Source organism: Peromyscus maniculatus, chromosome 5 (assembly GCF_049852395.1).
Source record: "Peromyscus maniculatus bairdii isolate BWxNUB_F1_BW_parent chromosome 5, HU_Pman_BW_mat_3.1, whole genome shotgun sequence".
NCBI lineage: Eukaryota > Metazoa > Chordata > Mammalia > Rodentia > Cricetidae > Peromyscus > Peromyscus maniculatus.
Window position 1 is genome coordinate 26,926,607 of NC_134856.1, and position 69,863 is coordinate 26,996,469.

Below are 69,863 nucleotides of genomic sequence, written 5' to 3' on the forward strand. Positions count from 1 at the left end.
ATACAGGAGCAACACGGTGAGGGAGAATAGATATTTGTGCATTTCCTGAGTCTGTGAATCTGAGCAGACAGTCAGCTCTGCATGTTAAAGTTATATTTGCTTATAAATATACAAATTTTAACATTAGAAACACTGTGGCTAGGCATGGTGCCACAGACCTGTAAACCTAGCACTTGGGAGGTAGAGGTAATAGGATGGCTGCAAGTTCAAAGCTAGCCTGATCTACACAGCAAGTTCCAGGCCACGTAGCCAGGGCTGCATAGCAAGACTTTGGCTTAAAGGAAACAAACACATTATACTGTTAATGCAGGGAGAATTTATGAGGACAGATGACTTAAAATTCAGGCTGGAACAGTGTGTACTGAACGGTGGCACTGGTGTGTACGAATGTTTTAGCAAAAGGAGAGATGAATTGGTGGCAACTGTGGCTGATGGTGACCGCCTCTCAGTAGGGAGTGAGTCGTGGGCGCATCATCTCACTCTTTGCAGATCTTTGTCACTTAATGTTCTTCAAGGTTTCATTGCTTTCAGAATAATACACCAAGTACCAGTCTCCCTGTTTTAGATGACCTGACCATAGCAGAGCCTCTAGCATTTGCAGAGATCACAGAAAAGCTAGATGATGAGACACTCGTAACAATACAAGTCAACCTTTTTCAAAACATAGTGAGAACTAAACAGTTCACACTTATGGGATGAGATTGGGGAGTGGAGATCTCACTGTCACATACAAGGCCCTAGTTTGGATTCTTAACATCCTTCCCCCAGGAACACTGATAGATAGGATTTTGAACCCCTTTGCCAATCTAAAATATATTCTGAAAAGTTCCACAGTGAAAACTGTTGCAGCAGTTACTTAACCACAGACCCCATTTTGATGGAACCGTAGGAAATGCGATCTTAAGGTAAGGTCCATGGAGATCCTCTGCCTTGGCAATCAGTTGCAAAGGCATCTTGTCTTGACTACCTAGGAGGGCGCTAGAGCCAGCCAGGTCTGTCACAGGCCTCTCCTAGTGAGGAGGGCGCTGGAGCCCTTCGTTGAGCGTTGTCCCAGGCTCTGCAGACAGGAGAGGTCCACCACACAGAGCCATGTGCGGCGGCGAGGCCACATGTAAGTAAGTACATATGGGGTTAGCAGGCCTCTCAGAAGTGTCCTCAGTCAGCACGGAGGAGCTTCGGCATCTACCTCAGGGTCGTCCGGCCTCTTCCTCCTTTCCCATCTGCTCTCACTTGCTCTATCCTGCAGAAACAATGCTTTCTAAAACCAAGAATGTCCAGAGCTGGCTTCCGACCTCCACAGACCAGGCCCTGGGCGTTTGGCCCTCCCGAGAGTAACAATTTAGGGCGTATGTAAACGCAGCTGTGTTATAATTTTAAAGTAGTAACAAGACAAGTTTACAGTGCTAAGCCACGCACACTGAAGTGGATTCTTGTCACCACTGTCAGGAGTGTGCGTCGGTGGTGGGTAGGCACATGCTATCACTGCCAGTCCACATCTGTAACTTCCTTGCTATTCCGAAAGACGCTCTGGACACACTAACTCCAGTAGCTTCTGTTTCACTTTCTTTCTCTGTGAATTTACTATTTTAGCACCTCACATAAAGTGAATCAGGCAGTGTGTATTGTCCTTTTGCTCCTGGCTTAATTCACTTATCATAATTTCCCTGGTGTTCATTTAAAATGTAACATTTTTATTCACAATAGTTGTAATAAATCTAATCACAGTCAAAAGTTATAATAATTTCTTATAGGGGAAGCATGGTCCTGTGTGTAACCTTTCGACAGAGTTCTTATAACGATGTCAAAGATGAAGAGGTTGAGCCACAGACTGGCTCTGATGTGGGTCCTTTTCTAGATGTACAGTCCCAACATGACCTCAGTGCATATGGTAGGATTCTTTGTGTGTGTGTGTGTGTGTGTGTGTGTGTGTGTGTGTGTGTGTGTGTGTGTTATGGACTAGCTGGGTAGAGGGCTCAGCAGTTAAGAGCACTTGTCGCACTATCATGAGAACCCCTGTCTGGATCCCGTATACACTTACACCCCCAGCTTCAAGGGGCCGGAAGTTTGCTGGGGCCTGCTGGCTGCCAGCCTAACCAAGACCACAAGTCTCAGGTTGACGGACAGACCCTGGCTCGAAGGAATAAGACAAGAGTGACAGAGAGGGACACACGATGCCCCCTTCTGACCTCTAGGCACGCTCAGGTGTGCATATTTGCACACACATATAAATAAATAATTGAAATACATGGGATGTTCTGTGTCTCCCTCGGAGATGGTGATCAACAGAGTCCTACTCCACTCTTTTTCCACGAGGCTTTGAAAATGTGTGAGAGCATCATCTGGATTTCCTTTTACTGGTGTGCTCTTTTAAAATGTGAATACACCTGCATCTCATCTTGTCATTGATTTCTCTGGTGAATGAAAAAAAAAGTAAATTGAGTGTGGAAATCAAACTTGCTAAGTAGCTATACCATGCTCTTGTTTTCAGAAGAAATCCTGATAACTACAGTCAGAAAAATGACAAAGCTTGAACTCTGACATGACAGACCAAGGCAAGCGATGTGCCACTTGATAAAACTGCCTTTCTGAAAGAAAGGAAGAAGGGAGTGATGGAGGGAGGGGGGAAGGACAGAAGCAAAAAAGGAAGGAAGGAAGGAAGGAAAGAAGGAAGAGAGGGAGGGAGAGAGGGAGGGAGGGAGGCGGGGGGGGGGGGGGGGGGGAGGAAGCCCTTGCCAGCCGCCACTTTCCTCAGCAAGCACATTGGAGAGACACACGTTGCCAGCAGCGTTTGAGAGAACAGAGCTCTTTCACAAGCGATTCTCCAAGGATAAAATCCCAGATGAAGGGGAACTGATTCTGTTCGGCAGAAAACAGTTGCTTGTTTAGTGCCTTGCCTTCCTGTGTGCTCCCATCATGGCTCACAAAACCATTGCTATCTACATAGAAAAGCTCCTCCGTGAGTATGTAGCCGGTAAGTGCCGGAACACTTCTCTTTTATACATTTCTTCACCTTTTGTGGGGAGCATGTATGTGAAATTTTCAGTTTATCTAAGGATGAGACCTTTGACGAGAAACATCACAATGAGAGGAGAAATTGCTCCCCCGGGCCAGCGTTCTCTTTCATGGATTGGGGAAGTGAAGCAAGAAGAGAGAGGAGGCAGGGGGAGGAGTTTGGAAGGGACAACCGGCACTGACTGGTCTTTCTTTCACGATGGAGAACGCATGTCTCTTCCTCTGCCCCAGGGTCAGCAGGCACACAGTCCCACACACCGTGCTCGGTGCTATCAACACTGTCTAATGTACACACAGCGGTCCATCCGGATCAAGGAGCGCCCAGGATCTAATGAGTGTCTCTCCTGAGCATCGTGGGCCACATTGTGACTTCTGCACTTTTGGGGGTGCCCTGTTTGGAATCATCTTGCTTTCGTTTCTGTGTCCTCTTCCTTTAAATGACACAACTTAACAACTTCCTGTGTGGAAGCATTATTTTGTGATAGTTCAGGGAAAATTCAACTGGCTTATCAGAAAGGCCCGGGTGCTCTGGAAAGGACGAGAGGGTCTGGGGCTTCTTGACACTCTGACAAAATTTCACCAAAGTAATAGATAGCAGGCATTTTGATGGCTACTCTGATACAATTCAGTTTTCAAGTATTCATTCCAGTGAATCCAGTCAGGTAGTCCAAATTTGCATCAGACTTCTGTTCTCTGCCCACATTCCCATTGTTTTCTTATTTATATTGTAATTTCCATCAGGACTTGCAAACTTTCAAGTCACTGATTTAGTACTGTGAATTGGCTGTCATAACACACAATGCAAAATGTAAGGTTAGATGTAAATAGCATTTAAATACATAACATTTAGCAGTTAAAAAAAGCACCCCGTTAGCTCTCAGCTGAGTTGAACATCTTTTGGGAACACGGCATTAAGTAGGTGACTGCATTCTTACAAAACAGAATTTCAAATGCACAGAGCAGGCATGAACAGAACCACAACCTTCCCCCTGGCCCCTGCTGTAGCCTGGAGCAACAATGATGCACATTTATCCCCGGAGGGAAGAACTTGGGGATGTCAGAGCGCCTGCCTATCCTCTGAAGTTCTCCATCATCCACAGGCCTCAAGCCAATGTTTGTTAATACGAAGGCCACGGCGTGAAGGGCATTGTTGATACAGAGTGTGTACAAGCCAGATAGAGCTGCTGTCTTCTAGGGGCACATGATAGAACTTCAGAAACACCAATAAATCGCCAACTGTTAACACCAATTGTGCAAGACCTAAGAAAAAGAAGGTGCCAGGGAAGGTAATAAAGGATGTGTACGTAAACTCACAGGGCAAGGCACCCTCAGTGAGTGGTGAGGTCTGCCCCTGGAACTCTGGGGACAACTCTCTAAGTACTAACCTATTCTTCCCTAATGACAGGCAGGCAGTACCCCAATGCCTGGGCACAAGTTGTTCTTTGTTCTTTTTTTTTTTTTTTCTATTCTTTGTGTGAAAATTTTGTCTGTATTTTGTTCCCACTCTGTGTCAGGCAGAGTTCTAGGCCCCGTGAATCAGGCAGACAGGATTTTTGTTCCCATATTGCTTTTATTCTAGAGGTGAGATTTCTTTCCCAGAACACAAAAGAGGAAAATATAACTGGATCCTGGGCCATTGAAAATCACTTCTAAAGAACATCACAGGTGGGCTGGGGAGATGGCTCAGTAGGTAAAGTACCTGCCTGCAAGCCTGAAGAGCTGAGTCCGATCCCCAGCAGAGGGGAGAATCTGGGAGGAAAGCCAGGAAGATCCCAAGAGACTGCTGGCCATCCAGTCTAGCTGGAAACACAGCTTCCCAGTCTGTAAGAGACTCTGCCTCGAGGCAGCAACACAGAGAGCCATAGAGAAGACACCAGCCACGTGCACTTCTCTGACCTCTGTGCATGTGCATGTGTGTGTGTGTGTGTGTGTGTGTGTGTGTGTGTGTGTGTATCAAAGGCACCACACACACACACACACACCCAACACACACACACCAGTAGGGCAGGAGAGGAGATTCAGTAGTTAAGAGCACTTGCAGAAGCCAAGCGCACGCCTTTAATCCCAGCACTGGAAAGGCAGAGGCAGGTGGATCTCTGTGAGTTCGAGACCAGCCTGGTCTACAGAGCAAGTTCTAGGACAGCCAGGGCTACCCTGTCCCAAAACAAACAAACAAAAAAGAGCACTTGTCATCTTTCTAGATGACCCAAGTTTGAATCATAGGACCTACATCACGAGGCTCACGACCGACTTTAACTGCAGCTCCAGGGGATCTGGCTCCCTCTTCAGCCTCCTCAGGTTTCACACACATGTGGCATACATATACATAGACAACACACACATATATAAATAAATAATAACAGGAATTTTTAGAAAACAAATGTACGCTTACCCAATATCACTTGACGGTTTAATCACATGCTTGCAGGTTTATAGTCATGAGAACTGTCATTGGCCATGGAGATGTGCTGGTGAGTGTTACAGATGGACAGCTCAGGGCACTCATTCTCCTTGCTCTTCTCCTGAAGTTTGGCCTTAGTAGGGATTTGCCCATAGAATGCCTGACAAGGCTTAGCCGTGGGCTTCCTGATCACACTCACTGGTCTCTGTGATTGGCAGCAGTCTTTCCTGAGCTGTGAGCCTGTGAACGGGACCTGAGTCTGCACTGAGGTGGTGCATTTCTCCCCCAGGAGACTGCTAACCTCTTCCCAATAAGCTATTTGAGTTAAGGAAAAAGGAGATATTTTGGAGATAACTCACCAGGAATATCTCACTAGGGAGAAAATAATGATTTACGGTACCAGGTAGGAATTGGGTATTGCAGGGCTTACAATAAACCATTTTTGAGAAATTGACTCATCTTCTCAAAAGCTGTCAAGATAGACTAGAAAAGTCTGGGACAATGGACCGTGCAGCATTTGATCTCTTTATAAATGCACTTGCGTGGGCATCGGAAGGAGGGCAGACGAGCACAGCCAATGGGGTTCTTTTAATTAAACCAACAGGCATTTCTCATTTATTCCATAAGCTGAAACAGTGCCTGAGATCAATCAAAAAGCAGCCAGCACTCCAGTCCTGTCCCCTTTTCTTGTGAAACTGAAAAGAAACAAAACAAGACAAAGGCACAAAGAATATTTGTCACATGCCATTGAATGATAGTTACCTGACACTAAAGCTCTCTTCCAAGTTCAGCAGAAATGCACAAAGAATTGGATAAATATTGAATTCTCCTTTAAGGTAACAGCTCAGACTATTAATGTGATCTTTAAAAAATGTATTGCCTTCTTTGAAATTAAAGTCCATCACTACATACGACTTTTAAAATATATCATATTGCTCTTTGCCTCAGCTTGGGGAAGAACTCTTGTGTGGTTTTGTCTCTGAACTTGGAGTAAGTAGTTTTCCTCCTGAAAACAGTCTGAACATTTTCAAAGAAACATAGTTTTGAAAACACGGGCTGCCTACAATATGTTGTGGTCACATATCCTGCGATGCTACAAGTAACTTCGGTTGATTCATGACAGCCTGGGAAAGACTGGGTTAGACTGTGGCAATCACTTTGCCCCCCAGTGTCTGGAGGAGGCAGAGGTGGGTGACGGTGTCTTCTTCAGTCACTTTCCATCCTGTTTTTGAGAACCAGAGCTCGCTATTCTGGCTGTCCAGCAAGTCCCTGGGGTCCACTGTCTGTTTCCCAGGGCAAGTCTGCATGTGCAGCCACACCCAGCTTTTCCTTGGGTACTGAGGATCGGAACTCACATCCTTGTGCTTTCACAGCTCTGAGCCATCTCTGAGGGGTGACATCTGAGCTGGATCCCTGAGACCCACCCATGGACAAAGGAGAGAAGCAGCCTTCTGCTGTCTTCCAAACTCCTAACCCAGATGCAAAAATGTTTTAAAACATACTGATACCCACTTCTCCTTCTTACATTCTTGCTCCCCAGTTCAAGATTATATAAACCACTATCGCAAGGTAATCAGCAGAGTACTAGAAATTCAGAATGCATTTAGATTTAGATTACATTGCCAACAAATACAAGATGCTTAGTTAAGTATGATGTCAGACAAAAAAACAAGAACTCTTTTAGTATAAATATGTCCCAAATGTTGCATAGACAGCCTGTGTTTTTGTAGCATCTGAAACTTCTAATTAAGTTCTATATTTTTACTCAAAAATTTGCTTACTGTTTTATTGATGCTTCTTAGAAACATACGCTGTTATAACTGAATGAAGGTGTTAGGATATCCTGGGATCTGAAATCAGTCTTCACACAATTCCCACATTCACTGTTTGTCTTGGATTGGATCTTGCTTCTTAATCAAACGTCACAATTGTCTTCAGTAGGACCAGCAAAAAACCAGGCCATGCAGACTCCATCTTTGTACTAATTTTAATGACTGTTGAATTTCCTTGTTTGTATGTGGAGATCAGAGGACAGATTCTGAGAGTTGGTTCTCTCCTTCTACCATGTATGTCCCAGGACTGAAGTTCTGTCACTAGGCTGGGGGACCAGGGCCTCTACTTAGTGAGTCACTACCCCACCTACTGCTGCTTTCAAATGCTAATTTTCATCCGTATTGTTAACTACATTTCTTCATGTCTGCAAGTGCATATCATTCCATCAAAAGTGTATTCAAGGCTTTTCTTCTGCTTCTCACTGGACAGGTGAGGAGCAGTCCCAATGAGTGCTTGTAACTTTCCCATTTACACGTACATAGATTAGTATGGTTGTGTGTGTGGTTACATGCACCCCATAAGTATATTCTTGGTGTGTGGATTCATATGGATTTTGTCAAGCAGTGGTGCTGCTGTGGGAGAGGTTGTGGGGTCTTAGCCTTGCTTTGACGACTGTTGTTGGAACGAGAATGTCCCCCACAGACTGGTACATTTTAACACCTGGTGCCCACCTGGCGGTGCTGTTTCCAGATGTTGTGGAGTCCTTAGGGGGTGGAGCTTGCTGGAAGAAGATGGTCACTTACAGAGGGTTTGAGGGTTACCACCCCAGTTCCACTTTCTGTCCACTCTGGTTCCACACTCGAGCCACCACAGACATCTACCGCTATGTGTCCCCTCCATGAGGAACCGTGAGCGGAAGTTAACCATTTTCTAGAGTCGTTTCTTGTCAGTGTTTGGGCACAACAACAAGGAAAGGAATGCGATGGCCTTAGAAACGCCCCTCACACTTGCAGAGTTGTCCATCCGAACAAGTCCAACGTGAACTTTTTGTTCAAAAATTTAAGAGTGTTCTTGTCTACTTAACTAAAATAGGAGACTGGGAAATAGTTCCAGCTAATGTTGTGTGCTTCCTTTCTACTTCTAAATAAGTAAAATCAGGTGTCAACCTGGGACCACACACTGTTGAAAGACTTGAAATGCTCCCGGATTGGCCGCCCTGTTGTTTTGACCAAGGCTCTCCCAAGGGAGGCCGGTGACAACATCCCAGCCCAAAGGTGCTGCACTGTTGTGTCCCCACGTCGGGAACCAGTCTTCCAGGGCAGCTTCAAGTGACGCCGCTTTCCCACGACTTGTGGGACCACCATTCTCATGAGTTTTTTTATTGGTCTGTGAACCAGGTGTACTTTACTGTGATTTTGCTGTTTAAAGGAATATTATTGGTGTTTATTAATTTGCTTTGTGTTTGACCTCCTGAATGAACATTCTATTTAAGGTTTGTCAGCCTAGACATACAGTTGTGGTAGGGCACTTGCTTAGCATGTGCGAGGCCTGGGTTCAATCTCTGATCACACACACACACACACACACACACACACACACACACACACACACACACACATCTGTTCAGACTTAAAATCTGCTACCTGTTCTTCAGCCCAGTCTTACTTAGGGACTGGAATCTGTGTTATGAGACACACGCTTAGACTACCAGGAGACTATTCAAGCAACTGCAGTGGATAATAAACACAATCACCTCGCCGGAATCTTTCACAGGATAGTCTAGGAAGGGACACGCAAATCTTGTATGACTTAATTAAAAACAGTGTTATAGTTGATTAACCCCATCACCAAAGGGGGTCTGAAAATTTCCCATCCTCATTCTAATAGTTCCAAAACAAGATTTCTTGTTAAACAACAATACTCTCAAGAAACAGCCGGGCGTTGGTGGCGCATGCCTTTAATCCCAGCACTTGGGAGGCAGAGGCAGGAGGATCTCTGTGAGTTCGAGGCCAGCCTGGGCTAACAAGTGAGTTCCAGGAAAGGCGCAAAGCTACACAGAGAAACCCTGTCTTGAAAAACCAAAAAAAAACAAAAAAACAGTCAGTCAGATGACTCAGCAGGTACAGGTCTGGCCATGTAAGCCTAGCGACCTGAGTTTGGTCCCGAGAGAACATGTAAGGTGTATGGAAATGACTGACTCTACACTTGTCCTTTGACCTCTGTGTTTGCTGTGCTGACACATGTCACACCATCCACACTAAAATCTTTTATTGAAAGAAATAAGAAATTTGATCCTTCTGTTCAACATTTATGCATTGAATACATTCAACTATCTTATAAATCTTATAAACACACGACTGAAAAAACCATCTGACTATTTGGTTATCTGCAAGGAAAGGCATCTGAAGCAGGGGACTGATCTCAGTGTAGAATGCTTGCCTATAGGTTTACGGGGATAAAAGGAAAGATATTAGATACAGTTTACTACTTTATAAAATATTTATTTCTAGATGGTGACTTACTATGGTACACAGGATGGCCTCTGACTTCTGCATTCCGGTAATTCTCCTGTCTCAGCATTCCAGGTATCCCAGACCACAGGAACATAGCACCATGCCTAACTGTCACACATTCCTGCTTAAGTAAAACCTTGTGAGCAAGAAACACATCACCCTAACATTATCAAAATTGTTTTTCTTAAACTAGGTCAAAACCAAAATATTGTCATATCTCTAGGACAAGCTATAAGTTTGGTGTTGGCATTTAGTGTTATTTACTAGTGTCAATTTATTATTTTTAACTGAACTGTTCATTCTTGGAAACCCTCAACTGTCTTGAGTGACTAGATTTTATGCATTTATACATTTTTATGTATTTTAAACACATTTTGATATGTTCATATTTAATTAGGGTTTATGCATAAAACCTCTTACTGTTCTCTGGGTGTGTTCATGCAAAATAGATTTCTCCCTCTTCTTCAGTGGAGTCATTGGTGAACATCACATCTGGATTCAAATATTTTATTTTCTTATGGGATTAACTATGTAATATCCTCTCTGTGTAATATTTTTAATCCTTTATATTCCAGTTTTTATTCATTTGTTTTGCAGAGATTAAACCCAGGCTTTGGTGCATGCTAGACAAGCACTTTACCACTGAGCCACATCCCTGGTATATTCTAATTCTTCTCGCTGATAATTTGTGCCATGTCTTCTTGTTTATGATTCTACTCACCATAGATGTGTGAACTGATCAGTCCTTTCAAAGACCCAAGTTTTGGCTTGATCATTCTTCTTCACGATTTCTCTGCATAATTCTAGCTACCCTGGAACTAACTCTGTAGATCAGGCTGACCTCGAACTCACAGAGACATCTGCTTGCCTCTGCCTCCCAAGTGCTGGGATTAAAGGTGTGTTTTCTTATCTCTTACATTCTGCTTTGTGTGGTTTAATTTTGGTAGAACAGGTCCAGAAGCCATCATTGAGACTGGTAAACCATTATCCCCAGTCTGTCGGCCGTGCCTAGCCTGCCCCCTTGTTCAGCCACATGTAATAAACATGCTGTGCTTCCTCAGTGCTGTGCTGTCTCCTGAGAGTCCGGCCGGCCACTCCCAATGTTTCTGTGCGTCTGTACATTTGTCTTCTCTTCATTCCCCTGCCTCCACAATCAGTTCAGTCCCTGGAGCCGTGCAAGAACAGACAATCAGGGTTCCCACCTCTCTTACATCTCCTTTTCCGCAGGTACAGAATGCATCTGGGTAGTTTATTTTGGGTGCTTTTCACTAATTTTGGGAAATTCTCTCAACCCATTGTCTCATACTCATCTCTTTCCTTTTCAACTGGAACTCTGAGTAGATGTAAGGTAAGCCTTGTTATTCTAAGTTCCACGTTACATAAACTCATTTGTATTTACCTGTCCGTGTCTCCGCGTTCTGAATAATTTCCTCTTGTCTGTCTGCAAACGCTGTAATTCTCTTTTCAGGTGTTTCCTGTGTGTTGGTAAAGCTGAGGCTTGGATTTTCATTGTTTTGCATCTCAAGAAGTTTTGTTAGTTCTCACAGTTATGCTGGTGTGCTTTCTGTGGTTTCCTAGTTCCTGCACTTTACTTTACTTTTTATTGTTACGGTACACAAACTTGGTACTAGTAATTGGAATATTCTCGTATCTCAGGGTTTTTTGTTTTAAGATTTGGTTTTGCGGTTTGCTACTCTCCTGGTTCTCCACGACTTGCTCCCCTGTGGCATGCTCACTTTCATGAGTTGCTTTTGGGTTTCCTTGGCAAATTATTTCTGAGAACCACTAAGGGCCAAGCAGACATGGCTCTTCTTCTGCCTGGTGCAGACACTCCAGCAACTGAGAAACGCCTTCAATGCAGGCTTAGGGTGAGGTTCCGGGTATCTTAGACCACCTTAGTGCTGCACGCATGCTAGCTCCCGATATATCCATAAGGAAACAGTTTCTCCAAGTTGGTTTTGATCTCCCAGTGCTGTTTTATCTAGAACTGAGGCACCTCTGCCATGGATGCCAGGCAGGGCCACTTCCCGCTCAGTCTCACCCTGAGCAAATCACCCTCATGAACTCGGTTTAGTGGGAGAAGATTCACCTTTTGGATCTTGGCCTTAGATTAGCCCTGGGCTGTAATTTCTGTTGTGGACCCTCCACAAGGATAAAGCCAGGGCTTACCTGGTTCAGCAATGTTCCCCGAACAACAGTAATTTGCCTCTGGTGTCCCTTCTCCATTTAGGCTTTGTTGGTGCTCCTACTGTCTCAGTGGGTCCTTATTTCTTCAAAAACTGTTTGATGTGCTACCTGCCCATCATCTATAACTTGTGCTCCCCTCCCCACACCCCCCTGGGAATGGCTGGTCTGAATAACCTAGCCTGCCTGCCATATTGTTTGACCGGTAATCTCCTTTATAATAATAATAATTAATAATAATATAATATAATATAATATAATATAATATAATATAATATAATATAATATAATATAATATAATATAATATAATATAATATAATATACAATTTCTGTCCCCTTTCTCACTCTTCAAATATCTTGGTGTTAGTATTAGGGTGTGTATGCTTCCTCCAGGGTGCTTTTGTATTATCTTTTCTGCAAAGGTACAACTCGTAAGTCTACTTTCTAACCAACGGCTTTGATTTCATGTTGCCTATGTTTCCATTGCTGTTCTTCTTCTGAGACACCTGTTACATACAGGGCTGCCATGGTCTAGGGCCCTCCTGCCTGAAATCTCTCATGGAGGGCTAGGATGTGTCGCCACCTAGACTTAATTCAACAACTTCTGTATTTACTTTTCTCATGACTTGGCAGGGGAGAGACTATTTCTTTTCTGGTATTTTTTTTTTTTAAGGAGAAAGTTATTTTTCTAATTTTTGAGTTGAATATTTCATTCAATTTCTTTTTTATACACTGGAAATACTTAAATAATGATTTGGATTTTGGTTCCTCTGTGTACATTCCATTAGCTTATTCCATATCCTTTTACCACCCTACAGGATCTACAATTATACTTTTGATTTTTTTTTAGTGTTGCCTTAAGACATGGAGTAATTCATCCCCCCAGGTTTCCAAATGATTGGTTCACCATCACCGCCACCCCGTTTAATCATTTGTATTAATTTTGATCTTGTTTTATTAGAGAATAGAAATTTGGCCTGTTTGGAACATTTTAAAAATACTTGCTAAGTTTTTAATTTAGCATGTATTGTGTCGTTTGTGTGTTTTGCCATAGCATGCAGTATGCTTTCTTGTCAGGACTGCCAGCCTGCAAATAATGATGTGGAGAGTTCTTATTAATTAGGAAAGCTTGTCATTAGCTTAGACTTTTTCCTAACTAGTTCTTACAACTTAATTAACCCATGATTTAATCTACATTCTACAACGTGGCTCAGTTACCTCTCCTCAGCATGGCATGTCAACCTGCTCTGTGTTTGTTGGTGTCTTTCTTTTTCTCCGAGTCCTCTGTGTCCCGGCAAGTCCCACCTAACCTCTTCAGCCTAGCTATTGGCCATTCAGCTCTTCATTAAACCAGTCACAGTGACACATCTTCACACAGTGTAAAGGAATATTCTGCAACAATGCACACATGTGAGTGTCAGAGATGACATGCAGGAGTCAGTTCTTTCTTCGGTCCTGTGGGTGCCAGGGACTGAGCTTGGGTCTTTAGCTCAGAGGCCCTTTCCCCCGCTGAGCTGTCTCGCCAGCTCCAGTTCTCTGAGTTTTTAGTGCCCTGAAGTTTTATCAGCTCTACAGTTCTTTGTCAAAAAGAAATAATCACATCGTTCAAAGTGTAAGGGTAGATAGGCTGGCAGGAAGGTAGGTATTAAACTTTAAAACTCTAATCTGGCTGGGGGGGGGGGGGGGGCGTGGCGCTCAACTTTAGTCCCAGCACTCAGGAGGCAGAGGCAGGTGGATCTCTGTGAGCTAGAGGCCAGTCTGGTCTAAGAGCGAGTTCCAGATCAGCCAGAGCTGTTACGAAGAAAAGCCCTGTCTTAAAAAACAAAACAAAACAAAACAAAACAAAACCTCTAATCTGTTTGTTTTTTGCCTCATTTATTAGCCAGGTTGTTAATTCAAATAACAAAAGTGTAAAATAAGAACCCTTCTGAGGAGGGCCAGATAAAGGCACTTGCCACCAAGCCTGACAACCCAAGTTCGATTCCCAGGACCCTCCCACAAGTTGCCATCTGACATTCACATGAAAATGCTCACTCATGTGTGCATGTGCATGTACACACACATACACACAAAAAATGTAACTTAAAAATAATCCTTCCCAAGAATAATATATTTAAGTATATCTAAATTTAAAGACGCTTCCCCTAATACTACTTTAGCATACTTAATATTTTAGTAACTAATGTACTTGAAAGAGCAAAGATTAGTGTTGCAGTAAGATTTTTCACTCACTCAATTTTTATTGTTTATCCCTTTCAATGCTGAATAAAAATTATGTGGTTTTCTGTGCTGCGTCCCTGCAGGAAGAATCGATGGCTGTCTGTCTGTAATGCTTTTGACCTGTCACTTGTGTTATTTTTCCTAGCAACCACACATTTTAGGGGGAAGGGATAAGAATGTTATGTCCAGCCGGGCGGTGGTGGTGCACGCCTTTAATCCCAGCACTCGGGAGGCAGAGGCAGGCAGATCTCTGTGAGTTCGAGGCCAGCCTGGGCTACCAAGTGAGTTCCAGGAAAAGGCGCAAAGCTACACAGAGAAACCCTGTCTCGAAAAAACAAACAAACAAACAAACAAACAAAAAGAATGTTATGTCCAAATCGGACTTTGGAAAGTTTGTTATCTCCCCCCGCCCCCATTACAAAATTATAAACTGAGTTGAAATAAAAATAAAGGCATTTCTTATTTGAGCATAGAACAGATACACCAACTCGGAGACAGGTGCAAGCAAGTACTCCATCTGAGGGGAGGGGAGGGAGCGTGGGGTCTTAAAGGGGAGGGATAACGGGGCGGAGGAGCTTACTCTGAGCGTTTACAGTTTATCCCACTTTGGGATGGCTAGCCTGGTGCGGGAGCTTGCAGCCATGTTCAGCTGCGCACCCTGGTCTCTGGGGACTGTGTGGGGAGTGTGAGGAGGCAGTGACTCTCTCCACACCTCAGCAGAGCCTCAGGACTGGCCGCTGCTGCAGTTGTATTCTGAAGGCTTATTCTTCTCAAACAGTGGTCTCCATCTGCAAGTCACTGGGGACCTTGTAGGAGGCAAACTGAAGTCTATCAAGTGTGATTTCACTTTCTTCTCTCTTATCCCCACTCTACTTCCTTCTTTTCTCCTTTTAATCATTGTATTGATAAGATTTTTTTAATATAAGAGCAAAACACATTCTTATAGAAAACTGGAAACAACATCTGTAAGGTAAACACAAGGGAATGTGCATGCAACCCCAGGGCCAACAGTCGCTGTAAATCATTTTGCTTGTTGTCCTCTGATTTCTTTTTTTTAATTTGGTTTTTCAAGACAGGGTTTCTCTGTGTAGCTTTGCACCTTTCCTGGGACTCACTTGGTAGCCCAGGCTGGCCTCAAACTCACAGAGATCCGCCTGCCTCTGCCTCCTGCGTGCTGGGATTAAAGGCGTGCGCCACCACCGCCCGCCTCATTTTTTTTCTATAAATGCTTCAAGTGAGCACAGCCTTGTGGTGTGTGTGTGTGTGTGTGTGCGCGCGCGCGCGCGCGCGCGCGTGCGTGCGTGCGTGCGTGCGTCTGTGCTGCCCATGAGTCTACTTAGTGCCCACAGAGGTTAGAAGAGGACATCAGATCCTGTGGAACTGGAGTTACAGTTGTGAACCACAACATGGGTGTTGGGAATCAAACCCAGGTCTTTTGCAAGTACAATAAGTGCTCTTAACTACTGAGTGATCTCTCGCCCTGTGCCTGGGTCTTCTGTGGGTGCTGGGGCTCCAGACTCAGGTCCCAATGCCGGCACAGTAAGGACTTGACTTACAGAGCCATCCCCCAGCCTGAAGAACAATTTTATGTTCAGACTTCCCACTGTTATTCCACAGACATTTCCCACTATCAAAAAGGATTCACAGGACTGTGTTTAAATGCCTGGAGGATATTCTATCACTCACTTGCTTTCGCTTTAATGCTGGACTGTAATTTTCAATGATTTTATGTCACTAAAACTTCAGTGAATTTTCTTTGTTTTCTTAAGACCCAATGGATCTTGAACTTTGGGGTGAATATATGTAACATGTGACCCTGAGTTTCTGACTCAGTAAGTCTGGGGTAGAACCAAGGAAGATGCATGTCTGCAACCTGAGGTGATGTGGATTCTGCTGATCCAAATTGCAATAGCGGAATGTGTAAGGATTTGTCTCAGCGGTCTGTCCTAAAAGGCACTGTTCATTTCTTCCACAGGAGACTCTACTTTTGTACATCTACCAATGTTTCTCAAAATTCCCAATGAGGGTGTCGGTGAAATCACCCATGTGCAGTTACTGATACTAGGAACAGGCCTAAATCTGTCAATAGAGTGTAATTAAAGGTTTTTAAAATATAATTTAAAAAAGAGGATTCAAAAAGATTACAGGCTAAAGTATATTGTTTAATGTAAGGAATGAAAAGATTACAACCATAAAAGGGTTCCGTGTGACTGACTCAGAGAAGGTAAAAATAAAGAGGTAAGAGACGGACCTTTGTATTCAGAAGGTATGTGGGACAGAGGTCAGAGACTTTCCGCAGGAAGGAAAACAGCAAAGGAAGTGAAGTAAATGACAGCAGGTGACTTTAAAAACAAAGTCAGAGCAGCTGGATAGTGATGGATAGCAGCTGGATAGTAAGATTCCACAGTGACCAAGGGACCAGCTGATGGCTGGACTCTGGAGAACCCTGTAACAGACACTGCTGTTTCCTTTTCCTACCAGGAAAAGCATTATGTTTTTTTTTCCTGCAAAATCAAAAGTAGAGTCTCCTGTGGAAGAAATGAACAGTGCCTTTTAGGACAGACCGCTGAGACAAATCCTTACACATTCCACTATTGCAATTTGGATCAGCAGAATCCACATCACCTCAGGTTGCAGACATGCATCTTCCTTGGTTCTACCCCAGACTTACTGAGTCAGAAACTCAGGGTCACATGTTACATATATTCACTCCAAAGTTCAAGATCCACTGGGTATTAAGAAAACAAAGAAATTTGTTAAAGTTAAAACAGTGCAAAATAGAGAAATTGAAATAACATCTCAAAAATGCTTTTTTAGAAGGGAAGGAAACATGGGGAGATCTTCAGAACACTAGTCCGAATAAAATTTAGGGCTGGAGAGATGGCCAGTGGTTGAAAGTGCTGGCTGCTCTTCCAGAGGACTACTTCAATCCCAGAGTAGCTCACAGCTGTCTGCAAATCTAGTTCCATGGGATCTGATGCACTCTTCTGACTTTTGAAGGGTCTGGGTACATGTGTGTGTGTGCACACACAATTAGTATTTTTAAAGTGAAATTTGAGAAGTAATCTTGCAAAATTAAGCATGATTGACAGTCAAATCAATAAGCACAGAGAATAATTTAAAACCTTTTCAAGAGTCAAAAAGTACTTTTCAACATTAAGAATTACTTATAATCCCAAATCTTCTTAAACATCTATTAAACCAAAACTTGTATCTTCCTAAATCCTGGAAGAGATTCGGTTAGCACAAAGCTGGATGTTGCAATTTTTCCTGAAGAATGAATTTCAAGTATTTTGTTGGAATAATGGGATGAGAGAGATTTAGTCAGCAGAGGAAATCCTAGGGCCTTCCTCCTTGAAATCATGCAGAAGCAGAGAACTATCAACAGAATGAGTCATCCTGTCAACCAGAACTGTAGTTTGCAAATGGTAGTTTCCCCAAATTCAGCATTGTTCAATGATTTTTGTTATGCCATCAGGCAAATGTAGTCTACATTCTGTCTACTTACTAAATTCATCAAAAGAGACAGATTTTCTCTTTTGTCAACTACAGCCGTCAGTGGGAAGGAATGTCAGAAAAGACAACTTTGTGAATTTTAAATATGCTGCAATTCTACTTCTGCGACAGCATCAGAGGTGAAACAGCAGCTCCAGCCAGGGTTTCCAGACTAGTCCAGGCTCAGGGCAGGACCAGGTGGGTGCAATTGGGTGGAAAGTGGTCCTAGCAATTCCACACTTGTTTCCCGTGTGCACCTACTGGCAGAGGAGGACACGCCCTCAGTCAGTCTGAACTTGCAAGGCCAACAACCTGGACCATGGTCATCACTTGTTTATTTAGTTTTCACTTCAGCACCTCTGTAGTTTCAGACTACAGCTATCTTTCATTAAAAGCATTTACAAGTTTTTATGCTACTGTTTAAAAATTTCATGTGCCGGGGTTGGGAATTCAGCTCAGTGGTAGAGCGCTTGCCTAGCAAGTGCAAGGCCCTGGGTTCGGACCTCAGCTCCAAAAAAAAAAAAAAAAAAAAAAAAATTCATGTGCCAAGTGCTACTTACTAGCATGAAGAAATACTTCTAGACAGTTTCTACCCTATGACCTAGCATTAAATTCAGCAGAATTAAGAGACTCTGTACACAAAGCCTAAAGGGACAAGTAGCTCAGATTTGCCTGCATTGAGCTGTGAGTAGCTGAACTCCTGTCCTTTTTAATCTTCCGTCTTTGGAAGACTTGTGAGAACCCAGAACAAAGCTCACCAGAAGCTCCATGAGCAGACAGCTCATCTGATGGCCAGTCCTAGGACAGACTATTGGTGAATGAGCATGCTGGTGGCCCCTGGTCACTCACGGACGTCATTATGGCATAAAGTTCCTTTTTTCTAGTTCTCCACTTGTTTTCATCATGAGTTAGAAATACAGAATGGGTTCACTGTAGCTGGAGTGTCTGTCTTTCTGTCTCTCTTTCCCTAAGTACCTGCCTGGACTTCAGCTGACCTAGGCAGGCTTTGAATTTGTGATCCCACCGTAGCCTCCTGAGAAGCTAGAATTACAGGCCTGTGCCATCAGGCATTTGATTTATTTATGTTGGGTCAAAGTTACATTCTGGAATAAATCCCATTTGCCTGTTGTACTTTTTTCTATTTTGCATAAGAATTCTGCATCTGTTTCTCCATGGTAGCTGTTGACTTGGTTTTCTACCATCTCAGTGTTTACAAGATTAGGCTGTCAATGTTCCTCTGATTTTCCAAATTTATGTAGGACTGACATCACATGTTCTTCAGTATTTACAGATTTCACCAGTGAAACCATCTGGGCCTAGAGGCTTTTTTTGTAAATTATTTTAAAATTAATTCAAAATTTCTATTTCCTCTTCAGTAAGTTTTGGTCATGGATTTATTTATTGTTATCTGATTGTATTGGTCTAAATTAATTTGTAATATTATCCTTTCAGTTTTAACTAGGAGATTTCAAGCATAGGACCACTATTATCTGAGGTCAGCAAAGTTGAAGGAGACAGTTGTGTGCAGGGCAGAATGCTTAGAGGCTTCCCTGGCTTCACCCACTCCATTACCAGCATGCCCTGGCACTGAATCAACAGAAGGTTCTTGTCTTATGCCTGCAGAGAAGTGTTCAGTTCCTCCAGATGTGACGCATCTGTCTCCTTATGCTTAGTCCTCTATCAGTTTCACCAGAATTTTGCAGTGTACAAAAACAGTCTGTGCATTAACTTGTCCTATGCCCCACAGTTTGCTGTCCCTGTCTTGGATGTTTTAATTTTTTTCCTCTATAATTTTCTAATAAAGCCTTTAAAAAATAATATATTTGTCTATAAGAATACTTCAGCTACACTGCATAAATTCTGAGATAATGCTGATGGATATTAACTGATTAATGGTTATGGACAGTGTGTTCATCTATGGCCATAGCATGTGAATATGAGTGTTGTTCCAACAAGGTGGCTTGCATAGGATAACACACGTCAATCTCATATAAGCTTAGACAAGCACAATGACAGCATTAGTCTCAGAAAAACCGACAAATAAAAAAAAAAATCACAGACCAGTATCACTCATAAATACAGATGCCAAAGTCCCACACAAAATGCCAAAATAAAGTTGAAAAAGAATAAAATGTGAAAGAATATTAACATAACCGCACAATAAAATTCAGTTATATAATTTCAGTATATCCTGCCAAGCAGGTAGTAAGCTGACACAAACTCCCAGGTAGACAGCATAAGTACTCCTCTTGCTCTGCTCAGGAAGAACGATCAGCCTGCCACAGGCAACACATTAACCAGGACAGGAAAACAGGGTGAAGTGACCATACCTTACTGAGTACTCATCTGCTGCCACCTGCTGGGAGGCAGAAATGGGCTCCCAGCATCCTCAAAGGTTACAAGGATGACCTTGGATGTCAGGTTTTGCTTATTCCATAAACTGGAACATAAAAAGATGCCCTTTAATAATTTTAGGATAAATTAACTGCATATGAGACTTGAATATAAAATGAAGACTACATTCTTTTCTATGCACAGAAACTAGATGGCTTATTTGCAGTTCTCATGAGTGGTTCACAATGCAGTTCCTTAAAATGCTGAACTCCCAAAGTGTCGGTCAAGTGTGTATTTAAAGGTAAACAATGGTGACTAGTCATCTGACTTGGGCTCAGGGATAAATGCAGTGCTTAAGAACAACCATATAGACAAGTATAGAAAAAAGTTAATCTAAAGAATATAGTAAAGGTTGTCACAGGCAGAGTCAAGACCATTCTCTGTGGCTTATAGCACCTGCTCCTTTTCCCTGTTGTGTTCTTTAAACATGCTGAAGATGGAGGTAGATTACATACAAATACAATACCATCCTATAAAAGGGCGTGAGCATCTTCTGATTTTGCTATCCAGAGTTCCAGGAACCTATACAGTATCTGAAACATGGCAGCTGCTCAAATTTGTTGAAATGAGTATTTAAAAAGTTGTAACTGACCAATTATAAAAATTTACAAGTCCTATTATAGCATGCCACACACAGCACTGACCCATAACTAGTTTGGTTGGTGAATTCCCAGGCTTTAGTATACGAAGTTAAATATGATACCTGTAATAATGAGGTCATTTCTAAGCCCTTCCCACAGTTCTTAAGACATGGTGCAGCATTTCTTAAGGTCAGGTGATAGGAAAATTACTATATCATGAATTTTGTTTCTTATATATGTGAATGTTTAAATAATTGCTAGATAGGACATCTCCCAAATTTTTAACTTTTAAAAACACTTATTTTTATGCTGGCTGTAAGCATGTGTGTGCTATGCATGTGTGCCTGGTGTCCACAGAGGCCAGAGGAGGGCAGTGACTTTTGGAACTGGAGTTACAGACAGTTGTGAACTGCCTTTGTGGGTGCTGGGAACCCAATGTGGCTTCTCTGCAATAGCAGCAAATATGTTCTTAATCGCTGAGCCGTTGCTCCAGCCCCAACAACTTTATATTTTTAAAGATTTCAAATTTATGGTCAAAGAGTTAAAAAACAAAACACTTAAATGACCTGTTTTTAACACAACGCCCTACTTCTTCGGTCTTCACACGATCTCATTCTGGATTACCTGAAACTCATAGATCTTGTACTACTTGATTATACATGGACTAAACACAAAACAATCCTTTTAAAAGACCATTCCTGAGAAATTCAAGTTAATATGTGTCTTCATGTTTAAAATTTTAAAATCCTTACTGCTACCCAAGATTGCTCAGTTGCCTTAAATTTCTTTTTTTTTTTTTTTTTTTTGGTTGTTACTTTTTACGATACTGACATTTCTGAAGTCCAAATAAAACCAGTTTAAAATTTTTCTGCCTGGCATTTAACAATGAGATTCAGGCTAAACCATTTCAGAAGAATGTTGCACATAGGTGGAAATCTCACAGCCTCAAAGGCAGGTTCCAGTCCCCCACCTCCTCTGGGTGCACTGGTTACAGGGACACGTCTGCTTCATGAAGCAACTATTAATATTTTCCAAAGGAGTGATATTCTGGAACTGCTGGGGAACTTTAAAAAGCAACATGCACTAAAGTATCTTATAGTTTGCAGAATAAAAAACAGGTAAAGGCTAGGGATCAGTTTTTAAGTTAGCAAACTTCCTCACAAACTCATCTTTCATCAAAAAAAAAAAAAGAAAAATAGTATGTAGATCACATGGATGTTACCTTGATTACAATATTAGAGAAAATTTCCCCTAAAAATCCTGGACTAGTACACACCGGCTGCTCCACCTGTTGCATCCTGTGTGTTTAAAAATTTTTTAAATTAGTTACAGCAGGGAGCCATAGGGTACACCTTTAATCCCAGCATTTGGGAGGGGGCAGTTTGAGGCCAGCCTGGTCTACGTAGTGAGTTCAAGGACAGCCAGAGGCCCTGTCTCCAAAAACAAAACAACAAAAAAACCGAAATTACTACTCCGTCCCAAGCAAGATAGAAGTAGGTGAGGTCCTTTCAAGGGAGAGCCTGCCCAACCCAGACGACTTTCTCGGTGAGCACAGGTCTCTCAATGTGGGGCATGTTACAAAATATTACGAATGGATCAGCTGTAACGAGAAAATCCGTGGGTCTTTCAGCCACTCAAACCACGCCATTGTTCAGACTTGCACTTGGGCTGGGGGTGGAGCGGTGACCCCAACAGGTGGCCACGTGCGCTGCAAGCTGCGTCCGCGTCATCAGTGACGCGGGAGGCGGGGGCTTGGCCGCCGAGGTCGGGCAGGCCGGAGGCCCCTGCGGCAGCCGAGGCCAGGTCGCCACCGCGCGGGGAGGCGCCGAGGACCAGCGCGGCCAGCGCCGCCGGCACCGCCCGCCTCCCGCCCAGGAGGACCAGCCCTCCCGCGCATGCCCCGGCCGCCACGAGACAGCCCGCCCAGCGGCGACGCGCCTGCGCCTGCGCCTGCGCGGGGCGTCACACTGCGCCTGCGTGCGGCGTGCGCGGAAGGGGCGGGCAGAATGGGAGGAGTGGGCGGAAGGGGCGGGGCGGCGCGGCGCGGCCTCGGGAGGGTGAGTGTGGGACCCCGTGCGCGCTGAGGCCGCGGTCGGGGCCGGTTCGTCCTCCGCCCGGGGTCAGCCCCGCTGTCGGGGGCGCCCCCTGGAGGCTCGCGGGGGGCAGCAGAGGAGGATGTGACTGGATCGGGGCGGGGTGTGTGCAGGAAGGCCTCGGGGGGCGGCACGCTCCTTCCTTACATAAGAAGGGCGTCGCAGGCGCTGCAGTCGGTCTCGCGGCCGCAGGGAGGGAGATGGGGCCCGGAGGCTGCGCTGTGTCAGCCAGCCCCGCCTGCAAGGGAGCAGCAGACACCGAGGAGTGGCTGACCACGGTTTCTCAGGAGAGTCACACCCGGGTATGAAGTAGGGTGCAGAGGAGGAGTCCCGAAGCGGTGTCTGGGTGGATCTCGTCACAGGACGTGCCAACTGCAGATAGTGTTTCATATTTGAAAAGTGAAATACGGCCTAAGCCACAATAGCGTCAATAGAGTTCCTTACTGCCTGCCGCCTTTCTTAAGAATTGTGGCCCATGCATATATTTTGGAGAACAAAGAGACTATAAAAGTGTCTAAGCCGGTAGAAAACCAATTTCCAGCAGAAACAAAGCATTTTGGGGTCATGTATAATGTCCAGAATGTTCTTTGACAAAGTAAATACATTCAGGGAAATAGTATTTTTAAAAGGACGGTTCTTTTAAGGGTTTGTTTCCTATTAGGAGAAAATATAAACATGACGTTACGTAACCGCGAGTAGCATAAATCGGTGCTTAGAAAAATTCGAAGGTGTTACCATCGGTTTAGAATGGATAGAGCTAGTGAATTACTGAAAATTGTCCCAGCTAATTGGTGTCACGTGGGAAAAGTAAACACTTGATCTTCCTATATTGATTTAAAATCCTCATTGTCGTGGGTCTTTTACAGAGTTCAGGTACAGCTTGTTAGTGATCTGTGCAGATTGTCACCTAAGTTAATATTCAGAATAGTTGGAATTACAGAATGGAAAAGATTCCCAAAAGCCGGGATCATCAGAAGAGGATTTCAGCAGCGAAGGAGAAATGTCATAGAAGAGGAAAGATGTGACCTGTGGGTCAAATCTGGAAGTTGGAAAAGCAGGTGGTAGGTTTGGAAGAGTCTCCTTGGAGGAGGTATGAAAGGAGATTGTAGGAAAGGTGTTCGCAGAACTGTGCTACCAAGTGCAGACGGTTGCATTTGCTCCTAGGGTGGCAGTTGTCAAACCCCAGGCTTCGGAACACATGCTGTGGGCCCCACCCTCACGGTTTCTCATTCACAAAGCCTGGAGTGTGTCAGACAGCGCCCCAATCAAGACACTTGTGGAGTGACTTTGTGGCCGGGGTATAATGTGACACTGACCTAATATACTGAGTTTGTGTTCTTGCCATGGTAGTTACTGAAATTAAGAATATTTATTTGATCAGTTCCAAGAGAACTATCTGGAAAGATCATGCTGCTAAGCAAACTCCTAATGAAAAAAACAAAACAAAGCAGGTGTACCAGACTTTAAACAGAAAAATACATGTTTACAAGTAGACTGTTTTCAAAAATCAATTAGCATGGACACATGCAACATTTGTGCATGTGTTCTTTGAGTCTGTGAACAGTAAGCTGTGGATACAAAGAGAACCACCGTCTACCCAAGACTGCAGTGGTGGTTTGAATAGGAATCGCCCCCACAGGCTCACGTGTGTGAATGCTTGGCCCATAGGGAGTGGCACTGTAAGAGGTGTGGCCTTGGTGGAGGAAGTGTGTCACTGTGGGGGTGGGCTTTGAGGTCTCAGATGCTCAGGCTATGCCCAGTGTAACACACAGTCTCCCTCTGCTGCCTGTGGATCAAGATGGAGGACTCTCAGCTCCTCCAGTACCATGTCTGCCTCCACGCCACCATGTCCCACCATGATAATGGACTAAACCCCTGAACTGTAAACCAGCCTCAATTAAATGCTTTCCTTTATAGAGTTGCTGTGCTTCATGGTGTGTCTTCCCAGCAGTAGAAACCTAACTAAGACAACTGCCATCTTAAAAGTGACCCCAGTGCATTGTGATGGGGGCTGTCAGAGAAGAGTGTGGTCCGTGAGTGATGGTGAGAGGCAGGAGGAGAGAGTGTGGTCCGTGAGTGATGGCGAGAGGCAGGAGGAGAGAGTGTGGTCCGTGAGTGATGGTGAGAGGCAGGAGAGAGGAGTGTGGTCCGTGAGTGATGGCGAGAGGCAGGAGGAGAGAGTGTGGTCCGTGAGTGATGGCGAGAGGCAGGAGGAGAGAGGAGTGTGGTCCGTGAGTGATGGCGAGAGGCAGGAGGAGTGAACTGGTGTCAAGAAAGCACTCAGTGGGAGTTCTGCAGAGGATGCACTGGAGCTGGTCTTGGAAGCTGAGGAGGATTTTGTGAGATGATGAGGAAGAGGGCATCCCATGTAGAAAGAAGATGGATGACAGCCACTCTGTATAGAAGAGCGTAGCCTTCTCTGGGATCTCTGTGCAAATCAGAATGGTTATAGCAGGAAGTAAACGCTGAGGGGAATGGAGTAAGTTGGAGAGGGTGATAAAGAATTCATGAAGGAGTCTAAGATATTTATGTAATGACTGTCCTTCCTGGATGTACACTTCTGCTATCAGTAGTCATGCCTGTCCCGTATGTCAGTGCTTTCCAAGCTACATTGCCCTGTAGCTTCTCCGTAAGTGTTGACTGAATGAGTGGCACAGTCAGGAAAAAAAGCCATTCTCTGTTTCTTCAGGTGAGGCAAGGGGGGCCTTTGAATGGTTAAGGAGAGTAATGTGCACATGAGATGCATGGCAGTGTGGAGGGTGAATGGATAATGGTGAGATTATCCAAACTTCACGTTTTCCCCATCTTCAGTCTGCGTTAGAAAACCAGAAGAGGCAATACTAGAGGGTATCACGTGTAAAAGGGCTAAGTGTCTTTGGGTGATATTTGTGTTCCTTGCTTGCGCATGTGCGTGTGTGTTGTAAATATATTCCTTCTTATGGATACAGAGTTTGAAGCCCATTGCATTAGAGAGATGTGGAGGATGGAGAAGAAATAATAAATAAATCACATTTTTGAGGCAAGTAGATGTGAACTCAAAATGTTTCTATCCATGTGACCCTCTCTCAGGTCAGGTGTGTTCAGTTGTTGTCCCCGCTGGCCCTGTGGTGGCACAGTCCATTACGGTGGGAGCCTGTGGCCGAGGTGCTGCCTGCCCCGGGAGCCAGGAATGAAAGAGAGAAGACACCCCTAGGGCACAGCTTCCACAAGGCCCCACTTCCTCATGGCTCTACTGCCCCTGGTAGCTAGCATCGAGGGCTTAGAATGAAGCCTCTTACACCTAGACCTTCAGTACGTTTAAGATCCAGGCAAGCATAGCAGGACGTGATGACAGCCTACTGCAGTATCTGTGCCTACTTAGTATTTTTCGTTGTATATTAAAACACTGGCATCCTGGCTTATTAGGTCCCACAGTGCTTTGAAGTAAGCGACTGAATGCTGTAAATGCTGCAGAATTCTGTGTTTTGGAAATGCTTAGCTTACAGATTGCAGGATGAAGCCTTACTGTCAGAAATCATGACAATTAATTAACAGTTTGATTAACAGATATGATTATTGGCCACAGTCTTTGATGTCTGTCCTTCAGACAGCAGGCGGAGATGTTTAGTTCCATGAGCAAGTGAGAAGCCCCTCTGCTTATATCATTTTGCCGGTATAGTGGACAGAGACTGCTAGAATGTCAGTCAAGTTCTAACTTATTTCTCAGTTCTGCCTGGGACATGTATATTAAAGATAGAAACTCGTGCCGGGCGTTGGTGGCGCACGCCTTTAATCCCAGCACTCGGGAGGCAGAGCCAGGCGGATCTCTGTGAGTTCGAGGCCAGCCTGGGCTACCAAGTGAGTCCCAGGAAAGGCGCAAAGCTACACAGAGAAACCCTGTCTCGAAAAACCAAAAAAAAAAAAAAAAAAAAAGATAGAAACTCGTTCATTAGGCCAAGTTATATGCACTTTTAAGAAATATATTGGACCCTTTAAAATCAGTTTAATTAAACAATGAGTTATATAAGTTATGGATTTATTGGGTGTGACTTTTCTTTGAAATGAAAGAATGTTTTAAAATGCTTAAAATTTAGTCTATTCTGTATCTAACACATGATTGGAATTCATGCTGACTTTGTAATTTTGACAAAAAATGAAAAAGGATAATATAAAGGATATTATACTTTCCCTTGAGGGCCCAGCATGCATATCTGTGTTTATGAAATCCCAGCACTGGTTGTGACGCCTTGGCCGTTCCCCCTCATGGTGCTGAGCCTCCTCACCCACACACCAGGATCTCCTGTGTTGTGGTGCATGGATTAGTTAGGAAAGTACACACAGAACCTCATACATACTACACATGAAGTGAAGCAGAGCTGTTGATGTCTGCCATCCACATAGAGGTGGGGTGCAAAAAAAAAATCATCTCTTAGAAATAGTCTGGTATCAGTAGAATCTGGGTAACTTTTTAGTTTATTGGGAGCGTGTGAAAATGATGCCATTTTTTTCTTAGTTCTTAGTTGTGTTTCACTTAAAGGACTTTTAAGATCCTTGTGGGGTCAAAGGAACTGCCTGTAGGACAGACGGTAAGCTTATCGTAGTTAGATGAGTTTTCCCAGAAAGATTGCCATTAAATTGTTGGGGGACATTGCATGCATGAAATACTCAATTAATAAAAATATTATCCTAAAATTGTTTTAGGAAACTACTTTTTTATATGTTAAAAGAGGATATACTATTTTTATTAGACAGTTTTTATTCATCTTGTTTAGAGAATTTGCTTGTGTTATGAATGGACATATTTCCATCTGGTCAAATCCTTATTGTGTGTTTGGTTCCTTATATATTGAATTTCTTCTTTGGAGATTTGGTTAGATGCCAAGGATGTCTTGACTGAAAGCAGGGCACTTGGAACAGGAGACTGGGTTTTGTCCAGGTTCTCTGTGGACACAGGTTTTATTGTTGGTCAGACTCTTCCCCCATAGCATATTCAGTGGAAAACAGGTTGAGTCCCATTGATAAGTCTAAAAGAACAGTTTTGAAAGTGTGCCACGTGCAGGCACTATCCTAGAGCCTGAGGAGATAAAGACTAGATACTGTCCTCTCTATGGGAGGCTCATCAGCTGACAGGAGGTGATGAGAACTGGTTCATAGATTTCAACACAATCAACAAGTATTGTATCGCAGATGTGAACGGAAGGTTGTGGAGCATTGACTAGCATGGCTAACTGTCTGGGAAGGTTGGGGAATGTGTCTCAGAGGGTGCTAGTTCAACTCAAGAGACATTTGTCAGTCAAACAAGTGTTTATGGCAGAATAGACATAATAGGCACCTGTGGGTAACACGTTTCAGAGTGTGGTTGTACTTCTAATCTCTGTATGAGTCTGATAAAAATCTGTGTAGAAGCATAGCTAAAACACTAACTGCCCTTTTCACCTTGCATGTAATTCTTTTAGCTACTTTCTTTTTTAGAAGATATGCTAATTTTATGTCTAATTTGGAAGTTGACATGCACATATATTGAATGTAACACTGAAGGTTACAATAAATAGTAAAAGTCTCATCAAGTTGATTCCCGGGTTAGGAAAGATCTAAATGAGGAATGGAGAGGTCACGGGTTATGGCAAAGATAATTAAATCATGAGTGGTTATTAGACATTTCTCATTTAAAAATCTAAATTCTAATCTTTAAAAAAAAATTGTGGTTGCTATAGCAACTGTATTAGTTTTCTGTTGGTGTGACTATAGCAATTATCACACACTTAGTTCCTTAAGACAACACAGAATTATTTTCTTAATAATTAATTAATGTGTGGGGGAGGATGCACATGCGCAGTCCAGCATGTGGAAGTCAGAGGGCAACTTAGTGGAGTTGGTTCTCTCTGTCCACCTTTGCTTGGGTGTTGGGTCTCAAACTCAGGTGACCAGGCTTGCGTAGCAAGCGCCTGTACCTGCTGAACTCTCTTGCTGGCCCAACAGATCTGTTGTCAAAAATGAGTGTGCTTGGTCATGGCGGGCATGGGTCAGAGTAGGCTAAAGTTAAGGTGTCCTTGATACTGTGGTCCATCCTCATCTCAGTGGAGTCTGCCTCTTTGGTGTTTCCCCAGCCTCTCCAGTCAGCCTTCACTGAGGGCTCTTGGTCCTCTACTCCACCCACAAAGCCAGCAAGTGTAGATTAGCCCTCATGCCATCAGACTGTGGTTTTTTTTCTGCCTTCCTCCTCATCTTAAAGGGCCTTGGTCATTCCACTGAGTCAACTTGGATTAAATAGACTAATTTTTTTTGTCTTTAACTTAGCCAACTAGCACCTTGAATTCTATTAGCGTACTTCAGTTATCCTTTGTAAAGTAATATAATATATTCACAGAGTTGAGGAAGTCCAAGACAGGGATACTGTCAGAGATACTATACACTATAACAACATGCCGCTTCTCTAAAGTCATAAAAATGTGGTCTGCGAGCCGGGCATTGGTGGCACACACCTTTAATCCCAGCACTTGGGAGGCAGAGGCAGGCAGATCTCAGTGAGTTCGAGACCATCCTGGTCTACAGAGTGAGTTCCAGGACAGCCCAGGGCCACATAGAAATACCCTGTCTGGGAGGGAAAAAATTCAATCTAGGACTGGGGAGATGGCTTAATAGATAAAGCACTTGACATCCAAGTGTGAGGACTGTCAGGTCCACAGTGCCCACTAAATGCCTGTCAGGCGTGGTGACAGACTGTAATCTCAAAAGGCAGACAGAGAGATCCCAAAGCAAGCTAGCTAACTAAACTAGCCAAATCAGTGAACCAGTTCAAGTGAGAGACTACCTCAGTATACAAGGTGGAGAGCAATTAAGGAAAACTTCAGACAGCAACCCTAGCCTCCACACACATGTGACATATGCATGACTGGCCATACCCATATACACAAGCATGTGTCCCCCAACACACAGAAATAATAAAAAATAAAAATTGAATTTATTTTTGTGGCTATATCTCCCCTCAACTCCTGGTTAGACCTCAAACCTCACCTCCCAGTCTTGAGCTTTCTATGGCTCAGGATAGACCTTTCAGCTAGATCTTAACTGCTTTGTTTCCCTTCCCACATCTTGTATAAAAACAGCTCCTTCAGAAATCACATGGAATTTGATTCAGCACCACCTCCACTTGGTCCAGGCCTTCATCTCCCATCAGTACAATTACAATAATTTCCTCTCTTGTTGTCTCATCTCTGTTCTTACATCTCGTTCCTCAGTTTCTACTTTGGAGTTTTACATGGAATAGCCAGAGGTCCTTTTAATAATTATGTGTGATGAGTTCTTGTGCTGGCTTCACATCTCATCTGTCTGTAAAGCCTTGTATTCAACTTGTCTTGAACTGTCTCTCCTGAATTTTCCCTGGCTCATTCAGATCTAGCTGCAGTAACTGACAGACAGACAGACTGACAGATGATAGATTTTTCCCATAATAACATAATGGCATCAGCCTTTTTTGGTGTTGCTGCATTCCCAGTACTAGACTAGAGCATGATGCGCAGTAAATGCTCAAACATGTTATTGGCTGAAAGCTATGTAATCTAATTGGTTTGGGGGTCCCCCTCTTCCCTGTCATTGTATTCCTTTGGGCTTGTTAGGTAACAAGAGTAGTCATGGTGAGACCTGTAAATATAAAAAGGACATATTTTAAATAGTTCTCATTTGTTTTTAGACCAAATGTGATTATCGTTTCATAGGATGTAGGACTAGATTTGATAGTAAGAATGTTCTGTGGCATGAGGGTGCCTTCCTCTGTTCTCTAGCCTTTCTTCATTACAAAAATTCTTCTTACTCAATTTCAGAGATAGGCAGTTATGAATAACTATTTCCTTTTTGCCACAGGACATCTCTTTTGTACTAACATACTTCATTAAGAAAAATGTCATAGCCGGGCGGTGGTGGCGCACGCCTTTAATCCCAGCACTCGGGAGGCAGAGCCAGGCGGATCTCTGTGAGTTCGAGGCCAGCCTGGGCTACCAAGTGAGCTCCAGGAAAGGCGCAAAGCTACACAGAGAAACCCTGTCTCGAAAAACCAAAAAAAAAAAAAAAAAAAAAGAAAAATGTCAGAAAGAGCCCAAAGTCCTGGATTTTAGTCCTGGTCCCGTGACTAAGGACACTTCACTCATTCTTGATTTCCCCTTCTGTTAATTGAGACCAACTGTCATCATAGTGTCTTCGTGGAACTAGAGAATAAGATCAAGTGTTTGAAGATGGTTTATAAACTCTATGAAGTGCCAGGCAAGTGGAGAAGTAAGTTCAGATCAGCAGTATCCTCTCTGTGGTAGTTTTGATTGTTTTTAAAATTGCAGCATGCCAGATGTGTCAGCCTTGAGGATTCTAACAGGGACAGGAAGTTCTAGAATCTGCCTTCTGTTTTCTATCCCTTGATAGCCCAATCCGAGGCTCTTCTTCTTCTTCTTTTCCTTGCTAGGGAGCCTTGCTCAGGTTTCTTACTCTGGATTCTGTGGTACTAGAGTCTCACCACTCACTTCTCACACTCTTCTAGATGTGTGTCCTACTCCTGCTGTAATATTACTACCATTCGTGCTAAGGTTGATTGTGTTGCCTCTGTGAAAGACTCTCATTTACCCATAACAACAGACAAAGGGGAGTTTTTGTCCTGGTTCAAACCTTGTCTCCCATCACTAGTTCTGTATAGTTCTGTATAGCCACACCTCTGTTAAAAATGTACACATTTAAGGCCTCAGCCAGGAAAACCTGCATCATGCTTTAGCTTTTTCATTCTTTTAGACCTCAAGTAGCATTGACTACTTGAAGACTTGAACACCTCAGGAGTTAGCTCACCCCCAATCCCCTCCTCCGAAAAGGTATAGCCTCCCATGGAGAGGCAGCAAAGCCTGACACATTCAGTTGAGGCAGGTCCAAGCCTCTCCCCCTGCATCAAGGCTGTGCAAGGTGTCCCACCATAGGCAATGGGCTCCAAAAAGCCAGTTAATGCACCATGGATAGATCCTGTTCCCACAGTCAGGGGCTCCTCAAACAGACCAAGCTACACATCTGTCTCACCCATGCAGAGGGTCTAGTCCAGTCCCATGCAGGCTCCACAGCTGTTCATGCATTCCCACTAGCTTGGTTTGGTTGTATCTGTAAATTTCCCCATTATGATCTTGATGCCCCTTGCTCATAGAATCCCTCTTCCCTCTCTTCTATTGGACTTCTGGAGGGCAGCCTGGTGCTTGGCCATGACTCTCTGAATCTGTTTCCATCAGTTACTGGGTGAAGGCTCTATGATGACAATTAGGGCATTCGCCAATCTATCACTGGGGTAAGCCATCAGGCACCCCCCTCCACCACTGCTAGTAGTCTAAGCTGGGGCCATCCCTGTGGATTCCTGGAAACTTCCCTCACTCCAGGCTTCTCCCTATCCCCATGATGTCTTCCTCTAATCACGATATCTCCCTCATTGCTCTCCCACTCCGCCCCTGTTCAAACTTGACCATCCCATTACCCCATCCCTACCCTTCATTACCTCCAGTTTGCTCATGTAAATCTCATCTATTTCCCCTTCCTAGAGAGATTCATGCGTCCCTCTTAGGGTCCTCCTTGTTACCTGGCTTCTCAGAAGCTATGGGCTGTAGTCTGGTTATCCTTTGCTTTACTTCTAGCATCCACTTATGAGTGAGTACAAACCATGTTTTTCTTTCTGAGTCTGGGTTACCTCACTTAGGATGATGTTATCTAGTTCCATCCATTTGCCTGCAAATTTCATGATGTCATTGTTTTTTACTGCTGAGTAGTACTCCATTGTATATATGTACCACATTTTCTTTATCCATTCTTTGGTTGAGGGGCATCTAGGTTGTTTCCAGGTTCTGGCTATTACAAATAATGTGGCCATGAACATAGTTGAGCAAGTGTCCTTGTATGATTGAGCATTCCTTGGGTATATACCCAAGAGTGGTATCATTGGGTCTTGAGGTAGATTGGTTACCAATTTTCTGAGAAGCCACTATACTGATTTCCAAAGTGGCTGTACAAGTTTGCACTCTCACTTTGGAGGAGTGTTCCCTTTGCTCCGAATCCTCAACATAAACTGTCATCAGTGTTTTTGATCATAGCCATTCTGACAGGTATAAGATGGTATCTCAGAGTTTTCATTTGCATTTTCCTGATGTCTAAGGATGTTAAGCAATTCCTTAAATGGCTTTCGGTCATTTGGGATTCTTCTTTGGAGAATTCTCTGTTTAGATCTGTAGCCCATTTTTTAAATTGGATTGTTTGGTATTTTGCTGTCTAGTTTTTGGAAATCAGCCCTCTGTCAGATGTGGGGTGGTAAAGATCTTTTCCATTCTGTAGGCTGTCCTTTTGTCTTATTTACTGTGTCCTTTGCCTTACAGAAGCTTCTCAGTTTCAGGAGATCCCATTTATTGATTGTTGCTCTTAGTGTTTGTGCTACTGATGTTATATTTAAGAACTGGTCTTCTGTGCCAATGCATTCAAAACTACTTCCTACTTTCTCTTCTGTCAGGTTCAGTGTAACTGGATTTCTATTGAGGTCTTTGATGCACTTGGACTTGAATTTTGTGCATGGCAATAGATGTGGCTCTATTTGCAGTCTTCTACATGTTGACATCCAGTTATGTCAGCACCATTTATTGAAGATGCTTTCTTTTTTCTACTATTTTCTTGGATTCTTTGTCAAAAATCAGGTGTTCATAGGTGTACAGATTAATGTCAGAGTCTTAAGTTCAATTCCATTGGTCCACATGTCAGTTTTTATGCCAATACCAAGCTGTTTTTGTTACTGTAGCTCTATAGTAGAGCTTGAGGTCAGGGATGGTGATGCCTCCAGAGGTTGCTTTATTATTCAGGATTGTTTTGGCTATCCTGGGTTTTTTTGTTTTTCCATATGAAGTTGAGTATTGTTTTTTCGAGGTCTATGAAGAATTGTGTTGGGATTTTGATGGAGATTGCACTGAATCTGTAGATTGCTTTTGGTAAGATTGCCATTTTTATTATGTTGATTTTACCTATCCATGAGCATGGGAGATCTTTCCATTTTCTGATATCTTCTTCATTTTCTTTCTTCAAAGACTTAAAGTTCTTGTATACATGTCTTTCACTTGCTTAGAGCTACTCCAAGATATTTTATATTATTTGTGGCTAGTGTAAACGGTGATGTTTCTCTGATTTCTTTCTCAGCCTGTTTATCATTTATATATAGGAGGGCTACTGATTTTTTTGAGTTAATCTTTGTATCCTTGCTGAAGGTGTTTATCAGCTGTAGGAGTTCCCTGGTAGATTTTTTGGGGTCACTTATGTATACTACCATATCATCTGCAAATAGTGAAAGTTTGCTTCTTCCTTTCCACTGTGTATCCTCTTGATCTCCTTTTGTTGTCCCTTTGCTCTAGCTAGAACTTCGAGTACTATATTGAATAAATATGGGGAGAGTGGACAACCTTGTCTTGTTCCTGATTTTAGTGGAATCACTTTGAGTTTCTCTCCCTTTAATTTGATGTTGGCTGTTGGCTTGCTGTAAATTGCCTTTATTATGTTTAGGTACGTTCCCTGTACTCCTGATCTCTTCAAGGCCTTTATCTTGAAGGGGTGTTGGATTTTGTCAAAGGCTTTTTCAGCATCTAATGAGATGATCATGTGTTTTTTTTTTTTCTTTTAGTTTGTTTATATGGTGTCTTACATTGACAGATTTTTGTATGTTGCATCTCTGGGATGAAGCCTACTTGACCACGGTGAATGATTTTTTTGATGTGTTTTTGGATTCAGTTTGCCAGTATTTTATTGAGTATTTTTGTATCAATGTTCATGAGGGAAATTGGTGTATAATTCTCTTTCTTTGTTGCATCTTTGTGTAGTTTGGGTATCAGGGTAACTTGCAGCCTCCTAAAAAGAGTTTGGCAGTATTCCTTCTGTTTTGATTGTGCTGAACAGTTTAAAGAGTCTTGGTATTAGCCCTTCTTTGAAATTCTAGTAGAGTTGGTACTGAGAAGAAGGTATATTCTTTTGTGTTAGGGTGGAATATTCTGTAGATATCTATTAAGTCCATTTGAGTCATAACATGTTAGATCCCTTACTTCTCTTATTTCTGTCTGGCAAACCTGTCTATTGGTGAGAGTGGGGTGTTGAAGTCTCCCACTACTAGTGTGTGGGGTTTGATGTGTGATTTAAGCTTTAGTAATGTTTCTTTTGCATATGTGGGAGCCCTTATATTTGGGGCATAAATGTTCAGAATTGAAACTTCGTCTTGGTGGTATTTTCCTGTGATGAATATGTAATGTCCTCCCCAATCTCTTTTGATTGATTTTAGTTTGAAGTCTATTTTATTAGATATTAGGATAGCTACACCAGCTTGCTTCTTAAGTCAACTTGATTAGAAAATCTTTTCCCAGCCCTTTATCTGAGGTATTATCTGTCTTTGAAGTTGAGGTGTGTTGCTTATATGCAGCAGAAGGATGGATCTTGTTTTTATATCCATTCTGTTAGCTTGTGTCTTTTTATAGGTGAGTTGAGACCGTTGATATTGATGGATATTAATGACCAGTTAATTCCTGTTATCTTTTGGTGATAGTATATGTATTTCCCTTCTTTGGGATTTGCTGCTGTGGGCTTATTGATTGCCTGTGTTTTCGTGGGTGCATCTAACTTCCTTAGGTTGAAGTTTTCCTTCTAGTGCTTTCTGTAGGGCTGGATGTATGGATAGGTATTGTTTAAATCTGGTTTTGTCTTGGAATGTGTTATGCCTCTGTCTATGGTCATTGAAAGTTTTGCTGTGTATAATAGTCTGAGCTGGCATCCATGGTCTCTTAGTGCCTGCATTATGTCTGTCTGGGACCTTCTGGCGTTCAGAATCTCCATTGAGAAGTTGGGTGTTATTCTGATAGGTTTGCCTTTATAAGTCACTTGGCCCTTTTCCTTTGCTGCTTTTAATATTCTTTCTTTATTCAGTATATTTAGGGGTTTGATTGTTGTGTGGCGAGGGGACTTTTTTGGGGGAATCTAGTCTATTTGGTGTTTTATAAACTTCTTGTATCTTCATAGGTATTTCCTTCTTTAAGTTGGGAAAATTTTCTTCTATGATTTTGTTGAATATATTTTCTGTGCATTTAAGTTGATATTCTTCTCCTTCTTCTATCCCTATTATTCTTAGGTTTGGTCCTTTCATGGACCAAGAGTGGCCCCCTCAGAATCTGGATGCTTTGTGTTAGGATTTTTTTGGCTTTAGTATTTTCTTTGAATAACAAATCTGTTCCCTCTATTGTATCCTCCACGCCAGAGATTCTCTCTTCCATCTCTTGCATTCTGTTGGTTATGCTTGCATCTGTGTTTCCTGTTCATTTACTCAGATTTTCCATTTCCAGCATTCTCTCTATTTATGTCTTCTTCATTGTTTCTATTTCAATTTTCAGATCTTGAGCTGTTTCCTTCACCTGTTTAATTGCTTTTTCTTGGTTTTCTCATCTTTCTTTAAGGGATTTATTGATTTCTTCCAATTTTTTGTTTGTCTTTTCCTCAATTTCCTTAAGGGAATTTTTCATTTCATCTTTAAAGGCCTCTATCATCTTCATAAAGGTATTTTTAAGGTTGCTTTTTTTTTCTGTTTCTTTTACATTGTGATGATCAGGTCTTACTGTTGTAGAACCACTAGGTTCTGGTGGTGCCATATTGCTCTTTATGTTGTTGTATGTATTTTTGCACTGGCATCTACCCATCTCTTCCTCCAATAGGTGCAAGAGGTGCCTGTGTCTGAGGGGGCCACTCTTGGTCCAATTGGATCTCTTGGTTCAATCAGGGTTGGTGGATTCTGTGTCTCAGTGAGCCTCTCTTGGACCTGTCAGAGCTCTTAGTCCTCTTGGTCTCATCAGCTGGTGGATTCTGTGTCTCAGGGAGCCTCTGAGGTCACAAGGGGACAGGTGGGTTTGGGACAGGGAGTGGGTCTGTATATTGCAGGGTCAGGTCCAATGGGGGGTGTTGGTGGGGATGCCTGCCCACAGGAGTCTTCCCTGCTGGCCTGCACCTAGGGCAGCAATGGGCAGGGGAAGGGGAACACGGGTAGTGCCTCTGGGGCCTGGCTAGGAGAGGAGACATTTACCTCTTGGTTCAATCAGAGCTGGCAGATTCTGTGTCTCAGGGAGCTGCTGAGGTCCCAGTAGGACAGGTGGGCTTGGGACGGGGAGTGGGTCTTGTAGATTGCAGGGTTTCTTCTGATGAGGGGTGTTGGTGGGGATGCAGGAGTCTTTCTTGCTGACCTGCACCTTTTGGTCCAATCAGAGCTGGCAGATTCTGTCACAGCCAGTGCTCTTAGCCATTGAGCCATCTCTCCAGCCCTAAAATATTTATTTTTTAATTACATGGTGTATGGGTATGTGCAAGTGAGTGCAGGTGCCCACTGAGGCCAGAAGAGGGCATCAGATTCCTTGTAGCTGGAATTGCAGTAGTACTGAGCTACCTGATGAGCTACCTGATATGGGTGTTAGGAACTAATTGGGTCCTTTGTATGAGCAGTATGTGCTCTTAACCATTGGTCATCTTTCTAGCCCCTACATTTTTGTTGTTGTTGTTGTTTTAAGTATGTGAAGGGTAGTGATGGATACTTAATATTTTTTACACATTAAAAAGAAACTTGTCCTTTTATCAGGGTATTTGCGGTGAGACTGTGTCTCCTAGAAAAGTCAGAAGTTACACACATGAAGTCTCACCAACTTGATTGCCTAAACACGTGCTGAACAAAGACAACAACAATAGACATGCTGCAGTGGATGGGGAGTCCACAGGCCTTAACACATACGAAGAGCTACAGGCAGCTAAGGGATGCTGAGAATGGGGAGATTGTCTTCCGAGGGTATCAGTGCCAAATGGTCAGCCCTCAAAATTACATGCAAGTAACAATGTAGACTGAATAGGTGATATTGAGGAAGATACATGCGTGTGTGTGTGTGTGTGTGTGTGTGTGTGTGTGTGTGTGTGATGAATTTGAAAAAGAGCAAGGATGGGGTATATGGGGGGATTTGGAGTGAGGAAAGGGAAGGGGGAAATCATATAATTACATTATAATCTCAAAAATAAATTGTCCTTTTAGAATAAGACTAATTTTATTTAAACAGAAGTTATAGTACCTTTGTATTAGTCATGATTCTGTAGAGTAATAGAACTTATAGAACAAATAGAATGAATATATATATTATATCATATATATGACTTATTAGAATGGCTTACAGGCTGTGGTCCAGCTAGTCCAAAAGTAGCTGCCTATGAACAGAAGGTCCAAGCATCCAGTAGTTGTTCAGTGCACAAGGCTGGATCACTCAGCTGGTCTTCAGGGCACACTGGAATCCTGAAGAAGTAGGCTCTAGTGCCAGTTAAGGAGTGGACTTGCCAGGGAGGTTAAAGCAAGCAGGCAGAGAAGGAAAGCGCTTCCTTCTTTCAGGTCCTTACACAGGCTGCCAGAGAAGGGGTGACCTAGATTAGAGGTGGGTCTTCCCACCTCAAAAGATCTGGATTAAATGTTTATCTTCCCATTTCAAATGATTTAATTAAGAAAAAAATCCCTCCCAGGTGTGCTCATTCATTTGGGTTTTAGTTAATTCCAGATGTAGTCAAGTTGACAACCGAGAACAGCCATCACAACCTTCCTCAGAATAGAGAAAAATATTGTGGCCTTGGAAAATCAGAGCAGCTAATTTTACCAATGAAAAACCTTAACCATTTCTTCTTTTTGCCTAGTAGAATGTTTATTACTAACTATTTCATGATCATTGGCCTCGAAGTACCATTTAGAGAAAGGACCTCGGAGCCATAGAGTAACTCAATGTGCTGCAAGGTCTAAGGAAACCAGCATGCACAAACAACCAACCATAAACTCAACTGGGCAGGTGATGTCTACCTACAGATTCTAGCTGACCCCGGAAGTGGGGGTGTGACCTAGCATTACAGTGTTTACAGATTGACACAATGACGACAAAGACTGATGCTGACCACTGCAGGCTTCTCCCAGGAACCACGTCATTTCATCCTTACAACTACCCTGCTCTGACCTAGTCTTTCCACTCCAGAGGAAGTGGGAACACAGAACGGTTAGGGGACCTACCCAAAGTCATGACAGCAAAAGTGAGTGGCCATGGCTCATAACTTTTGTCCCATTCTGACTCAACACACATGTCAACTTTCTTAATATAGTGGGAAGTTGTGTAAAGCTGGAAAGGCTCTTCCCTAGTTCTGTAGTGGTTCAAACCGTAGCATACTCACCTTCAGAGGCTGGCGTGGGTCTGGGAAGAGGCATTCTTAAGAGGCACCAGGTGCTTCTGACCATCTTTGAGATACACTGGTCTGGTTGCTACGCGGCCTACGCTATTTACTTCACATTAAGGCTTATTGTTGTTGATTGTGCACTTAGGCCAGATTATTCAGGGTGTCTCTCTGAGTATGTGCACGCTCAAGTGCTGCACTCCTAATCACACTCCTTATGTAGAGAATGAATAGGAGGCCAGCAGCAGAGGGAATCTTCTGAGCAGATCTTTTGTGCACGCCTCAGAACCGGGTATGTTGACCTGAAGAAATCATTAAGATAAATGCAAGAAAGAAAATGGCAGAAAATATCTACTCTAATGAGATTTTGTAAACATTTTTACATTTATTTATCATTATTATTATGTGTGTGCGCACACATTCATATGTATGCCATAGCACGTATTTAGAGGCAGGAACTCCTGGAACTCAGTTCTTTGTATTGTGGATCCCCGAGATGGACCACAGAGTGCTAGACTTATGGAGCACTCTTACAAAGGCCTTGTGTTGGTTTTGTTTACAGGGCAATGTTAATGTAGATTGTATTTTACAATAAAGTAGTTTCATGTTTGGGGTTATTCTGAATTATTCTGGGTTATTCTAACTGTGGCCAAGGAAGGCAGCCTCTCCTAAGCTGTAGTGTCCTAGTTAGTTTTCTGTTACAGTGATAAACACCATGACCTAAAGCAGCTTGTCAAGGAAAAGGTTTATTTGGCTCACAGGTTTCAATTCATCATCAAGGGAAGTTAGGGTAGAACTCAAGCCAGTGTCCTGAAATGAGCAGAGACCATGGAGCAGTGTCACTTTCTGGCTTTCTCAGCCCCCAGCCTGGATGTCTCGCTGTCCCAGTCTGGAGCTGGAGTCCTGCAGGATCCCTGGAGAGCGGCTGACCTTTGGTTTCTTTAAACCCAGAGGAAGTTGGCTCTGATACTGGTGAAGGTATAGTTCAGCAGCAGGGTAGATGAACTGGCCACTAAGAGTGAGGCAAGCAGGCAGAAAGGAAAGCTTGCTTTTTCCTGTCTCTGTGGGCTGCCACCAGGAAGTGTGGCCCAGATTTAGGGTGGGCCTTCCTGCTTCAAATAAACTGATTAAGAAAATTTCTTACAGGCACGCCCGGCAGCCTGGGTTTTAATTGATTCCAGATGTAGTCAAGCTGACACCCAAGATTAGTTATCACATAAATTATCGAGAACCCTGATTCCTCGTGTCTTAGAATGTAGGATAAACAGTCTCAGTTTTCTACTTCAGTGTTTTAATTATCTGTTGGACTCAAAAATATATTTTCTTCTTTCTAGGGAGTTCATAAATCACATTAAGTCAGAAAGTAGCCAGTTACAAACAAAATGAGTCTTCCCACGCTACTGCATCCTTACCAGCATCTTCTAAACAGCCTTAGAGTGCCTTCCCCACGGCTTCACTGCATCCTTCACTCAGGTCGGCATCCTGTATCCCGAACCCCAAGTGCACCTGCAGCCAAGCCCCCTGGACACCAGCGTACTAAGTGGGTGCTGCTGTCTGGAGGCCTAAGGAGAGCGTTATGTGCCCAGGCAACCTCAAAGGACCACACAGAAGGACTTTCTGATAAAGAACAAAGATTTGTGGATAAACTTTATACCGGTTTGGTCCGCGGGCAAAGAGCTTGCTTAGCGGAGGCCATAACTCTTGTGGAATCGACTCATGCGAGGAAGAAGGAGCTGGCTCAGGTGCTTCTTCAGAGGGTCCTGGCCCACCACCGAGAACAGGAACGGCTCAACCAGGGGAAGCCCCTCACGTTTCGAGTAGGTCGGTTTTCTTCTTCTGTTGCTCAGTGCAAATGGTTTTCTAAACTCTATCTTCTAAAATACATCCACCTTCTGTGAGGTCAGACGGAGATTTCTTTCCTTGAACATTTGGATAGAATTAAATACTTATATGAAGTATTAATCTTCATATATGGTAAAACTACCATGACCATTTGAAGCAAGCCTGTGTAGTCAGTAAGAATTCTGTTGTGGCAAGACTCTTTGGTAGATTCCAGAACAGAAGTGCACCCAGAATGCGTTGTTAGTAGTGTGCTGCTCCTGGCAGTCCCCAGATGCTCATCTGGAGTGAGTTCTCCTGTTTTCCTGCCCTACCCGTCACAGTGGAAAATTGTTTCCTTGGTGTTTTGTTTTCTCCCTTGAAGACAAGTCCCACCTTTTCTCCTTTCCTTTTCTTTAGTCTTGCTGCGTCTCACAGGCTGACTTCTAAGCTGTCCTCCTGCCTCAGCCTCTGGGATGCTGGGATTCCAGGCATGTCCTAGGACTCTAGCTGCTCACTGCACTGAGATACTTTTCACTGAGTTTCTAGGGGTGGCTCTAACCTACCAGCCATCTCTCTGCCGCAATTTGAAAGACGAGATCAGGAATGGATATGAATGTTTCAAAGACAGTTTCACACAAAGGTCTCCAACCAGTCTTTGTACCTGTCCCTCCATTTCACATTTCTTCCTCAAAATGAGAGTCCCACACTGGTCTTGATGGTCTTTATGTGTTGTAGACAGATTAGCACACCCCCAAGGAGAGCACCCAGTGTGACAAAGTGTCTACTTACAGTAGACCTTAGAGAGCCCTTGAAGAGAGAAAAGTCTTAGTGTTTGCTTGGCAAGTCACACACACCTTCTCAGGGCCTTCTGGCCTACCTGATCTTAGTCCTGATACACTCCAGTCTTCAGTCATTTTATCATCATCGTAAATTAAAGCAACATGAATTTATTCAGCCCCTGGAAAGGTGCTTAAGACAGAAAGCTGCCGTGAGCTGTAGTAAGGACCTAAGCCTGCCGTACCCTGTCTGTACTCCTGAAGGTTGTTGAATGCCGTGTTTAATGTTCTGCATTGCATGGTGCGCCTCTCGTGCCTGCAGTGTGTGTCACACACCATATTAAACATTATCTCACTTAAACCCTAAGCCAACCTGCAAAGACTGCTATTGCAGCAGCAGCTAGCCGAGGAGGGTGCCGAGGCACTCGGAGGGCTTGAGTGGCACCGTACAGACCACAGCACTGGGGTGAGCCCCCACTGACAGCTCAGGGTTACCCTTACCCGCCATGCTTGACTGAAGTTCCATGTAGGGCCTTCCCTGCCTTTCTGAACACCAGGATTTTTTTTTTCAGATTTCCCTTTATTGGATATTTTCTTAGTAATGAGTGAGACAACAGAAAAATGTACAGAAAATCACTTTCTCAATTACTAGCAGTTTCTGGAGTCATGGATTGTTTTTCCAGTGGGCCGAAGTAGAAGTAGGGCGGGTGGAATAATTACCCACTGTGATGCAAGGGTGGTGGGTGTACAAGGTCTACACACTGAAACACAAGCAGTGAAGTGTGTGTCCCTAAAGACCTGCACTACAGGGACGGGGAAGACACTTTGTAATTGGTGAAAGCGGACTTTATAAACATGGACCTTGGAAGTGTTTTCTTCTGTCTCACTGCTACTGGGGAATTGGATAAAGAGATGGGTTTTCCACCGACTGCTTTAAGGCGTGTTAGAATATGTCAGTGATGATTTTCATAAATTAGAGGAAACAGAAGGTAAATTAATGTTTATTCATCAAAACTAGTCATGGTGCTGATCTCATTATTTCACTATAGGATTGTCTGGGCCGCCTGGTGCAGGGAAATCAACCTTTATAGAGTATTTTGGAAAAATGCTGACTGACAGAGGGCACAGGTTATCTGTGCTAGCAGTGGACCCGTCTTCTTGCACCAGTGGTGGTGAGTATGGCCAGCATTCTAACCGCACAGCTCATGGGCTCTGTTGCAGGTTAGTGGGAAGTGGAAGATTATTCTAAGGGGTGTTACTTTTGTTTATGTTGCATTTGTTTAACTCTGTGAGACTGTGTTACTGTGCCTGTCTGAAACACCTGATGGTCTAATAAAAAGCTGGATGGCCAATGACAAGGCAGGAGAAAGGATAGGCAGGCGGGACTGGCAGGCACAGAGAATAGATAGAAGGAGAAATCTGGGAGAAGAAAGGAGTAAGCAGAGAAGGAGGAGAACATCAGGGGCCAGCCACACAGCCACCCAGCTACACAGCAAGCCATGGAGTAAGAGTAAGATTTACAGAAGTAAGAGAATGGGAAAAGCCCAGAGGCAAAAGACAGATGGGTTAATTTAAGTTAAGGAAAACTAGCTAGAAGCAAGCCAAGCTAAGGCCAGACATTCATAATTAAGAACAAGCCTCTGTGTGTGATTTATTTGGGAGCTGGATGGCCGGCCCCCAAAAGAAAAAACAACCAACAACAAGTGACCTCTAACTGCCATCTGAGTTTGACCTCATGAAAGGAACCATTCCTGTTCTGCAGAGTGAGGTGGTGTTGGCTATTCATGCCAACTCAGAAGGCAGAGATGGCTTTCTCTGTTTAAAAAAAAAAAAAAGGCCCCACCCCCGGAGACCTCCAGCTGCCAGGCTTCACCCCTAGACTACTTTGGTTGCCAGAGCTGACCCCTCCCCAACCCGAGGAGCTCCAATGGCTAGGACCGACCCACAGACTTCTCTAACAGCCCTAGTGGCTTTAAAGGCTGTTCCTAGCACTCCCACCCAGGGACCAGGCCCCACCCTACAGAAAAAAAAAATCCCACCCATCCCTAATCTTGCCCCATAATCCCTCCAATCCCAGGCCACTCGAAAGCTCCCCTGACCCCGAAGCCCTATATAACTCTGTCTTCTGTTTAGCTCTCTGGAGCAGTGGCAGCCACCCTCCTGGGTTTTTCCCTCCTAATAAATCTTGTGTGAGGTTTGTTGTGTGGTGTGACTTTGTGGTATTCTTTGGCTCCTGACTGCCAGGATGCCTTTCTGGTCTAAGCTGTAACACAAGTGAAAACTCTGGGAGTTAGTGAGGAAGTCCTGACTCCACAGAGCAGGTCAGCTGGTGGGTAGCTCAAGCAGGGTCAGAAGGGCCAGAAGTTAAGGCTGATCAAAGGACACACACATCTCAGCCCTTTTGTGATCATGCCTAGGGCCAGCTCTTCTCACAGTCTGTTTCTCCAGTGGGCCTTACTTCTCAGTTTCATCTTCATGGTATTATAGCATCTCTTCAATTAAACTTGAGGGAACACAATGTATAATCGTTTATAGCTTGTCACCTGTCTGTTCTGTGCCCAGTGAAGCAGAAGACGCTTGAAGGCCCGTGTAATGTGCTGCTGTCTTCCTGCAGCCGTCCACAGAGCACACTGTGCACTGCGGTGTTTGGCAATTACTTGCTGATGTGAGGTCATGCAATCACTCAACATTTAATTTGCAGCTCATCAGAGATAAAATGAATATAAACTTAGCTCCCTAAGGACCATTTAAAGAAAACATATAAAGCCTTTCCTATAAATACTCAAGAAACACCCCCCCCCCCTTTGTGGATTAAGCTGCTCAAATTACAGTTACTCACTGAGTGGGCATGGGAGTGCCTTCTCTAGGTGAAGCGTGAGCACAGCAGGGGCCATGCTGCAGGGTGGCTATGACATGATGCTCTTGGCCTTGCCCAGCTTTATGTCTTAGGAGGGAGACAGGCAGCACAGGCAGCCACACTGTATGTAGTGGGGGCTCTGAGGAGTAAACACTGGGTACTTAGTGGGAGTGTTTGGTTTGTATGCCATGGTTTTCTGCAGAAAGTAATATTTGAAAGACCTTTGGTCAGTAGAGAAGTAGATAACAGTTCTTGTTACCTTTTACTGAGAAGTGTGACTCAGAGGCTTCAAAGGATTTGGTTCACTGTAATAGAAAGTTTAACTATAAATGAAATTATACTCAATATAACTCCATTATATAAGATTAACTCCGTGTCAATTTGTTGTCTAGCCTATTTACTGTTTTAGAATTTTGCTGAGTGAAAACACATGAAGTGTGTTAATGAAAGGCTTTGATAAATAATCCTCATTTTCATTCAAGAGAGAAGGCCATTTCCTTTCCACCTTAATGATCTAGAGTATTTGCCATAGAAAAAGAAAACAATAGCTTGAAATAGAAATTAATAACAGAACTGATATTATATGCTGTGATTACAGCATAGCTCTGTGTCTCCTGACCTGTTTTCTGTGTGCGTGTGTGTGTGTGTAGATATGTGTGTGAAGGGCAGGGCAGCCTCGGCTGTCAGTCCTTGGGAGATGCCCATCTTAGTTTTTTTGAGACAAAATCTCTCACTCTCTTGGAACCCACCAAGTAGGGTATGTTGGCTGGTCAGTAAGTTCTAGTAATCCACCTGTCTCTGCCTTCCCAGTGCTGGATAACCAGTGTGTGACACCAGGCCTGATCTTCTTACAGAGTTCTGAGAGTCAAACTCATTTCCTCATGCAAGACAAGCATTCTCCTGACTAAGCTGTGGTTCTTAGCCTTTTTCAAACTGAAAGTAAAGGATCTTAGTCTTAGAGTTTTAAAAAAGTGTGTGTAATTCAAAAGAAAAAATAAATGCAGGTAAATAGAATATTATAAATATGAATTCCTGGCCTATGTAAATATAAATATAATTGGAAAATAGCACTAAATTAAAGTTAAAGAGCATTAATTCCTTTGTCCGCCCTTCTGCTTTAGCCTTGTAAGCCTTCCTTCCTGTGATGACCTTGAGACAGGTCACCCTGGGTCTACAGCTAACTGTTGGGTTCACTGGCAAGAGCAGCTCTATGGAAGAGTAACTCCATAGTGCTGTTCAGTGTGGTGGGCTCCCTAGCGTAATATGCTGCTGTAGCTCTGAGGATAGACTGTGCACTTCCACACAGGTGATTTCAGGTGGAAAAGCACTTCAGGAAGATGTTCTATGTGGACTGAATGAGGTAGTTGAGGCAATGGGAGGCATGTGCTCTAGAATCAGTGCCTGTGAAAAGGCTCTAACATGGAGCAGTAAACGAAAGGCACAACTTTCAGGACCTTCTCAGTCTTTACCGTCTGCTGTGGTAGAGTTAAACATACAGGTAAGAAAATCCCGACTCCTCATACGTAATTAGATGGCAGAAAGAAATTAGTGGGCTGGAGAGATGGCGCAGTGGATAAGAGCACTGACTACTCTCATAGAGGACCCAAGTTCAGTTCCCAGCACCCACCTGGCAGCTCACAACCACCTGTAACTCTAGTTCTGAGGGGATATGAGGCCAGTGCCTCCAGCCTCCAAGGGCACCTGCACTCACGCACACATACTTACATGTAGATATGCACACATAGACACCTAATTAAAAATAGTAAAAATAAATACATTTTAATTTAAGAAAAAAGGAAGTAGGAATATGTAATAGTGGTTCCAGGGCCTTAATTCTTTCAGAATTTTCCAATACTGATGTTTGCTCAAATACTACAATTAATTCAAAAGATATAATCAATCCATTCCTTACGTATATCAAGTACCTCCTGTAACCACTTTGTTTAGCGTTCAGTGTACAGTAGCTTTAGGATGCGGTTCATATCAAGGAACTTACGCTATTGCTGAGGTTCATAGACAAGGAACTTAAGCTATTGCTGAGGTTCATAGACAAGGCACTTACGCTATCGCTGAGGTTCATAGACAAGGAACTGGTGGCAATCCATTGTATGTGGCGGCCGTCCTGTGAATGGAGGTCTGCTTAGCAGAATTCCACCCTTTATCCAGTGGGGCCAATAGCATCCTGCCCCCGTTTGTGACAATTGAGATGTTTCTAGAGATGGCAGGTTTCCTGTAGGGGGAGAATTGACGCTGCTTAGAAAACAGTCATGTGAAGGAGATAAGACAAATAGCTATGGAACCCCAAGATGTCTTGTAGGAATACTTTCCTATCTTTTCACTGTACCTTCCATTGTTTACTGTAGACTCCACATTTTCTAACTGCAGGGAAGGTATTTAGAAAGAGCAGACAGGGACTAAAGGTAGCTGTGATACATATTTCATAGTACTCACATAAGGCTGATAGAATGTCATCTGTACAAGTGAAAGAATGGGGGGGAGGCTGTTCTTGGTGATGAGGAGGAGAGGGAGGAGAGGGTCACTGGAGTTCTCTTAGGTCCCTCAAGGTGCCAGAAGATTGCAGAGCAGTTACTGTGTACTGTAGAGATTTACAGCAAAGGACATGGCATGAAAAAGTTCTAGAAAGACTATCTGAAAGAAACAGGTCTTCAGTGTATGTAAGATAGACAGGGTGTTTTTGTTAACGGGTTCTGAAGCACACGTTCCCATCACTGCACAATCTCCTGTGAGCCTCACCGTGACTTGTTGTCCCTTTTATGAGGAGAGGAGGGGTTCAGGGAGATAAAAATAACACCGCAAAATGAAGTGGCCAGGGGCAATAGAGCAGGACCCTGATTTGACCACTTGTAAATGAGTGACAAGAGGACACACTAGATGCCCTGGTAGGACACCAGCAAAGAGGCAGACACACCAATGTCGATGACTGTGAAGAGACCTCACTGCTGGGCCAGAGGGTTGGCTTGGTCCTGGGAGGCTGACATTGGTCCAGGAAGATAAGGTAGGACTGGTGCCTAGGGAGCGTGGTTAGATTTGAACCTCTAGTGAGTTTGGGGAGCCCTTGTTGGTTTTCAGGAGCTTGGAATGATCCAACAGTTACACCACTGTGAGTTGGAGGAGAACTTGGTGACAGTGAGATATTGGGGAGAACTGTAGTAACTCATGTCCCCTTGCAGTTCGATGATTGGTAATTAGTTCTCACAACTCTTCCATGATTGTGAAATGTAATTATGTGTTTTAGGATCCCTCTTAGGTGATAAAACCCGGATGACTGAGCTATCAAGAGATAGGAATGCATACATCAGGCCATCACCTACCAGTGGGACTTTAGGAGGTGTGACAAGGACCACAAATGAAGCTATTCTGTTGTGTGAAGGAGGGGGATATGACATCATTCTTATTGAAACTGTAGGTAAGTGTGATATTCTCTTTCATAAAAATAATATACCATTATAATGAAGGCTATTTAAAGATAATAACAACCGATTTCACTTAGTTCATTCAGCAGATATGAAGTGTAATTAAATACAAGCTATTGCCCCACAGGCAATGGGAGTATATGGGCTGTGCTCCCACCCACAAGAGCCTTCCCTGTGAAAGATGACAGTGACCCACATGTCTGTATAGCAGCTTTCTGTGTGCAGGGTTAGTAAGAACTAGAAGGACCTTTGGAAGCAAATCACAGCACTGCTTTAGCACACTTCATGTCCATAGTATTCACTACGGAAGTCGGGGCAGGTGGGACCTCGGGACTCTGAGGCTGGCTAGTTCATCATTAGCACATAATTGTGTGTAGTGAAACCATCAAAAGGACAGCTCCAGGCGTTTGCATTCTTGTGGGGAAATGCTCTTTTGGTTTACTTTGTGGTGAATGTGTGTGACACAGCCCAAACCAGTGTTTGGGGGAGTCAGTGAAGACTTCCTGGAGGAGGGAAAGTGGATGTTAATGGTGGGGTAAAGGGTGTTGCATAGACACAGAGACAGCGTGGCTCATTCAGAGAAGTGCAGCTTGCTCAGGCCACTCAACAATGAGGGCAAAGAGGACCTCAGAGCAGTGGCAGGTCAGGTTTTCCTTGTGTGCCCTACCAAAGAGTTTCCTTTTCTCCGAAGGGCGTGGGAAGGCACACGTGGGTTTGCACACAGGGGACCGTACAGCAGAATGAGGAGTGGTCAAGGTTTAGAATGGAGGTGGGAAGTAGTTAGACCATGGTGTCAATCAGAGAAAGGAGATGCGGACTCCTTCAGGTAAGCAGGCCTGGGGAAGAGGAGACGGAGCAAGAGCATTGGCAGCAAGTGGGCCGGACTTTGTTGTTGATTAAATGTAAGAGATGAAGGAAGGGGGATCGGAGCAGCAGCGAGCGCCGTGGAAAAGGGTGAAGGCAGAGTACTGTGAGTTCACTTGTCAGGACGTTACTGTGACATGCAAATGTCCAAGGTGGCATGGTTTTGGGAAGACTAGGCAGAAAATACAGACCTCACAGTTATCAGCATGGCTTATAGCTTTGTACTAAGTTATAAATCTGGTTTGGGTTAAAAAGAAAATAGGGAATAAAAGTGGAAACTAGCCATGTTGTTTGTTAGGATTACTGTCATAAATAGGGCTGGGTGGCTTAGACTCTGGGCATCACCACGCACAGGTGTGGAAGCGGGAACTGCAGGTCAAGGCACCAGCAGGGTGGTTTTCTGCACTCTCCTCCCCATTGCAGGTGGCTGCCTTGCTGTGCCCTCACATGGGCACTTCCCAGGCATGTGCACTTTGGTGTCTCCTCTGCCCACAGGGCACCATTCCCATTGGTTAGTGCAGTCTCCGTCTGCAGTCACACCGAGGACTGGGTTTTCAACGGAGGACCTGAGGGGAAGACAGGCCTAATTTAGTCCCTAAGTAGTCAGCACCAGCCTTGGGAAGTCCACCGTTAAAGTTTAAGTGGAGGAAGAGCGGCCTGAATGATAGCAGGAGAATGAGAGGAGAGTGCAATATAAAAGCCATGTGTGTTACTCAGGGTTCTAGAGGCTCAGGGTGACAGTGACTCTGGTAAAAGGGGCGTTGCTGTCCTGAGAAAGCCTGGGGCCAGTGGTTCAGAGAAAGTGTAGTTCTAACCCTCAGTCCCTCCGGATGCTGCTGGCTCGCTCTGTCCTTCTCACTTAGTTTCCATCCTCAAGGTGGCTCATGACTGATGGAGCGCTGACTGCCCCACCTGGGTTCCAGATAGAAGGAAGGAGAGGAAATAGGAAATAGAATGGAGAACATAAAGAGGACACCCAGCTGACCAGCCTTCTTCAAAGAGCTCACCTGGAAGCCCATCTGCTGCCCTTGACCTGCCTGAAAGGGACCTTGAAACGTGGGCCTTGACCTGGTACACTGGCACTCTAGGGAGGAAAGGAGATGAATAGATAGAAGTCTCTGTACCACGGAGAGGAAGAGTTTGCAGGTGTTCAAGCTAGGGATGCAGATCAAAACAGTGAGCATCAGTTCAGGTTTTCCAGAAATGTGACCATGGAGAGAAAGTGAGAAATACGGTGATGGTTGAGGAAGCTGTGAGATGTTTGTTCCTTTTTGGTTTCAGGGAGGAGTTGGGGCTCGGGAAAGTGGACGGGATGGTGGTCCTCTTGAGCCGTGCTGCCCACGTCAGAACTGCAGCGTGGGTGGCCTAGCTGAGGCTGTGTTGACATCTGTCCACAGAGTGGGAACAGGAGCAGCTGGGAAGTGCTTCCTTTGTTTGGCACAGTGAAAACAAAAGAAGGAAACTGACTGAACACAGTTAGGAGATGTGTGTAAGTTTTGTCTGCATGTATGTCTGTTACCATATGTGTTCCTGGTGCCCAGAGGCAAGAAGAGGGCCTTGGATCCTTTGGAAGTGGAGTTGTGAGTCACTAGGTGGTGTAAAGATCCAAGCCAGGTCCTCTGCAAAAGCATCAAGTGCTCTTAACCACTGAGCTCTCTCTCCAGCCCCTAGGGGGGATGGCTTTTACGAGACCCTTCAGTGGTACTTGGCTGCAATCGAGAGGTCGCTCCAAGCATGTTTAAAGAGGAGAGAATTAGAGTGGGAATAAGGATGAAAAGGCAAAAGGAGATGAAAATATTAGCAGACATGGTTTAAGACTAGCATCACAGTTTTCAGGCCACTTTCTGATGAAAGAGAAGCCCAGAGAAAGCTTTAAGGGTAGGAGAGAATGGAAGTCTGTAAGACAATAGTTCTCAACCTTTGCAATGCTGCAACTCTTTAATACAGTTCCTCATGCTGTGGTGACCTCCAACCATAAAATTAGTTCGTTGCTATTTCATAACTATAATTTTGTTACTGTTATGAATCATAATATAAATAGCTGTGTTTTCCAGTGGTCTTAGGCGACTCTTGTGAAAGGGTCATTCGACCTCCAAAGGGGTCAAGACCCACAGGTTGAAAGCCTATGCTGTAAGGTCTTCATGCAAAATATTGGTCTAGTGAGAAAAGAAAAGATGTGTTGGCACATTAATCCAAACTCATGCTAGCAGCGTTTGAAGGTGGGGCCTTTGGGAAGTAGTTAGGGTTGGATAAGGCAACAAGCACGAGGCGCGTGATGGCATCCGGGACTTTGCACAGAGAGGAAAAAACACCTGCATCAGCATGCTTGCTGTCTGAGTAGACGCTGCTGGCTCTATGTATGTACACTTGCAACTGGACTTTAAAGGGTTAATATGTGCCCATGAAGATGAGGAATGGAGTGAAGTGGAATGGAAATGAGCCCGTGAATTGACAGCAGAAATGTTACAGCTGAATATTTTCAATAAAGCTGTGATTTGAAATTGCAGGTGTGGGCCAGTCGGAGTTTGCTGTCGCTGATATGGTTGACATGTTTGTTCTGCTGCTGCCACCAGCAGGAGGGGATGAGCTGCAGGTAATGATCTGGGTGCCCCAGCCCTCCCGGTATGTATCTCTGGAAGTACAAATGTGAAGCATAGTATTGTTGTGAGTTAGGTTGAAGGCAGTGTAGAAAAAAACATTGTCCTCTAGGCTGAAGTACATGCGCCACAGGCAGATTCTCTCGGTGTGTGTTTTTTTCTGAACCTAAGTTAAATGGTGTGACTTTGAGCTACTCACACAACTTACTCTTCCCTGTACAACATGGAAGTGACTGGAATAGATGGAGGGCTTTGGCGCAGAGACCACAGTACGGCGGCTGCTGTAGAACACTTGGCTCAGCAGTGATGGGTGCGATATCATTGTGTAGCTTATATACTGTCCACCAGTACAGCACTCTCCTGTCAGTCCATCATTAGCCAGCTGGAGTTGGTGCAGATTTCACAGACACCAGCTCTACCAGGCCACCTGTACCACTGAGCAGCTGCCTACAAAGCTGAAGGTCCACTTCCTCTCAGGTTCCATAATCCATTAGAATAACTCACAAAATTCAGGAAAGTCCTGTAAGAGTTGGTTTATGACAAAGGTATCCCAGTGAAGGAGAGACACACATGAAGGTGTGTGTGTGTGTGTGTGTGTGTGTGTGTGTGTGTGTGTGTGTGTGTGTGTGGCACTGACTGGGACACATCCACATATAGACATTAGTATGGGGGTGTGGGGTTTCCTTGTGCAAGGGTAGAACTTTGTATGTGGGGAGGAAACAGACACACCCATGGTCGTGTGAAAGATTTTCTTCTGGTGGGTTTAACCCAGGGGACTAAGGTGTTAGGTGATCAACAGTCACCAGAGTGACCACAAGCCAGTGACTTTGGAGTTAATTGTCTAATGTTGATGAAGAATAAGGACTGGAAGAGAGGTGAGCAAGTAAAAGTTGATTTTATCAAGGAAAAAATAAGACCTCTGAAATGGGAGGGGTGGTCCTAAGAGAGGGGACCATCATGCTGTTTAGTGGTCTTTTGTGGGACTTACATTGGGAAGTGGGTAGAGCCTGAGACACTCCTTAATGAGAGTCATCATTCTTTGGGCACATCATAAACCAAACCAGTAAGAGACCTGTTGTGGAATATTATGTTAAGGTGCGTTATTTCTATTTATGTTGCATTTGTTGAACTCTGTGAAGCTGTGTTACTGTGCCTGTCTAAAACACCTGATGGTCTAATAAAGAACTGAACGGCCAATATAAGGCAGGAGACAACATAGTCAGTTTGGCAGGCAGAGAGAATAAATAGGAGGAGAAATCTGGGAGGAGGAAAAGAAAGAAGGAGCCAGAGAAGGAGGAGGATGACAGGGGCCATCCACCCAGCTACCCAGCAAGCCATGGAGTAAGAACAAGATTTATAGAAGTAAGAGAACGGAAAAAGCTCAGAGGCAAAAGGTAGATGGGATAGTTTAAGTTAAGAAAAGTTAGCAAGAAACAAGCCAAGCTAAGGCCGGGCATTTGTAAGTAAGTAAGTAAGAATAAGCCCCACGCTCTCGTGTGTCCCCTGGCTCAACTGGAGACAATCATGCTTTGCTCATCCAGTCTAGGCAGTGGTCACATGTCATGATCACCTTTGTTTACGCTCTCTACTTGCCTTACTTATTTTGTAGGCTACTGGTCAAATAATTTCCCTTCCCTGTACTTGGGCTACATGACTAGCTTCTAATTTACCATAGGTTCTCACCCTTACTTCCTGCAGTGAGCTGGGGGGGGGGGGCTAACTTTGTCTCAGTGAGATGATGTGAGCTGCTTCCTGACACTCCATCAAGTTTTCCTTTCATCTAGTTACTCAAAGTCTGGATATATTTCACCAAGTTAGTCTCTAAATTTGGAAGGAATGTTACAGATGACTCCAGTAATTCCAAGAGCATTTACTGGTCCTTCTTTTCTCATTCTAGGCAAGAGTAAATGGAATATTTCTGATTAGTGTGGTTCTTCTGTTCTCTTTAGGGCATCAAAAGGGGTATAGTTGAAATGGCAGATCTGGTCGTTATAACTAAATCTGATGGAGACTTGGTTGTGCCAGCCTGCAGGATCCAGGCAGAGTACGTGAGTGCACTCAAGTTGCTGCGCAGGCACTCAGAAGTCTGGAGACCGAAGGTTGGCATGCGTTCTTCTGTTTTCACTGAGTGGATTGTGTACCGTAGGACAGAGGGCATGGGTCTCAGGCTGGACATCTGAACAGTCTTTGTTTGAATGTAAAGACTACACTTGGAAAACTGAGAGCCAGAGTTTGTAGTTGAGCTTAAATATAACCTTTCAGCCACAGGGTGAGGTAAGAGATGAGGCTGCTCATCACTTGATGTAGACCATTTGAGCGCGATAGGAGGCCAGTCTAAAAGAAAGCCCTTAAGGTTGTAGAGCACTTCATGGTTTGATGTTCTCCACTAGGCTTGGGTAGCAGAGCAGAGGCTTATGATGTGATGCTTGCATTCCCATTATGTTCGGTAAGTTAAGAAAATGAAGAACAAGAGTGTAGGAAACAGTGCAGTTGCATCGGCTGGCAGTTTGTCTGCAGGAGGATGCTTGCCCTGTTAATAAAGAATAAGCAGTAGTCATGAGAGCAGCAGGCTTTCTTACTGCTGGCTTCTCTGGGGACTTCTCTGTGGGGTGACACCATCTTGTCCACGGAGGTGCTGGGAGCTCAGCCTTGCACTGACTGGCCCAGGAATGGAGCTCTTCCTCAGCTTGGCTTCATATCTGGCACTCAGACCTCAGGGAGCCCTGCCTACCATTGTCCTCGGATTCCCATGACCATCTCTCCATCTGAGCCATCTCATTTAAAATACTGACTTCTGCTGTGCCGTTAGTAACCTGAGGCCTGTGCTGCAGTGTGCCATGTGTTTGCGTGGTCGTCTGTTTCCAGAAACAAAGAATGCATTGGTGAGTAGCAGACTTGCCGTGAAGTAACAGTTGTGGTCCTGCCCTCTCCTTAGGTCCTTCGCATTTCTGCCAGAACTGGAGAGGGCATCAGTGAAGTGTGGGACGCAATGAGAGAATTTCAGGACGTGATGCTGGCCAGTGGGGAGCTGACCACCAAGAGACAGAAGCAGCAGAAAGTCTGGATGTGGAATCTCATTCAGGAAAATATCTTACACCTTTTCAAGACCCATCCGAGCACCCGAGAACAGATTCCACTGATGGAGAGGAAGGTCCTCAGCGCGGCCCTCTCCCCAGGACTAGCAGCAGACTTACTGTTGAAGGCTTTTAAAAGCAAACACTAATAAACTTATCCTGTACAATCATTTTATAGAGTTTCCAGAGTACTTACTATCCCAGTGTCACCTGTGTGTTTATACTGTGACCCTTTGTCCCACCCCAGCTGACTTGTGTGGCACAACCATGGGTAGTGGTTGTGAGAGCCTGCTGTGTGGGACTGGTCCCACTTCCTCCTTTTCTTATGCTCTGGCAGAGTAGTTTCTTCTTAAGAGTCAAAAGTGCCCAAAAGGAAGCTGAGGCGTCTTAGAATCGAAAAATCATGATTGGCATTTAGTGTACCAGACTAGTCTAAAGATTTCTGAAGTGGCCATGCATACTCTAACAAAACAGCATCAGTGATGGGAACCAATGTTTAAAGTCCACTTGGCTGGACTTGGAAGGCTTCTTCTCCATGACAGGCAGAAAGGAAACACAGCTACAGAGATGGCCCACAGTTCCCAAGAGACTCAGGTAGTTAGGACAGTTCAGCATTACTCAGTTTGAAGATTATAAAATGTTTGTACTCATTTTCCTTGGCCAGTTTACTTCACATTGATCTACTTATGTATGCATGTGTGTGTGCACACGCATATGCATGCGAACACATCCTCTGTATCATGCATGTGGGGGCAACAGGTCATCTTTCAGTACGTTTGAATGTGTTCTATCGCTGTCCACTTTTTTTTTTTTTTTTAGGACAGGATCTTACTATGTAGTCCTGGCTGTCCTGGAACTCACTATATAGACCAGGCTGGCCTTGAACTCACAGAGATCTGCCTGTCTCTGTCTCCTGAGTGCTGGATTAAAGGTGTGTACAACTGTGCCTAGTGTATTCACTTTTTTTTTTTTTTTTGAGAAAATGCCTCTGAACTTAGCAATTCATTGAGCATCAAGTCCTAGGGGGTCCCCCCTATCTGCAGCTTTCCAACTATGGAATTATGTGCACACAGCACAGTGTCCAGCTTTGTGGGTCCTGAGAATAGGATTATGGGTACACAGCATGGTGTCCAGTTTCTGTGTGGGTCCTGAGGATGGGGTTGTGGGCACACAGCATGGTGTCCGGCCTCTGTGTGGGTCCTGAGGATGGGGTTGTGGGCACACAGCATGGTGTCCGGCCTCTGTGTGGGTCCTGAGGATGGGGTTGTGGGCACACAGCACGGGGTCCGGCTTCTGTGTGGGTCCTGAGGATGGGGTTGTGGGCACACAGCACGGTGTCCGGCTTCTGTGTGGGTCCTGAGGATGGGGTTGTGGGCACACAGCACGGTGTCCGGCTTCTGTGTGGGTCCTGAGGATGGGGTTGTGGGCACACAGCACGGTGTCCGGCTTCTGTGTGGGTCCTGAGGATGGGATTGTGGGCACACAGCACGGTGTCCGGCTTCTGTGTGGGTCCTGAGGATGGGGTTGTGGGCACACAGCATGGTGTCCGGCTTCTGTGTGGGTCCTGAGGATGGGGTTGTGGGCACACAGCACGGTGTCCGGCTTCTGTGTGGGTCCTGAGGGTGGGATTGTGGGCACACAGCACGGTGTCCGGCTTCTGTGTGGGTCCTGAGGGTGGGATTGTGGGCACACAGCACGGTGTCCGGCCTCTGTGTGGGTCCTGAGGATCAAACTCGGGCCCTCATACTGCACACCAAGCACTTAGCCATCTCCCCAGCTCTAGATGTAGTTTTTCTTAGGGCTGAAGGACAAACTGACCCAGCAGAGGAAGCACACCATAGGGACCAAGACCTTGGGCTCTGGAGTCAGGCAGTGTGTCTAAACTTGAACCAGACCAACCTCTGAACCTGAACATGGAACCTGACTTGTAGGCTTCAGTTTCCTTCTGGCAAAATGAGGTTGACATATGACTTTCTAGCGCTGGTGAGGATTAAATTATTCGGGAAAATCATTTCATCATCATGATGCCGTATAGGAAATATTGCTTGCTGTTTTTATTATGCTAAAGTTGTAGGTCCCTAAAGCTACATAAACCTTATTTATAATTTAGATTTCTTCATAGTTTTATTACTACCATCATGCTCTTATGATTTTTTATGATTGTCTTTAAACCTCTAGCTCTGCTTAATTCTCTGAATGACTTAAACTATTTGATGGTAGTTACAACTGTGTAGATTTGAGTAAAATTATTTCTAGCCATAAAACTTCTCCCCGATAAAATACTCTTCTGCACACTGTACCCTGGACTCTAGGACATTTTATGTAGTTTGTCAGCTTTACTGTTTCCTACGCTACTGGTTTGTAACTGAAATCAACATTTTTTGAGTGTTATTTTAACAAACACTCCTTGATATTTGTGTAAGATCTGTGGGATTTGCATCCTGTGTAGGGTATGAGAAGCTCAGAGGTTAGTCAGGAGAATTTCTTGATGAGAAAGGACCACCATTTAAGGATGTCCAGAAACTTCCAGAGGCCATCTCATGATTTCCCTTAGCCGGCTGTTGCAGGATCACCAGGCCTGGCACTTGTGGTACAGTGTCCGCAACAATGGGTGTTTGCTGCCTCCTAAAGGGGGAGGGGGGGCCTTTGTCAGCACTAAATTTAGCGATGTGTTTGTCTCTGTTTTAACTCCTTTTAAATGACACATATGTAGTTACAAAAACATGAGAAAAGCCCATCGCCCTCAGGTGACCACTGTGCCGTGGGCTGGCATAGACCGATTCACCTTTATTTCTTTGGTTTGCTATGCCAGACAGTAATATTTGTATTTTTTTTTTCTTCAACTCTGTGCTCCATTTTGCAATGCCCTCAACAGTGGTTCCACTGTGCTGGGCCTCTGGCCTGGTCAAAAGCAGAGGTTTGGACTTAGCTGCATGTTGACGTAACTGTCAGCTCTATCGCGAATTGGACAAATGAGTTAGAAAAGTTGTTTTTCCATGTTTACCAATTCCCTTATCTGTAAAAGTATGGTGATGGGAGAATTAAGTGGGAAATTGAAGCGGTCGGCACTCAATGGCAGTGTTCTAAATATCTCATACAGACGTTCATCATAGCCTTTTCCCCCTGCAGACTATCATTTCCTTTCAGATGGACCAGACTACTAAATCTCCCCGCACCTCAGTTTTCCTACCAGTAAATAGAAATGGCAATAGTGTGATGATTATATTCATTGTCAATTTGATGACTTTTTAATCATCTAGGAGACACATCTCTAGGCATGTATTTGAGGGCATTTCCAGAGAATTTTTCCCTAAGACAACACTAAATGTGACTGGTACTATCCCACAGGCTGGATCTGAAGAAAAAGGCAGCCAGCTGTTTGACCAGTCTCTTGTGCTCTGCCACAGCAGTCCCAGCAGCTCTTACTGCTGGGAGTCACAGTAAGCCTTTTCCCTAAAGTTACTGCTTGTCACTTATTTTCACCATCACAATGAGAGAGTACTAACAATGCTATCAGCCCAGAGCTGTGCATGCAGTACCTGACTTAAAGGCTTGATTGTGCTACTGTTGGGAGGTAGGGGCACTATGGAACATGTGGCACCTTTCATCTTTGAAGAGTACATTGGGAGCCTCCCTGCCCCCAGTTCCTGTTTAGAAAGTGAGTGACTTTTCTCAAATACATATTTCTGCTATTACAGTCTGTTTCTCCTCTGGCCTAAAAGCCACAAGGACAAGTGACCATGGACAGTCCTCTGAAGTCAGGAGCCAAAATAAGCCTTTCCTTCATTGAAGTTGATTTCGCGGACATGTAGCTGAAAGTTTTCCTGTATCCTGCCTGGCCTGTGGTCAGGACAAATCTCTCTCATCTGCCAGTCCCACAGCCACTCAGACCCAAATAAATACACACAGGCTAATATTATTTTTAAACTATGGCCATGGCAGGCTTCTTGTTATCTAGTTCTTACATCTTAAATTAACCCATTTCTATAAATCTATACTTTGCCACATGGCTTGTGGCTTACCGGTACCTTTACATCTTCCTTCTCATGGCAGCGGCTGCAGCGTCTCCTCTGCTCATCTTTCTCCTTCCTCTCTATCTGTTTGGATTTTCCACCTGCCTCTAAGCTGCCTTGCCATAGGCCAAATGGCTTCATTTATCAGCCAATCAGAGCAACATATTTTCACAGTATATAGAAAAATATTCCCCCACTACTAACTGCCAGACATTCTACAGGACACAGAGAAATGACTGACAGACTCTAGGCCTGTGGGCTGAAAATGGATGCCCCAACATTGCAGAAGAACTTTAGGCGACTGTCCAGGCAGCCAGCTGTCTCTGTCATTCTAGAGTTTTGGAAGTTACTTACAATGCACTTCCTGTTTACTTAGATAATATTATATCCTTCATGAGGTCTTTGATGGAGTTGAAGACTAGATAGCTATAATTGTGGTTTTCTTTGGTTATGATAAGAGATAAGGTAGATATGAAACCTTAGACTCACAAATATAGGATAGATAGGCTATTTTCTTTGATTTTGTCAAATACAAATAGATCAGATATTATAACTGTAATTCTTCCTTGATATATGTAATTTTACTAGGTTAAAGTTAAAACCTTCCTTTTGTGTTTAGAAAGAAAAGGGAAAATGATGGGGGAATGTCTTTCTGTATGTTGTGAAAATAACTTGCTCTGATTGGTTGATAAATAAAGCTGTTTGGCCAATGGTGAGGCAGAATAAGGTTAGGCAGGGCATTCTAAAGAGAGAGAAAGGAAGGAAGAAGACAGAGCAGAGGAGACACTGCCAGCCGCCACCAGAAGAAGCAAGATGTAAAGATACCAGTAAGCCATGAACCATGTGGCAAAGTATAGATTTATAGAAATGACTTAATTTAAGATATAAGAACTAGATAATAAGAAGCCTGCCACGGTCATAGTTTAAAAATAATATTAGCCTGTGTGTGTTAATTTGGGTCTGAGTGGCTGTGGGACTGGTGCATGAGAGAGATTTGTCCTGACCGCAGGCCAGGCGGGATACAGGGAAACTTCCAGCTACACAGATACATTGTTTATTTCAGTTCCTATTACCCATAAGCATGTTCATATTTCAACCCCTAACCATACAGATCCTGAAAGGCAAGAGAAAAACAGTGTGAGCATACAGAGTGCGAGCAGACGAAGCAACCATCGGAACCAGATTCAGACATGCATAAATCAGAATGATCAAACAGGGAATTTAAAATAGTTGTGACTAATAGATTAAAGAATCTAGCGGAGAAAAATAAACTGGACATAAGCAAAGAAATAGGATTTCATGAAGCACTCAAGAGGAAATGCTACAAATAGAATACGAGCAATGAATGAAGACTGCCTTCGATGGGTCCATCCACAGACTAGCATGGTCAAGAACTAGGATCTGGGAGCTTGAAAATGTGTCAATTGGAAACTTTATAAAGTAAAATGAAACATAAAAAGATGATAAGGCAGAACAGAATATTCAAGATCCATGGGAACATTAACAAAATATGCTACATATAAGTTGTGGATTCCTAGAAGAAGAAAAGAATAAAAAAAATTGAAATAATAATGAGCCAAGATTAATGATGTCAAATCACAGATCCAGGAGCACGAGAGAACACTAAACAAGATAAAAATCAAATAAACTAACAAAAGCCAACAAAGACATCCCCACATGCAGCCATACCACATTCAAACTGCAGAAACGCACACCTAAAAGAACAGTTGGTGAGAGCCGCCAGTGCCTCTGTCATGGTTTCTCTCTCTCTTTTCTGTACAGTTCTAAAATGACTTGGCTCATGAATTGATATTCATATGGACCATCAAAGACCCAGCTAGCTACAATTTAATGCTTTGGGTCTATGGTTCCAGATTTTAAATTCTTAATGGAAATCTGACTGGCTTTCTCAACTTTGGGAGGCAATGGAGGTCACTGAGGAAGAGGCTAAAGAGAGGTTTTTCAGAATCAAGAGCCCACCCCAGTCTAAGTTAGGTGTGGAGGAGATGTAGATGAAGTACGAATGTGGTTCCCACTTACTCATCAGGAGCGGTTTGCAAGGCTCTTTTCTGAGGTCTGTGGGTGGACCAGGTAGTAGTGATATCTGCTCCCACCTGAGTCACTTGGAAGATAAAGGAGTGATTTGTTTAAGCAGTAGGTAGCACTCTTCTATTTTTTTCAGTCATCTTTCCATTGGATGGTGTTGCTTGAATACGAAAGTGCCCCCATGGACTCATGTGTTTGAACACTGGTCCCCAGCTGATGGTGCTGCCTGGGAGGATGTAGAACCTTTAAGAGGTGGAGTCTTGGTAGAGGAAGTGCTTTACTGGGGACAGGCTCTGAGTTTTACAGCTGGTCCCACTTGCTGTGTGCTCTGCTTCCTGTGTGGGGATGCAATGTGATGGGCTAGCTCCCTGCACCTACCCACATGGCTTCCCTGTCTGTGTCCATGTCTTCCTCACCACGATGTGTTGTGGGACATTTGTACACTGTGTGAAAATGTGTTGCTGTGATTGTTGTAATAAAAAGCTAAATGGCCAATAGCTAGGCAGGAGGTATAGGTGGGACTTCCTGGCACAGAAAGAACTCTGGGAAGAGGAAGAAGTGGAATTGCCAGCCAGCCAGGGAAGAAATAGGAGGTGCAAGATGGAAAAGAGGTAATGCCACATGATAGAATGTAGATTAATAGAAATGAGTTAATTTAAATTATGAGAGCTAGTTAGGAACAAGCCTAAGCTATAGGCCGAGCTTTCATAACTAATAAGAAGTCTCTGTGTCATTATTTGGGAGCTGGTTTGTGGGACAGAGAAAGACCTGTTAATATGATGGACTTTATTCCTCTGGAACCCTAAGCCAAAAGAAACCCTATCCCCCACAAGTTGATTGTTGGCAGGGTATTTCATCACAGCAACAGAAAAGAAACCAGGCCACAGGGACTGGAAACAATTTACTAAGGTGAACGTATTGCCTATTAACCAGGTTTATACACACACACACTCCCATTCCCAACAATTTCCAAGCATGCAACTCCCTGTACAAAAATGTACAGATTGTCATGCTGCAGGTCTCCAGAGCTACCCCATCCTGGATGACCTGAATTCACTGCTGTGGTTTGATTGTGTCCCCCAGACAACTTGTGTCAAGTGTGATGCTCTCAACCTACAGTCAGAATACATCCAAATAAAATCATTGTAAACTGAAAATATTGTGAAGTATTCTAGTCAGCTAAGAGTTACTATAACAAAATATCTGATGTAAACTAAGACAGAAGGTGTATTTGGCTCCCAGTTTGGGAGGTTCAGAGGTGTGGTGCCCATATCTGCCTGGCACTGGCAAAGGCAGCAGATGGCAGTCATGGGAGCACAGGTTGCTGGGAACATTCAGATTTCAAGGCAGGAAGCAGAGCAAGAGACTGGCTCCCACACTGTCCAACTAGGGTACCCCCCAATAACGTAAGGCCTTACCTCTTAACGGCCCACAGCATCTCCCGATGCCACCACCTGGGGGATTCAGCTGTTACTTAAGGACCTTCAGGGGACACTCATCCAGAGCACAGCAGGAAGTCAAGTGCATTTGATATAAACCACCAAGAACCACGCCTTGTCCTGGCCTACCTCTCCTGTGTTCAGGATTTACACCATATTTTTATATAATGTATTTATTTTTTATTTTATGAGCATTGGTGTTTGCCTACATGTATATCTAGGTGAAGATGTCGGATCCCCTGAAACTGGAGATCAGAAAGCTGTGAGCTGCCACATGGGTGCTGGGAATTGAACCTGGGTCCTCTGGAAAAGCAGGCAATGCTCTTAAATACAGAGCCATCTCTCCAGCTCCATGATCTACACACTATTAACAGAGCCACCTGTACATCTATGGCACTATTTACAATAGCCAGGGTACACAACCAGCACATGAGGTGTGCGCGTGCGTGCACGCACGCGCGCGCGCACACACACACACGCACACACACACACACACCTTCTCACACTTGTGGGACTAAGGGGTGAAAAACAGATGAAGTAAAAGGAGGCCTACCAGAGGTAGGGAAGGGAAAAGAGCTGGTGGGTGGGAGAAAAGGTCGTGGGCATGGAGGACTGTGACCAAAGTGCGTTACATGCACGTATGGAGTTGTTATGACAAGCCCTCTACTTTGCACAATTAATATGTGGTGATAAAAATTTGAAGCAGCAGTAGTGACAACTGAATCCGAATGTGTCACCTCTGACTCAGGTGGAATTGTGGATTAGTGTGACCACTGCTAGATGCTGAAGGACTCTGCTAAAGTGAACTCACCATGAACATAGCTCCTGTGAGGTCACTGTCCTCACACAAACAGAGCATGGGGGTTGATCCCAGCCCTGCAACGCTTAATAAACAAATGAATGAGAAGAATCGAATGTTTTAATCCAAGCGTTTAATCTGTAAGACTCTTAAAGGACCCATGCTCATTTTTTGCTCATATTTTTATCCGCATTCTTGGGCACTGGCATGTAGTATTGATTTGCATGGTCTGACTTCAGTATTTGGGAGTCTTCACTGAGACCTCCTTTGGGGGCTGGTGATGCGGCTCAGCAAGTTAAAGCGCCTGCTGTGAAAGCCTGGTGACCTGCGTTCGATCCCCAGAACCATTTACCCAAAGCCCATTTTTTAACAAAATCTTTTAAAATCCCATGGTCTGTTGAATACTGAAACCGAAGAGCAGTACAGTGGTGTGGGAACTTTTGAACTATCCTGAAGCTGGAAACTTAGAAGGCAAAGCAACCCGCATCGTCTGCAAGGAGAGGTGGGATGTTTTATCAGGCTGTGAGGGCTCTGGCCTATTACAGGAACAGGTTCCTTAGGAAAGGACGAGTTTGACTCTTACTGCTGTTCTCCCCTTCCCACTAGCCAATTCCCTTCTCCTCCTGCTCCCCGCCCTATGGAGGTGGAATCGAATGCTGCATTGTTCTTCTGTGCCAGCATGTCTCATTTAAGATAGTATCTCTGAGGTCCGACCATGCTGTGAATGGCAGAGTTCCCCTCTCTGCTGGCCTGAGTAGTGTTTCCTTACATATGTATCATTCATCTGTGGGGACATTTAAGCAGCTTCTACCTCTTGGTTATTATGAATAATGCTGTACTTGTGAATTAGTGTGGGATGTACAAATAAATACTTCTGTGAAACCCTATTTTCAGTTATTTTGGCTAAATTCCCAGAAGTAGGATTCTGGATTGTGTGGCAGTTCAACTTTAAAATTTTTTGAGAAATCTCTATGCTATATTGTAATGAGTCTTTTTCTGTACTGCCAGCCAGCTCCCAAATAATGACACAGAGACTTCTTATTAATTATGAAAGCTCAGCCTTAGCTTAGGTTGTTTTTTTTTTTTAAACTAGTTCTTATAACTTAAATTTACCCATTTCTATTCACCTACCTTCTCTCACGCACCGCCCACCCCGCTCCCTCCCTGTCTCCTCCTGTCTCTGGGCAGCCTCCATTTCTCCTCCTCTTCCTTTCTCTCCCGGAAATCCTGCCTCCCTCCTGCCCAGCTATGGACCATTCAGCTTTTTATTACACCAATCAGAGCAAATACATCTTCACACAGTGTACAAATACCCCACAACACTGTATTATGTAGCAAACGCACAATTTTTCACCCTCACCAATAGAACCCGCAGACACCAGGCTCACTACAGTTTTGACTGTTTCCTAACAGTTGGTGATTAAGCATATTCTCACATGCTTACTGCCATCGGAGTACTTTGGAGATGTGTGTATTCAGTGAAGTCTTAGCCATAGTGCTGTTTATTTTCTTGTTGAAGAGTTACACCTGTTCTTCATATATCCTCGACACTAGTCCTTCTTGACAGACAGCACAGGAACTTGCGTACTGTTGACTGTCTTCTTCATCAAGTTATCGGTCTCCTTATTCTAGAAATGGCGTTGTTGGCTAGAGATATGCCAAACATGTGGCATCATTATTTTACAACAGGAATCTGAGAAATCACACTACCTTAAAAAGAAGATTTATTGGGGTTGGAGAGATGTGGTTAAAATATCTGCTGCTCTTTCAGAGGACCTAGATTCGGCACCAAGGACTCACTTCGAGAGGCTAACAATGACCTATTATTCCAGCTTCAGGGGCATCCAACACCTTTCCTGACCTACACACACACACACACACACACACACACACACACACACACACACACACAAACGCGCGCGCGCGCGCACATGCGCGCGCAGTTGCACCCACCTAGAGGCCAGAGACTGTCATCAGGTGTCTTCCTCAGGTGTTCTCCACCTTTTGAAACTGTCTCTGGCTGAACCTGGGCTGCTCAGTTCGGCAGGACCAGCTGGCCCCAAGCCCCAGAGTCCCCCTGTCTCTGCCTCCCAGTACAGAGGTTACAGGTATGTGCTGCCACACGTAACTTTTTATGTGGGTGCTGGGGATCTGAACTCAGGGCTTCATGCTTTTGTGGCAAGTACTCTATCAGCAAAACCAGCTCTTTAGCTCTTAATCCTTGAAAAAAAAGAACAAAATATAAAAATCACGTGTTTCCCACTCAACATCAGTTAAGTATTAACTTCATAGCTAGCCTTCTGCCTTTTGTCCTAAACATAAATATATATGCATATACTCTTTACATAAACAGTGGAACCATAGTTTATGTACCATCTGTAATTCATTTTGGTTTTCAAGCAGTAAACATAACTAAAAATAATAATAAACTAAAAATAAAAATAACTAAAAATAAAGAAATTTTGGTTTTCAAGCAGTAAACATAACTAAAAATAAGGTTCAGTAAAGCAAAGCAAAAAAGAAAGAAAAAGTCTCCCTTTCCTGTTTCTCACAATGTTTTCAGTTTGCTTTTTTTTTTTCCTTTGCCTGCTCCTTCGTAGTTCATCTCTTTTATCTCCATCTATTCCTGTGGCTCATAGCTCCATGCATCCCATGACCAGGTACCTCACAGGCATTAAGAGCTACTGAAAAGAAAATATCCAAGGCACACAGCTGGTAGGCAGGAAGACATTAGTCCAACAATCAAGAGTTACATTGTATGACTGAAAGACTCCATTGGTTTCTGTGACCATATGTCTGCTGATTCAGAGAGGAGCCACACTCAGGCAGATATCTGACCCAGGCTATTCATGGGGAAGACACAGACTGGGCGAAGATGGAAGTCCTGTCTTCATGTAGGACACTCCCAACCCCCAACCCCGCCCCAGGAAATGTAGTCATCCTGGTCTTCCTTCCCTGAGCTTCCCTGGTCTCATCTTCCAACATGAGTGAGTTTCTGCCTTCAGAGAACACAGCTTGACATATCTAGTCTGTGGTGATAGACCCAGTGTAGCTGGAGAGCTTTCTCTCCGGGTCCAGCTAAGCCCCGGCAGTTCCTTAGCCCGCTTATAAAATAAACACACAGACTCTTACATTATTTAAACTGCTTGGCCATTAGCTCAGGCCTATCATTGTCTAGCTCTTACTCTTATATTCAGCCCATTTCTATTAATCTATACCTTGCCACGTGGCTTGTGGCTTACCGGCATCTTCACATGTTGCTGGCAGGGTCTCTCTCCCCCGTAGCCTTCCTGTTTCCCAGAATTCTCTTCTCTGCTTGTCCCACCTATACTTCCTGCCTAGCTACTGGCCAATCAGCATTTTATTTATACAGAGTGATATCCACAGCAACCCAGTGATTATCAGGTAGCATGGTGAGCAATGCGTGCATTGCTTTGGGGGAAAGGGCCTGCCAGAATCCTGGGTTCAGGCACAGACCTGTGGGTGGGTATGTATGGGTGCTTTGATGCTTAGTGTTATCGCTCCTTTTTGTTGGTGTTTTTACTGCTCCTTGGTCCTCCTCATGCCAGGCTTAGGGAGTGTATACTCTAGAGTCCCAGGTTAGTCATCATCTCAACTACAAACTCCTCGAGACTTTCCAGTTCCTGACCATTCCAGACACAGCCGGTCCAGGGAATGTCTTCCCAGGAAGCTTGTGGTCAAGCCAGCTTATGGAAAACGACCTTGACTAGTTCCATTTCAAAGATGCACAATGCACATGAAATATCAAAAGTTCTGGGAAGTTCTATAGCTAAGAATGTTTCTCCCAATTTGTTCTAAACTTTCCTCACCGTGGAACCTTTTAGGTAAATGCCTATTCACACTTCTTTAAACTGACCAGTTCCCTTCAGAGAAGCCTGGTCAAAGCTCACCCTCCAAAGGCTCCCTTACTTCAGATGGCTGGCACGCCCCCTGCTGTCCAGCGTGCCATGGGCATTATGTAAGCTATTTTCACCCTCTAACAAAAACACATGTTCATGTTCCTGTACTCTTGATTAGATTCTTGGTTACGTTTACCATGCTGTAATAGGAAATCACAGTTCACTGTAGTCTGATTTAAAAAAAAACAATGGGTTTTTCAATTTTCAAAAATTATTTGTTTCAATTATTTTGTGTGTGTGTGTGAGTTCATGAATGTGAACAGGGTACATACTCCACAAGAGTGTGTATGGAGGTTAAAAGACAGTTTTGTGGAGTCAGTTCTCTTCTTCCACCTTTATGTGGGTTCTGGGAATCGAACGCAGGTCACCAGGCTTTCACAGCAGGCGCTTTAACTTGCTGAGCCGCATCACCAGCCCCCAAAGGAGGTTTTAGTGAAGACTCCCAAATACTGAAGTCAGACCATGCAAATCAATACTAGATGCCAGTGCCCAAGAATGCGGATAAAAATATGAGCAAAAAATGAGCATGGGTCCTTTAAGAGTCTTACAGACTAAACGATTGGATTAAAACATTCGATTCTTCTCATTCATTTGTTTATTAAGCGTTGCAGGGCTGGGATCAACCTCCATGCTCTGTTTGTGTGAGGACAGTGACCTCACAGGAGCTATGTTCATGGTGAGTTCACTTTAGCAGAGTCCTTCAGCATCTAGCAGTGGTCACACTAATCCACAATTCCACCTGAGTCAGAGGTGACACATTCGGATTCAGTTGTCACTACTGCTGCTTCAAATTTTTATCACCACATATTAATTGTGCAAAGTAGAGGGCTTGTCGTAACAACTTCATAAGTGCATGTAACGCACTTTGGTCACAGTCCTCCATGCCCACGACCTTTTCTCCCACCCACTAGCTCTTTCTCCTTTCCTATCAATAATATGTTGTTTTGACTTTGGCACAGTGGCTGTGCCTTAATCTACTGCTTTTTCAGCCACCAATTAAGACTCCACAGTTACCGGCCTGCTTTTCTGGCAGTTGCCTGGCTGCTCAGCCTGGCAGGAATTCTGTTCCAAGGCACTGGCTCTGCTGCTTCTGCTAAAGGTAACTTTACCTAAATCTCTATCATTCTATTTATAAATAAGACTTGAGATTCAAAGGCTGGGGTGAAAACCTGCTAGCTCAGAGAGGTTGAGTGGCACCTAGCTAAACAAAAAACAAACTGCTCCACTCCAAATCCCTCCCTCCTATTTCCTGTGTCTCTCATCTCTCCCAGATGCCCTCTGATGCTCTAGGGTTACTTTCTGTTAACTAGATGCTAACCCAGCCTCCTGACCCAAAGTTAATTTTATTTAGTTAATGCAAATGCAAACTCAGGGCTTACAGTGTGATTGAATATCCCCCAACACTTTTATTTCATCTTTTTTTCACCCCTAAATCCCATAAGTGAGAGAAGATGTGTGTGTTTGTGTTTGTGAGACTAGCTTGACATGGAGATATACAGATCCATCCATTTTCCCAAAAAAGACACTTTTATTTATGGCTCAATGTGCACACCTCATGTGCTGGCTGTGTACCTCGGCTATTGTAAGCAGTGTGCAGATGTGCAAGTGATTTGATTTTTTTGGGTAGAGAGTTGGATCAATACTAGGTCTAATCTAGTTTTTTGAGGAAGCTTCGTACTGATTTCCATACAGCTTGTGCAAATTTACACTCCCCCCAACAATGTGTGAAGGCTCTCCTCTCCTCGTCCTTGCCAGCATTATTTGTTGGCTTATTTTCTTGTTAGTAGCCAATTAAAGTACGATAGAATTCCAATTTTGCTTAACTTGCATTTCCCTAATGTCTAAAATTGCTGAACATTTTTTATGAATTTATTGGCTATTTGTATTTCTTCATTTGAAAGGGGTCTATTTGGGTCGTTTGAACATTTATTGACTGGGTTATTTGCTCTAGTGTTTTAATTTTGTGAGTTCTTCACGTGCTTTATTAATCCTTGTTGGATGAGAAACTGGCACAGATTTCCTCCTCTCCTGTAGGCTCCTCACTCTGCTAACTGCTTCTTTTGCTGCACTGTTTTTTTGTTTTATTTTCTTTTTTGTTTTTTAGTTTAAAACACCCCCATTTGTGCAGTCTTATTATTATTTCCTCAGCCACTGGACTCCTATTCAAATGACCTCGACTCTGCCTGTGTCTTGTAGTGTTTCCAGCATGTTCTCTCAGTTTCAGACTTTTAGGTCCTACATTAAAGTCCTTGATCCATTTTGACTTGATTTTTGTACAAGGTGAGATTTTTACACAGAGACCTAGCCTCATTCATCTGCACACCAACACCCAGTTTCCCAGCATCGCTTAGAAGAGGCGGTCCTTTTTCCAGTATGTATTTCCTCTTCTCTTCTCAAAACCAGATGGTTGGAGCTATAAGAGTTTATTTCTGAGTCCCTCAAACACATCTCCAGCCCAAATGTCACCACTTTGGGTGGATGTAATTGTTAAAATGATATCTTGATCATTTCTAGGAGGGAAAAAAGAAATAAAAGAATTATAGAGAACACGATAGGGACAATAAAGTGACTTATAGGGTGATTTATTTGGAAAGATCTTGGTTTATTCCATATTTGTTTATAGACTGCCATGTAATTTGAGAAGAAAATCTGAAAATATTTTCTACAAATACTCTTTCACAGTTTGCCTTGTTTACTATCCCATTTTAGAACAATGCATATTGCTAGCAGCATTTTCCAACAAAACCACCGTTTTGTTTGTACAAACCAAGGCTCAAGGGCACACACAGCTGCTCCCTGACCCCACATGGTTGACGAGAGCCGGGCAATCTGCTCTCTTCCCTTTCTTTCACGTCTTCCCTCCATCTTATTGTCTCATCTGGATTTCTCCAAGAGGCCTTTCCCCAGGAGAAGCAGCAGCCTGGACCACAGTCTACCGACTTTCCTGGAACAAAGGTCCTGATGTTCCAGATTTCAACATTTGGAGAAAACCCTTGAGGGGTTATGCAGTATTTGCCAACACTTTCAGAAAATACACAGGCAGTGTGGCAGCCTCAGTTCAAAAGTTCTAAAATCCTGTCCCCAGAACACCATCCCCAGTGTTCAAAGATGGATTCCGTCTGATCAATGACATTAAAATGCACAGGCTCTAGAGATGAGTACAAACAGCTTGCTCTTGGAGAGGACCTGAGTTCTATTCCCCACACCCTTGTCAGACAGTCACTTATACCTCCAGCTCCAGGGCCTCCAATGCCCTCTTCCGGCCTCCACTGGCAACTGCACACATGTGGCTTACATACATGTGCATACACACAAATAAAAATTAAAAATGCATT

At 43.9% G+C, this 69,863-nt stretch overlaps 1 protein-coding gene across 9 annotated transcripts; it reads left to right on the plus strand.

The window, feature by feature from the left end:
• Positions 1–22,475: 22,475 nt before the first annotated feature.
• Positions 22,476–54,481, plus strand: Mmaa (metabolism of cobalamin associated A). 9 transcript variants are annotated; one of them, XM_042277494.2, is made up of 7 exons: positions 22,476–22,631; positions 40,223–40,709; positions 42,535–42,657; positions 47,599–47,769; positions 51,148–51,233; positions 53,187–53,336; positions 54,173–54,481. In XM_042277494.2, the coding sequence occupies exons 2-7, from the start codon at positions 40,271–40,273 to the stop codon at positions 54,458–54,460; spliced, it is 1,257 nt and encodes a 418-aa protein (XP_042133428.2). In that variant the 5' UTR covers positions 22,476–22,631; positions 40,223–40,270; the 3' UTR covers positions 54,461–54,481. The 9 variants fall into 9 exon arrangements, with proteins under 9 accessions (XP_042133428.2, XP_076428069.1, XP_006971790.2 ...); XM_076571954.1 differs by having other exon boundaries at positions 22,614–22,631; positions 40,223–40,705; XM_006971728.4 differs by having other exon boundaries at positions 22,616–22,969.
• The last annotated feature ends 15,382 nt before the right edge of the window (positions 54,482–69,863 follow it).

Bases quoted from the DNA above. Each gene is read 5' to 3' on its own strand.
- Mmaa (XM_042277494.2), top strand. From the start codon at position 40,271: ATGAGTCTTCCCACGCTACTGCATCCTTACCAGCATCTTCTAAACAGC. The intron at 42,658-47,598 runs GTGAGTATGGCC...TATGTGTTTTAG, and splicing joins GTCTTCTTGCACCAGTGGTG to GATCCCTCTTAGGTGATAAA. The intron at 51,234-53,186 runs GTAATGATCTGG...TGTTCTCTTTAG, and splicing joins CAGGAGGGGATGAGCTGCAG to GGCATCAAAAGGGGTATAGT.